The sequence below is a fragment of the Nilaparvata lugens genome, chromosome X (assembly GCF_014356525.2).
Source record: "Nilaparvata lugens isolate BPH chromosome X, ASM1435652v1, whole genome shotgun sequence".
Taxonomy (NCBI): domain Eukaryota; kingdom Metazoa; phylum Arthropoda; class Insecta; order Hemiptera; family Delphacidae; genus Nilaparvata; species Nilaparvata lugens.
Window position 1 is genome coordinate 70020238 of NC_052518.1, and position 72089 is coordinate 70092326.

Consider the following 72089-nt stretch of genomic DNA (forward strand, 5'->3'; position numbering starts at 1 on the left):
AAATGTTTATTTCTCTTTCTATCTCTATTTCTCTTTCTACCTATTTTCTTTCTATCTGATTACTTTCCACTAATATCCATATCTATATTCGGTTCTTTCTCACATTAAATCATACTATTCCTCTTCCATTTTATGCAAATATTATTCATTATCAGTTGTATTATGTATCTTTTCTCAATTGATAACTTTCTTCAAAGATTTTTTGTTTTTTTGCTGGCTTTTTCTTATCTTTTGCAGTTTTTAATGGATCCATTTCGCTCTATCTCCACCTTGAACACGATCTTCCACTACTCCATCTCTCTCTATCTCTAATTTGACTCGATTTTCCACCACTGGATTTCATCTCTCTCTGTCTCCACTTGGAATCGATCTTTCCACTACTGGATTCCTACTCGCACAATCTTCACTTTGACTCGATCTTCCACTACTGGATACCTTCTTGCTCTACCTCCACTTGGACTCGATTCTTCCACTACTGGATACCTACTCGCTCTATCTCAACTTGGACTAGATCTCCCACTACCAGTTCTTCCTCAATCTTCATCTTATTCACCATTAGGATTATTCATCACCGTAACTCCACAGATCACAACATCTACATCTTATTGATGTGTTCAGTGAATTTTTTGAACTAGTGATTTTAAAATAGTGAAGGGAGCCGAACTGTCAAGGCATACAGGATGCACTCGAATCAAGAGACTTTTTCATTTAGGTTAAGTTTTATCAGTTTCATCCCCATTTTCCCCATCATGTGTCGTTCTGAGGTCGGTTCACGATTGGTCTGCTGCTTCCATGATGCCTCTCACTGACATGTGAGCTCGCTCGCCCTCAAGTAGGTATGATTATTCCAATAATAGTAATAATGAAGCAGGTATGTTTCTAGCAAATAAGCTCCACTCTTCCAAAATACTTTTCAAGGCTGCTCACCTTAACGTCCAATCCCACAGCTACCACATTGATGAACTCAGAGCAATCTTCCATTTTCAGGACTTCAATATAATTGGAATTTCCGAATCATTTTTGAAGCCTAGTATTTCATCAAATTTTGTTGCATTACCTGGATATAATCTTCTCTGGAAAGATAGATTAAATAAAGCTTGTGGGGGTGTAGCAATTTATGAGATAGATGGTATCAAAACAGAAGTTTTAATCACATCTAAACAAGAGTATTGTTCCAGACCAGAGTTTATGCTACTTGAATTATCCTTATCTAGTACTGATAAATTACTCGTTGGTATCTGTTATCGATCACCAAAAATAGGTCATTTTACAGATTTCGAAAGTGCCTTGCTTTCTCTTATGCCTTGTTATAGCCATATACTAGTTATGGGGGATATGAACACCAACTTGAACATGACAAATCGTAACTTTGACTACTTTCAACTGACTACTATTTTCCAATGCCTAAACATGACTATTTTACCTCTCGATCCAACTCATAATACTAATGAATCTGACACACTCATTGACCTTCTCATTGTTAGTGATCCTAACAAGGTTGTTCAAGCAGGCCAAATCCCAGTCCCAGCTATTTCTGGACATGATTTGATCTACTGTGTTCTTTCCCATGAGATACCTAAGCCAGAACAGAAAATTATCACTTATAGAGACTTCAAAAACTTTGATGAAGCCACCTTCCTGACTGATGTGGCTCCTACTCCATGGCATCAAATTGAAGCGTTACCCTCAGTTGATGACATGGTTAAGACTTTCAAGAATTGGACATTGACTCTGTATGACAAACATGCACCTTATGTGACAAGGAGGATTAATAGAAAATGATGAGTACCGTGGATGACTTAAGACATACTTAAGATGATGGGACATAGAGACAAAGCACATAGAAAATTTAAAAAGACATTCGACTTGGACAGTTTGATAGAGTATAGGAACCTTAGAAATAGAGTTAAACAGGAATTATGGAACTCAAAGATTAGGTACTTGAATTCGTTTATGACAAACAATAGACAAGACTCGAAATCACTTTGGCAGGGAATAAAAGAATTCGGGCTTGGCAAACAGAAATCGAATCCACAAATTGACTTACCATTAAACAATATAAATGACCATTTCGTTTCACACTCTAACCAACGCAACGAAGCTGCCATTGCTAATCATATCGATGATCTTGAAGAGCAGGTTACAAACTTAGATTTACCAATTACTGATCAATTTCATTTCAATCCAATCTCAGAAGAAGACACTTTCAGAGCAATTCAACGTATTCATAGTTATACTATTGGTGTAGACAAAATTCCTATTAAATTTATCAAGAAGATGTTATTTGCTGTTTTACCAACCATTACATATATTTTCAACAAGTCACTTGAAGAAGGCAATTCCCCTGAAAACTGGAAGTTTGCTCTGGTTTGCCCTCTAAATAAAGTTCCATCACCCAATAAAGTTGAGGATTTTAGACCAATCAGTATTTTACCTGCATTGTCCAAAGTGCTAGAAAGACTCATCCATGCTCAAGTTGTAAAATTTCTAGACAAGAATAGTAAGCTTCATAACTTTCAATCAGGCTTTAGAGAATTCCATTCAACTGAGACAGCTCTGCTTCGTGTCACTGATGATATAAGGTTAGCTATGGACCAAAGAAAATGCACCATCCTCACCCTATTTGATTTTTCCAAAGCATTCGATACTGTTGATCATATTACAGTCCTTCTGAATAAGTTGGCTATTCTTGGTTTCAGTCACAACTTGTTAGTTTGGTTTAAATCCTATCCATTAGGTAGGAAACAATGTGTATCTGTCGGTGACAATAAGTCTACTTGGAAAAACGTTATGCATGGAGTACCACAAGGTTCAATTTTAGGCCCTCTCCTCTTCACTTTGTATGCTAATGACCTTTCTTCCATTATCAAATTCTCCAGTTTCCATACTTATGCAGACGACCTTCAAATATATTTAAGCTGTCCCATAACAAAAACTAATGAAACAGTTGGAATAATGAATCAGGATATCAATTTGATAGTGGAATGGACAAAGAAAAATGGCCTTAAGCTTAATCCCATCAAAACACAACCCATTATAATTTGATATTCTCGTCTTATAAACAATATTGACCTTGAATCAATTCACAAAATTAGTGTAGACGGTAATGACATTCCTCACTGTAGCTCAGTTAAGAATTTAGGCATTATTATGAAAAATACTATTGACTGGTCAGAACAAGTGAACAAAACTTGTAAAAAGGTATTCTCAGCCATGCATGCATTGAAGAAAATGCACGATATTCTCCCTAGAAACATTAAATTATTATTGGTTCAATCTCTCATCTTTCCACATTTAATGTAGATCTGTATAAGGCCGTTTGGAGCCACGGCCGTTTGAAGCCAGAATTTGGTGGCTTTGAAAGTCTGTATATATCTCTAGAATCGTTTACCGTATAAGAGATATATACGGCAGTTTGAACCAATACATTTCTTATAAATTCATGGTAGTTTGGAGCCAGTACTAAAATTTTGTTTTTTGGCTGTTGAGATAGTAGATGACATAGAAAAATTCTAAAAAAAATTAATAAACATCCCTGTTTATATCATCAACCAAATCCAGGAATTTCAAATCAATCTATCTAAAATTAAATAAAGTATGATCATCTTTTTGATTTAGATTCCAGTTTGAGATTAAAATCGAGTCATATCCTACTTCTACATCAAAACTTTGAAATGATTTTCGTTTTTCCAATCCACAGATAACCACATAATTATATGTTATTGATTCTAACGTGATTGTGAGTGTGTACTGAATGTCAACAGCTCAGTTTATTACAGTTGTAGACAAGAGAGTTGAATAAAATAATATTATATCACCATAGTCAAATGCTATAATCTGTTACTACAAGAAAACATCTAATAACAGCCTTAAAGTAGGCCTATGGCAATTTCCTCAAGAATATGATACTCCTTATTATAATAGAATATCATTGATTAGCTAGAATTCGAAGTATACAATCAACAAAAAGTATAAATGAATGGCAGGAATATGCACCAGTGAGAGTTTGAAATGTCGCGCTGCGCGACTGTGGCGCGATTGAACTATTTTGCTAGGCTGTACCGCCAAGATTCACTTCTATTGGTTGTCGGCAAAGTAGTACTCTATACCCGGCTAATTCAAACCATACTAATATTCTCAAGGCAGTTCTTTATTGATTCCTTCTACTCAAAAACTTCAGTATATTGAAGATATATGAAAATTGGGTTGAAAAAGTACTAAAAGTAGTTTTGCCTTAGGCTATATTATTCTGTTCTTGTTTATATTTTCTTATTGAACAAATGATTATTATGTTTATTCAATTATCAAGTTACTGTTATTTGAACTGATGATTTAGTGATAAATACTTCCAGTAATGCTTTGTTTGGATGATTTATTCTATGCATTGTATATTTTCCAAAATAATAAATAGACCTAATACAAAATATTAAGTAGGCTGTAACACGCAAAAACATCATAGTTTTGTTAACTCTAGCAATATTATATGCAATACACTGTACTATACAATAAACTGTGTCAGTATAAGCACGATCAATACAATAAATCACACACCCAGACATTCAACAAATCAAAATAACCAAGATTTCATTTGATTTTTGTTGAAAAATTATTATTTAAATCATTTTTGAACTTTGGATAATATTTTTGAAATGTTTCTTAATATACCTGTATTCAAACAGGTATACTTTGAATAACTGTAGTACAGCTTAAGACTTGGCATATTCCAACAATAAAAATAATATAATTTATCCACATATATTGAAAAAATATTTTTTATAAATTCAATAGCCTACTGCAATATCATATTTCAATATACATTTTTTTACACAACACAAAATACAACAGTCATTGGGGAAGAAGCAAGTGATTCTACATTCAAAAACAGAATGATCATAATGATTAATGGAATAAAACAACTGATCCCTATGGATTTGAGGTGTAAGACCCTTCCGACTCTGGTCACCCATGCACTATAAAAAATAGGAAATGTGATTGGGATTGGTAAAGAAGAGGAAAAAGGGGTGAAGAAGGGGTCTGTTGACCAATTACAGTAGAGTTTCTGTTGGCAAGTTTGAACTTTCTTTTACAATAGAGTGTGTTAATAACTGAATTTGCGCTTCAAGAATGGGTTATAATAATATCTATAATATCTATTGTTATGGAAGAATGACAATAAAAATAGAGTATTTAATTAGTAGGGTATGTGGTATTTTTATCATAATTCGCAATTGAGAGTGTCTGAAGGCTTATCTCATCCGGTTGGTTTTGTCATCCTGCTTGCTATCTTTATATTATTTGATCCAGAAGCCTTTCAGAATATAAATATGGAATGAGAATAATATTTTCAACTTACTCAATTCGATATTAATCAAATAATTCCAGTAATAAAATTATTAATATGATTAGTAACAAAATTAACCAACTCAACACCTAATTTGAATTTATAGTGATACAAAAATTAAAAAAAAAACTTTCAAAATTCAAGTATGGTACAATAAAGCCGAATATGATGAAATTGATTCTTTCACAATTTGAACAGGCTACCCTAGTGGAAGAGATCCATAGAAATGGATAGAAAAACTCTATTGATATCAATAGATGCTCATGGATATCAATAGATGCTCATGGATATCAATAGAAGTTCATGGATATCAATAGACATCACGGTAAATACAGTCAATGAACATCATCACTGTACGTTTATTGATATCAATAGATGATCATGGATATCAATAGAAATAATGGTAAATACAGTCAAAGAAAGTGATTAATATCACTGAACGTTTAGTGATATCAATAAATGTAAAAATGGATATCATTAGAAGTAAATACAAACAAATAGACATAATGGTAAATTAATACAGTCAATGAACTTCTATTGATTATATAAAATCTTCATAGATATCAATAAGGATATAAATATCTGAGCTCTCAGGATGATATTACCCATGTCAACACACAATGAGAAACTCACGTATCTTTCACGTTAATAAAAAGTGAAAAAGTTAAAAGTGAAAATCAAACATTTTTTCAACTCTCAATTTAGGCTATCTGACCAACAGTTCGGTTGTAAATTCGAATTTTAACACCTTTCTATCTATTGCGAAAATCGTCTGCAACACATCGTTATCAAGATAAAAAAATGTTTCATGCCAATAAATTTGATGTACATTTTTTTTAATTTCCAGAAAAGTCTCACTTTAGGCTTTCTGTGAAATAATTCAGGTGCAGAATTGAATTTCGAACAATTTTTGTCTCTTGCAAAAATCGTCTACAATGCACCGTTAACGATTTATAGACCTTTTGCGCTAATTTTTAATGCAGTTAACTTTGAAAATTTTTGGCAGATTTTCAATTTTCCCGGAACAATGTATTTTTGATGACTGATTCGGGTGTAGAAGTGAATTTCCAGCATTTTTTGTCTCTTGCAAAAATCGTCTACAATGCACCGTTAACGATTTATAGACCTTTTGCGCTAATTTTTAATGCACTTTGAAAATTTTTGGCAGATTTTCAATTTTCCCGGAACAATGTATTTTTGATGACTGATTCGGGTGTAGAAGTGAATTTCCAGCATTTTTTGTCTCTTGCAAAAATCGTCTACAATGCACCGTTAACGATTTATAGACCTTTTGCGCTAATTTTTAATGCACTTTGAAAATTTTTGGCAGATTTTCAATTTTCCCGGAACAATGTATTTTTGATGACTGATTCGGGTGTAGAAGTGAATTCCAGCATTTTTTGTCTCTTGCAAAAATCGTCTACAATGCACCGTTAACGATTTATAGACCTTTTGCGCTAATTTTTAATGCACTTTGAAAATTTTTGGCAGATTTTCAATTTTCCCGGAACAATGTATTTTTGATGACTGATTCGGGTGTAGAAGTGAATTTCCAGCATTTTTTGTCTCTTGCAAAAATCGTCTACAATGCACCGTTAACGATTTATAGACCTTTTGCGCTAATTTTTAATGCACTTTGAAAATTTTTGGCAGATTTTCAATTTTCCCGGAACAATGTATTTTTGATGACTGATTCGGGTGTAGAAGTGAATTTCCAGCATTTTTTGTCTCTTGCAAAAATCGTCTACAATGCACCGTTAACGATTTATAGACCTTTTGCGCTAATTTTAAATGCAGTTAAAACTTAGAATATTTTTGGCAGATTTTCAATTTTCCCGGAACAATGTATTTTTGATGACTGATTCGGGTGTAGAAGTGAATTTCCAGTACTTTTTGTCCTATGTGAAAATCCTGTCAGACGTGCCGTTAACGTGCTACTGACGTCTAAAATTTAAAAAAAAAATTGGTTCATCATGAAAAATTCTGTAAAAATTCTTGGAAGTTTCTTTTCATATTATCAACCTTGTCCTAGAATTTCAAATGATTCTATCCAAAATTGAAAAAGTTATATCATTTTTTCAAATTAGAACTCATTTTATGCTTGAAACCATGGCAGTTGTGAACTTTCAACCAAGACATTGAAAATAATGATTTTCGAGTTTTCAATTCAAATGATAACCGTCTACTATTTTATTGATTCAACATTATTTCTAGTGTCAATCACAAGCCACTCATGTGGCTTCACTTAATTATGCTTTTAATATGAAAATTATTCTAATAACATGTGATCTATAAATTCTGCAATACCGGCGTGATACCGGTATTCAAATATCGCGCAAAATTGTAGTCATGCATACGATTGAATACAAAGAGCATGCGCCGTTAAAACCTTAGACCAGTTATAGAATAGACACCATGGGAAGTCTAGCCTCTGCAGCCAACATTTACTGCCATATCTCTAAATCGTGACGTCATCATCGGATAGAAAACTTCCAGATTGTGTCTATTTCAGAAGTATGTAAATATCATTATTTATTAAAATGGTAAAATCCAGCTGCGCTCCCGCTGAAATAGACACAATCTGCTATGGAAAACAATGTAAACAAACTCTACAGAAAAGTTTTCTATCTGATGCTGACGTCACGATTTGGAGATATGGCAGTAGATGTTGGCTTCATCGACTTTTAGTATGAATATACAATAGGCCGTGTCTATTCTATAACTGGTCTAAGGCTAAAACAATGTTTTTTTCACTTTGAATCGTGACTTGATGGACGCTCTAAGTGTTTAGGTATAATTAATTTTTGTTGATACCGGTTGCTGAAGGTTCTTGAAAGCTTTATCGCAGAATCAACGTTCTAAATCGTGCAATTTATGGAATCAAGCAACCCATTCAACAATTTGTCTTCCAGAACACTCATGATAGTTGAAATGTAATTGCATACAGGTAAGTCAAGTTTCATCACTTTCACTATACATTTTCTGGATTTGAAACAAATTACAATAATTATATTAGCAAAAAGAACTATAAAGCCCAAAGGTATAATAATACCAGTATGTGAAACAAATTGAATTGAGGTTAACTAGGCCTAGCTATATGCGCAGTGGTGTTCGAAAAAAATACCTATTATGTAGAGACTACAATCATTCTACTTTACCTGCCCAGTTAAATATTTCTGTTTAAAATTGATTGGACAATTAAAAAACTATTACAAAAACAGTCTTAATAAAAAGTTGGTAGTAAGCTTGCATAGGCCTACAGACACAAGAGTACTCAAAACTTATAATGTACAGTATTTCTAACAAAATACTTGTTACCTACCTAATAGAAGAATGAAGAGTAGGCTACATATTTTTACTATCTTTATAATAATTAACTGTATTTTAAATGAATTTACAGTCCAGTTAATCAGTCGGACGCTTACCTAACCTATAATGACACGTTAAATCATGGCATTCTTAATTAAACTTATCCCAAGTTCATTTCCACCAGCCAATTTTTTCTGAAAACGTATGAAATTGTATGTAACTTATGTAGACACAATTCTTGTTTTCTGTTTTGGCTACAGTACAATAAAATAGGCCTATGTAACACAAATTTGTGCTGGGTTTAAACAAAATACAGAGTCTATAACTTCGATTGAGTTTTAAGCTGCGTTTACACTATGTAACGTTTTCATAAAACAAATGTTACATAACAAATTAAATCAAATGTTACAAATGCATATAATGTTTTACATGCAACTTCGAATTTTATAACAGAATTTCGTGTTATATAGCACGTTTTTCCTTTCCTGCATAAAATCGATAAACACAAACAGATGTATATTTAAGCTTATTACAAATTTATTTTTGTCTATAACCAAAAGTTATACAACAAATCTATATAACTGAAGTTATTTATAACATGTTACATGTAAGAAGTTTATTTAATAAGTTATATATTATAAACGCACCTTTAGTACTAGTAAGTTTTAGACTATCAGTTTCCTTTGTTTTTGTCTATAATTTTGAAGAAGAATATGACCCAATGTGGAGATTGTCAGAGAGTGATTCCAATTCATTGAGTAGTGACAATGATATCACTCAGAATGATTTGAGAGGTGAGAAATAGCCTACTTGGTCCATGTAATAATTACAGATAAATTATTATTTATCTTTGTGTAAATTGTTGGTTGGTTAATAATTTGTGAAGAATTAGATTTTTAACACTTTTGTGATTTTGAGTTCAGCTGTTAAATACAATCTATCTATAGCCTATTCAGAATAATGTAAAGATTAGAGCTTTTAACTTCCAATTGTGAATAAATACTGAGTCTGTATGTTTGTTCATATCAATTTATTAGGCTACGTCTAAAATGTTTGAATACATTATTATATTTGAAATACCGTTAGAAGATTCCATGTTGTAGTCTCATATTCAGTACCTAAACTTTAAAGATTTTTGTCTAAACCCAACAAAATTTCATCAATAACCAACCTTACAATATTATAATAAAGAACCCAATGAAATAAAAATAACATGTCGTTTTTGTTTTAGATTGTTCATCTCCAATTACTGCTGATCAACTGAAAATTGCTAAAGAAGTAGAGAAAGTATTGTCAAAAACATCACCTGGAACTAAGGTAGGATCAATTTCTACTGTATCATTTTCAGTTTTGTTTTAAGGTGGGTTTTTATTTATGCATAACGACCGATTGTCCTTGAAATTAAAATGGTCGACAAATACGCAGTCCGCAGCATATGAAGTGTTTTTGTTTTCACGACCCGAAGTACACAATGTCACACGCAGTGATCATAAACTAAATATGGTAGTATGAAAAAGGCATCAAAGATAATAAATAATATAATATCTATTTTGTAATTATTGATCATGTATATTATATGATCATAGATATTATCACAGCTTTTTCTATTAGTCCTATGGTAAAAGTAGGTGATAATGAACTTATATTTCACATCAAATAGAAATATCTCCAGCATCAAAACTATATGAAGCAAGGATAGGCTTATTCTATTGATTAGGCTAATGAAATAGTAGCCTACTATTACAGTTATTATAATTATTATGAATATAGTAGTCAATTACAAAATGGAAATTGTAACTATAAACTTTCAATAATCATTATCCAATCAATCATCTTGATTTTATTCATAGCTTTTGGCTAATCTTGCTTGAATAATTTTGATTTTCTCAAAAAACTAGAAAAATAACTTTGGCTTATTTTATTATATATTGTTATTCTCTCTATAGATGGTCGATTCATTTGAGATAGATGAAACCGAAATTGAAACAGAATCAGAAAAGTTGGGAAATAAGAAGACTACTCACACAGGTTTGTATGTTTTCCTCTTCTAATATGCTTTGTGTTGGGAATTATTTGAATAAATGGACCACCTCAGCATAAGTTGAATGGTATTCTCAACAAATAATTCATATTTCATTTGAACAGAAGTGTTCCCCATTCTAATGCTAGCTGAACATATTGTTTTCATGATACGTATAATTTTTGGCCTAAATTCTTGAATGTCACAGCTATGCGAGTTACATAAAGTGCATTTTCAAACATTTTTAATTGGAGTTCATAGCTTCCATAGTTTAAAAGGGTTCTTTGTACTAACATTTAAAAATAATGCAAAAACACAGTTGGAGAACAATGAATTTACTCTTAAAAATCTGCTTACTAGACTTCATTTGAATTTGATTTTTTAGTTATTTTATTAGTTGCCTTGGAATTACTCTTGCATAGTGATGTGGTCTGTGTGATTCCGTGAAGGGTGTAGATGCTGATAATTCAAGAAATTGCAAGAGAACTTCGTATTACAATTACCTTATCATGTACTCTTGACAGATTAATTTCCATCTAATTGATGATCTAATAATGAATTCCAGGTAGAAAGAAGAAAAGCAGAATTGATCTTGAAGAAGAAAACAAGAAGCTTAAAGAGCAGATAGCTGAACTGCAAAACATCCAAAATTCTGATCAGCCAAGTTCTACTTGTGATGGTGAGCTTCAGTTTTGTATATTTTCATTATTTCGAATTCTTATTCTTGTTGGAAACCATTCTACAACGTTTTATCAACTCACTTTTGTTAATGCCTGTCCGACTAGCTAGAGACTTGAAACTTTCAGGATAGGTCAGAACCCAATGACAATGCATTTTTCATTGTTTTTCAAAAATTTACCAATTTCTTCTTTTTGTGGATAACAGTTTATCATTAAAAAGAAAAAAAATGTCTGAGAAACTGTCTCGCTTTCACCACCCACTTATCTTTTGAAACAAAAAAGTTTCTAGCATGTCGAAAATTTCCTGTTTTCTGCTGGGAATGTCTCGACATTGACGAACATAAACATTATTAAAAAAATAATTATAGGTCGGATAAAAATGATCCAGACACCAATAGAAAGGAGACATTCTCCCCGTTAATTTGGTATAGAATTATTACGCATAACGATGCCCCATGATTCTGAGAGATGTGATATTCAAAAGAAAAACAAATTTTCGCGATGTTTCCAATTTTACCATAAAAGTTAAATTTCCTTTTGATTCTTCAACCCTGAAAATTTTCTAGCACTACTAGGATATCGGGGATGATATTCTACATCCAATTCTGACGTTGAATTGGAAATTTGAGAAAGTTGCAATTTCACACGATTTGGCAACCCTGTTTTTTCTTCGGATGGAGGGCCAAGTCTCAACTTATTTTACACAAATTAAGTGTGCTAATAAAGTCGTAAAATGAAATAGCAAAAGTGTACTATTTGAGAGTCAATTGCATATTCGTGTTTAGCATAGCCTAGTAGAGTATAAGCTAATAGCTGAATATATGTGTTATCGTCTGCTAAACAGATGTGTCTCATTTCGTTTCGTTTATGTTTTGATTCTTGGCTTGTGAAATTATACTTTCATGTTACTTGTTCATGTTCTACTCGTGTTATTTGAATAGCACGTTAACACACTTTGCATAATTTGACATCAGCGTGAATACCCCTAGTATTATTATTTGTGAAATCATGTCAGATTCTAATATACAGTAATATTATCAATGGGGTTATAAGTGAGACGTGAAGTCTTATAAATACACAATAAATCAATCAAAGCTTTTTTGTTTCAGATGATACAGGAATATCAGAGATCAAAGAAAAAATGAATCGATGAGATAGTATAAAAAATACTTTTGTCCATTCTGCCATGAGCTTCAGCACCATTTCTCAAGACATCTTTTGAACAACCACAAACAGGAAGATGAATTCAGGAGGGGTTAGAAAAGATTATGTTTTATCCTATTTCTCCTATTAAGGAGGGAGCAGAATAGTTTTGCCCATCATAGCCTGCCACTGAGTTTGTAGCCTCAACAAATGTGTCTTAATGAGTTGGTGAAAATGCATCATCAAGATTATTTATGAAACAATCAATTTCTTTCATTTTCGATGCTACTTTCACCACCTGGCGAAGTTTGGTTCTTATCATGTTTTCAGATGTTGTTCTTTATTTCGAACACACAAGTAACTGCCATAATCAAGTATGGTCTCATCCTTCAATATGTGATTATACACCTCATTGTGATCCATCCCTGGCAAAACTACTTTTTTCAACATAGGATGTATTTTTTGTTTATCTGCTCTTCAATCACGATGGCACTTGATCTTATTTGAAGGTCTTTTGGAACAATTTTTCCCCCAGTACAAAGTTTATAATGACGCCACAACGTAGATTTCGTGTAAAAATTATGGCTTCATTGATTTTTCACTGACATCTTGTTTGCGACGACAATAAGTTCACCTTTATTCAAATTGAAATCGGTATTGAATATTAGGGAGCCTCACCCTCTAATTCTAGCTATCAAATCGTTACGTACTTTTGAATTAGGTTCCAGGGAAGCAAGTTTGGTAAAGCAGTAATTTTCAAGGTAAAATAATTTTTATTTTCATAACTTTAAATTTAAAGAATGATTAACATTGTGGCTTCAAACTCAGTTGCTTAAGGCTGTGCAACAGGCTTTTGGAAACTTTTTACTGGTGATTTTTTTAAAGTTTTTCGATTTGGATACTATTAAACTATCAAAATAAAAAGCCTTTCTGTGGAAACATTTGTTTTCATTATTACTTTTTGAGATATGAGTGCCTAAAGTTTAAATTTGTGGAACAGATCATGTCAAGTTTGGTAACAGATAAATCCATTAAATTTTTATACATTCTTCACGGTATTGTTCAATATTAATGGAGAAATTTCTTTTGAAAATTATAATTTTTGATAGTTATTTCATTTTCTAAAAATGACTCAAACAAAAATTGTTAAAATTCTCAATTTCTTCATTAATTGAACAACAGCGTCGAGAATTAATGTTCAAGATTTAATGGATCTATAACCAAATTTGAGATAATCTGTTCCGAAAATTTAAAATTTAGGCGCTCATATCTCAGAGTAATAATAATAAAAAAATGTCCTACAAAAATCAAAAGTATCTAAAAATCTCAGTATCCAAATCAAAAAATATCACCAGTAAAATGTTTCTAAAAAACCTGTTGCACACAGCCTAATACAAACTTATCTCGATTCTATTGCAGAAAATATCAAAATAAAACCTTTGATTATGGATACGTTAATGTTAATCCCTTCCAAAACCAACTTGGTCCATCTTAGAAAAACTTTCTTCTAATTTACTGACTAGAAGTAACATTTTGTGTCACTAGTAGAATTACCCTACCTATAGTAGGTAGTATTCATTTAATAATTATATACTATAATGTTTAGTATAATGAAGAACAAAGTACCCTTTCATTATATTTTTATTAACAAGACATGTTTTGGCTTATAATGCCATTTTAAAGTGTCGAAAAGTATTAGTTAAAGAATAGTTTTTTTGTATTAATTCCAAGAACTTTCAACTTTCGAGATTTGATTCGAGTAATTTTCAAAATTGCTGATTAATGAATTATATTGAAAAATCTTCAGTACATCTTATGTACTAATTATAGTTTATTGAACCATGACGAACTATGACTTCACTTGAGATTTTTCACTTTAATACTGACATGCAATCATTATTTTAAATTCAATAGGAAATTTGCCTATTTATAGACTGGAGCTTATCTGTTGAGGATGGGTTCAATTGAACTAGAAAATTGAATGAAAAAGACTAAGAAATTGTCAAAAAACCACTGATTTATTGATTTATTTCAGTTTATCAGAGATTGACAATGGTGTAATAACCGAAACCGGTCTTTCTAATTATCAATAAATCAGTGGTTTTTTGACAATTTCTTAGTCTTTTTCATTCAATATGAATAATTAGCACAATATCAACTTGTCAACTACACAAAAAGTGAAACTAGAAAATCCTCCAGTCTGTAAGTCGGAAAATTTTCTCTTAAATAAACATTATTACTACATGTCAGTATCGAAATGAAAAATTGTAAGTAATGTAGTGATTTTCTTTGTCAGAAATTCATGTTGAGTTATGATAAGATTTTAGACTTTGTAAGACTAAGTCAATATCATGGCTACTACTATTAGTAGTCAATTGTGCTTCTACAAGAAGAATTATCATAGATTGAAATTTTTGTTTATTTTATTCGTGTTTTTTAGCAAAAAATCATTTTTTGAAATTCATGTTGAGTTATGATAAGATTTTAGACTTTGTAAGACTAAGTCAATATCATGGCTACTACTATTAGTAGTCAATTGTGCTTCTACAAGAAGAATTATCATAGATTGAAATTTTTGTTTATTTTATTCGTGTTTTTTAGCAAAAAATCATTTTTTCGAATTAAGTAATAATTTTAATATTATCTGTTAGATTTTATTTTCTTTACAATATGTTACTGAACTTTTATGATGAGCATGTAATTTATTATAAATTACGAGAGGGAAAAGTTTTTCTATTGTGTGAGGTAGGCTGTATATGAAACAGCAACCTGCATACTAGATAATGATTATGTACATTACAATAGATTATTAATTAACTTCTCACTTCTTTGTATGGCATTCTGTGCAACTGCTTCTTTAAAATAACATTTCATAAGTAATTTATGTAATTTTTCAAGACTTTTATGGGATAACAAAATCTTTTTCGTAGCATTATATTTTATCAAATCAAATCCAGTATTATCATTCTTGTCTCAATAATTTATTGAATTTTTATGCTGGACATGAGTCATGAATGTAGCAATAAATATGTAGCCATGTAGTAGTGTTTGATCTAGCAATTGAAGTGACGTTCAGATCGACCACCCTCCGCGCATGTGCAATAATAAGGCTAGTAGTTTTATTTTAACAGTACAAAGTAATCATAAAAGTGCGTACAGATATACGCGCCGCGAACATGAGCGATTCACTTTTAATCTGCTGATGCCAAGCTTTTTATATCTGTATCTTACCGTTTCTGTAAAAATACAGATATAGTCAGCTGATTAAAAGTGAATTGCTCATGTTCGCACCTTCATTGAAAAGCATGCAATCCAGAGGTGAACTCGAAGTCCATCTAGCGATCCATCTAATTGCTGGGCATTTGATTACAAAAATCTCTTTTAAAACAGCTGTCTGTGTATGAATGTTTGTTGCACAATAAAGCTGGATTCCCAGACAACAGTAATAGTGAACAGTGAAAATATAATTCCCATTAGTTCAAATAGAATTATTCATATGGCCTGAGTGTGAATAGTTCAATTAGAACTCGTGGGAATAATATTTTCACTGTAGTGTGGGAATCCAGCTTAATAAGGATCTCTACAAGCAGTACGACAGCAATCATCCATACACGGGCAGTAAACTGTCTCAGCTGTTTGAAAAATGTTTTAAACTTGAATTTTTGACTATTATAATATATTGTGTAAAACGCAGTTAATAGCTTCATTACGCATGCGCAACAGGTTGTCGGCGGTGGCTGGTTTCTACCAAGATCCGAACGCCACCTTCAAGTAAAATATTATTTCCTTCCATTATGTCATGACCTGACTAAGTCAGGTAGGCCTGTATTGAACTGCTACTTCTAAAATGAATTTAATGATGAAACTTTAAATAAGATTAATTGAATGATCATTTAATAAGATTAATTCAATAATATATATTATATATACATTATATTATTGCAACTGCTACTCCAGAATAACATAATTGTTTGTATTCTTCACACATTTAAATCATGTACAGTACTATAATACCAATTTTATGAATTGTAAATGTGTTATAATGATCAAATATTGATTCATGAAGCCTTAGCCTATATCACTGTTTTGAGCAATAAAGTGAACAATTATAAACTCACTTTGTCTGTTTCTACTAATCCAGTTACAATTTATAGAGGCTATATAGCCTAACTGCAAAAAAACAAAAAAACAATTCAACTCATGAATTGATATCATCCAGTAAAAATCAATAAAGATTTCTTATTTGGTATATGAGAGTGAAAAACTCAACGACTGCAGATATATTGAATAATATCTCAAGTTGGTTTAAACTTTCATTTGATTCAACTCATATTATGCGAAACTTTATTGATTGAGCACAAATACTCATTGGATGATTTCAAATACATGAAAAACCATGTAATATTGTTATTTCATTCTGAAACTTACTGACAGAATTTCTGTAAAACCGGTAGAGGTGCATTATGGTGAATAAATTGTAGTGGATACTTTGATTGATATATACACAGCACTTTGAAGCCATCAAGTCATATAAAGTGGCTTCAAACGGCTAGTGCCGCATTTCAAAGCCATCTGGCTTCAAACTGCTGTTTGGCTCAAAAAGCTGTAGATTTATCTAAAACTACCGCAGTTTGAAGCCAGTTTATGAAGCCAAGGGTGGCTCCAAAGGTCCGTCTGTACAGAGAAATTGGCTTCAAAAGTGCGTATACCTATTGATATATATATATATATATTATATATATATATATTATATAAACTCATGTTTTTTTTATTATCCACTGCATACTGCTGTATATTACTGAAAGTTACCCTGATCTACTTTCAGCCTACTTCATTTTATTAATCAATAATTTGATCTCATCTACCTATGTAATTATTTTACTCTATCAATTTTCTGTTTTTTTTTTCTCTTAAATATTTATATCAATTAAAATTAAAATTTCCATTAATAAATAAATCCTCAGTTTAATTAATTAAATTAACGTTTTGGTAGAGAGTTAGTGGGGAGGATATTTTTAATATTCTTCCCAAAGAATGGACATTGATATGTCCAAAGCTCCGCCAATTTATGTAGATGCATAACAATATAATTATCTATAGTTATTATATTACAAATTACTTTTTCATATCATATACAGTTCAATAATTATTTTCTTAGTCTATATTATGTAAATTCATCTATAATTTTGCTGTATTGTAAGCTTTTGTATATAAGTGTATAAGCCAGTATATATTGTAATCTACATAAATAAAGTACTCAATCAATCAATCAATCAATCAAGTTACGACTCCTACTCCTTATTTCCTCCTCTAATATCTCCACAAACCTCACATAATTTACTTGCTCTATCCTTATGCATTTCTTCTTTATGAAAAACCTTCGCTTGTGAAGTAATACTCCAGCCATCAACAATCTATGATCAGAGTCATACTTGAATGTTTTAACTACCTCCAATTTCAGAACCATATCGTTACTCTCTTCAATAATCAAGTAATCTAATTCGTGCAGGCCTCCCAATGGTGATTCCCAGGTCCATTTATCTTCAATACTTCCTCTGAAACTCCTATTTACCACTTTTAGGTTGTTTCTTGAAGTGAAGTCCAGTAGCATTTCTCCTCTTTCATTTCCAATTGCTATTCTACTCTGATCTTTATTTGTTATTCCAATCTTTGCATTAAAATCTCCAATAATGATTAATTTTTCTCTGCATCGCTTCTGAGCAATTATCTCCTCTACTGCTTTGTAAAACATTTCCACCTCCTCATCTGAGCTGACCGAAGTCAGTGCATGTACTTGTACTATCATCAACTTATTGTTTCCGATTTTGATTCTGAGAAGCACAATCCAGTCTGACACAGCTCTGAATTCTGAAAATCCACCTTTAAGCTGTTTGTTAATGAAGAATCCAACCCCTCTGTTTCCTCTAATAGCAGCTGAATGGCAAAAGATATGTCCACTGTTTTGTTCCACTATTTCTTCAAAGCTCCTCCTTATTTCCGCTAATCCAACTAAATCCCACTTGATTTCTTCCATTGCTTCTTCCAATTCCATAATTTTATCCTCTCCCAAGATTGATCTCGCATTAAATGTGCCGATGTATATAAATTTCCTGTTGCTATTTGTTTTACTTCCTTTCCATTCCTGTGTGAATCCGATCTTTCTTTCTGTCCATTGCTGCTATGACTGTTTATTTGGAGGTCCTCCTTTTTCCTCGTACCTTCCAACCGATTTCTGAGACATGTCCTTTGACTCCCCCTGCTCATCAGCCTGTTTGGTATCCATGTTCCTTTCCGTGCTTTTTGTGAAGTACTTATCCAAGCTGCTGTCTCTGACGACTTTCCTCCCTGTAATTTTTGACTGATTTCCTTGGGTATAAGTGTTTCCTTTTTTCCTCTCCTTCGGGGATATCTCTTCACTTCTAGCTCTTTTTGAAAAATTTACTTCCTGCTTGTTCAAATGCTCAAGTGACAACCAATCATTGTTTACCTTCAGTTTATTTCCAATCATTATCACTTTGTTTCCTTCTTCCTTCAATCTAATAAGAAGTGGAAATAGTAGTTTCCTGGTTTCCCTAATCTCTTTCGTGAAGTCCTCTTTAACCTGAATATATTTGAAACGCTGTTCTCCTCGCAGTTTTCCTTTCCCCCTCAATATCATGTTTTTTACTGTAATGGAATTCAGTACAACAACAACTGGAGATCCTTCCTTGCTCCTATTCGTTCTCTATAGGTCCCTAATATAATTGTTATTTATTTCTGGAACCAGAAATTTCAACACACTCATCACTTCCTCATTCATGTCAAAGAAATTTCTACTCTGAACTCCAAATATTAACAAATTGAATTTTCTCTCTCTTTCCTCCTTTATTCTCTCAGCTTTTGAGTTACTTTCCTTCATATTTTGGATTTCAGACTTAATCTCATTTATTTCCTTCTCAAAATGGCAGTTCAAAGTGTCCACTTTATTCTCTACAATGTCTAGTTTTTCCAGCTTTTCCAGAATTTTGTCTAGTTTTTTCTCACTCTCAGCCATATTGTACGACGCTTTTATTCTCTTCTCAAAAAACTGTTCTATCCACAATTACTTATTATATTGTTATTTATTTGATTTTTCCAACTACTTTGCTAAGACAACAATGAAGATAACAAATCGTAGTTATTTTAACGGCAACAGGTGATAAGAGTATTGAGATGTTCAGTAACTAGTAGGCTACAGAAGATAGCGGTCTACAAGCATTCATTGTATAAGATAACAGTGCTACAAATGGATGTGGATGCTTCTCCTTCTCTTACTCACCAAGCTTTCTGACCTTGACTTTCTGTTGTTCTCCTCCTGCTCCTAAGCCTGGTAAATTTTACATTCAAAGGTTTAATGCAAGTGTATCAAAGTCCATTCGCCACTTCGAAACGTTCACAATATCTAAAGCCATCTTCTTTTAACTAACCTTGAAACTGGTCTAGCTTACTTTCTTATGAATTCACCTGATGGAAGACTACTCTAGACACAAAATTTAAATTAATTCCACAAAATCACAACTCGACTTGTTACTTGTCGTATGAAAATGCTTCCTCCAACACACTTAACACTTTTAGAATTAATTTTTGGTAAGACACAATCTCAACAGTACTTTCAACAGCAGATCAGGGCTGCCAACCAACTTCTACCCTATACAACTTTGATATTTTTGCAGCAATGATTAAAAAATCACACATCATGTGAAAGAACAATCACATGAGTGTGGCAATGTAACTCACTATTCATCTCTAGCACCATCATTATCATCATCATCATCATCATCATCATCCAGCTCATACTAGACTTTAAATTCCTATGTCAAATAAGTTATCTGGAATAAATTGAAATTGCAATTTGATATAAAGATTTAGAAAATTCCTCCTTGAGTGTATCTCAAACCTTATTCCCATACAAAAGAAAATGGTAATTATATATATTCAACTCATTTACAATGGCTGCGGACTGTACGAGCTCATTCAGTGGTTCAGGAAAACAAAGTAACAGTTATTTTTCCAAGTAGCAGGTAACAAACTGCTCAACTCAAACAGATACTATGCTTGCCCAGTAGAAAGAATCACTAAGCGTAGACACAGAGAAGAAAGTTCCTTTTTTTCAGTTTCCACAAAAAATTCCTTCTACTTTGTGCAGTAACTCTGTTTGAAAACTTGACATGATTTATATAAATTTTGAAAGTATTTTTTTCAATGAGGTTCCTGACTTAGTTGCTAGTTGCTAATAGGTGACAATCAAATAATTATGATTATCTGTGCATTTGGATGAACTAATTCACAATAAGCTCCCAACCAATCAAGGATTCAAATACTGGTATATGATTTGATAGCAGTAAACTTTAGCAAATATTATAGAAGAGAAGAAACACCCCCCTTTGTTTACACTACGAGTAGTGTACATTTGTGAGTTCTGCACAAGACCAATGGGTGACAAGGGGCATGGCCTAAAACCCCACCCCTCCCCTCCGTCATACCCTGGCTGCAGTGTTGCCCATTTTGGCCATGCCCCCTGGCTTCCTATTGGTTGGGGGCGTGTCCAAAATGGTGGATTTCCCCCCTCCACACCAACACCACACCCCTGCCCAACAGTCGGCCATTTTTCCCCCCACCAAAGATCCTCCCCCAACCAATAGGAAGGCAGGAGGGTGTGTCCAAAATGATGGATATTCCCCTCCACACCCCCTCCACCCCCCCTGCCAATCAGTCAGCCATTTTGCCTCCCACCACAACCAATAGGAAGGCAGAGCACCCCCTCCTGCCCCCCTTCTTTGTTGGCACCTGTCACCAATAGGAAGGCAGAGCCCACACCAAGTCAGCCATTTTGCCCCCCATCCCAACCAATAGGAAGGCACCCCACCCAGTCAGCCCCCCAACCCAGCAGTGCACCCCACCTGAGTCAGCCATTTTGTCCCCTTTCTTTGTTGACCCAGTCACACCTGTCACACCCCTAACACCTGCTGGGCCAGCCTGCAGGCTTGCCAACAGCTAGCATAAAAATTCCTAACATTCAGATATCTAAACATTCAGATATTTCAAATTTTTAAATCTCTACCAACTAAGAAAGTTAACTACTGGAGGCAAAACTCGAAATTTCAACTACTAGCTTGCTTTTTTTCCAATTTTTAAATCACCACTAGTCATCTACTTCCCAGTCATATTTATTTCTTTTTGTATCATTTGCTGCTGGTGATCTCCTACCACTGAACATTCTTTTTCAGAAACAACTCTTGTACCTGATCAGAATCCAAATTATGCTGTCTTGCTTTACTCATGACAAAGATGAACCTCTTTTTGACATATTGTGCAATCAAATAGTATGAAAAGTTGAACAACTGTTCATGAAAATAATTCTGAAAATCCTCACCCTTCATAATCATCTGCATAATGTCAACTTTTGATTTGTCACCTAGTGCTAAATGTTTACCATCAAGTTGCTTTTGCATGTCCACAAACATACCATTGATTGCAGTTTGTATTCCGAGCAGGGCCGTCGCGTCGTTTGTAGCGCCCCGAGGTGAGAACAACCACGGCGCCCCCCCCCCCCACAACTATAACTATCCCTACGTTTTTAAATGTCTACCACCACGCTGTCTGCTACAGCTTACATACTATATTCATGTTTGAATGTAAGGGTGAGACATGATTCGGTGAATGGAATGAACGTTTTTCACCAATTACCAGACCCATTTTACTGCTATACTAGCAAATAATTTTTGTATGCTATTATATGTTATTTATTTTTACAATAAATGAATTTATCAGGTTAGTGAGGAATTTGAGTACTTTTTGTACAGATTCTTAAGCATAGTTGACTCAGTTTTTCTGTTCAAACAGTTAAATTTGCCAAGTTTACCTTCATAACAGTTCTATGGACTTGAAGAAAAATTTATTGTTTTCAATTCAGTTACCAGTTGTTTTATAATGATCTTATTATTTATAATTGTACTTGTTGTTGTGAGAGAATTTTGTTTTTGTGAAGACATTATTAACTTACAATAAATGATTTTGATTCAATTTTACTTACGAAACAACTGGGGCAGGACAGCAATGATCTTCAGGACAGCGAATTCCGGTGAATTTCCAGCGAATTTATGGGAATCTCCAGTGAATTATTTATTAATTTTTTATTCCATTTTGTCCAGCTTGATGGCATAACAGATCACCCACTCACCACTTGTTATCATATTTACTATCACAATGTACAAAGTAAAACAAACTAATTATTATTTATACACAGTCAGCAGTTTTGATATTTCCTTCTAGGATTGTTAAATTGTCTCGCCTTTTCAGTAGGTACTGTACATTAAAACTCTAAACTTCAAATGCTAAAATATGTTCTTCTGGATTTGTTATAAGCAAATTTTTTTAAAATCTCTTCAAAGTCGAGTTCCTTTGCAATTTCATTCTCAATTGAAAGTATCGCGAGTGAATTAAGCCTTTCTTGTGCCATTGTAGAGCGCAAATGAGTTTTTATAAGTTTGAGTTTGCTAAAACTACGTTTGGCACTAGCCACTGTTACGGGAATTGTTAGTAAAATTCTTAATGCAACCCACAAGTTTGTGAACATGTCTTTGCTGTTGGACTTTTTAATCAAATTCAATACTCCTTTGGGTGTCACATTTTTCTTATCATTCAAAATGGATCCAACGTGTTGAAGTTCATGGTACAGTTCATTGGCATTAATATCAGATACACAATTTTCACTGTCATATAAGTTATTTTCAAGATCAACACATTTCTGTTTCAATGCCTCTTTTTGTGGTAATTGTGCAATGTTGCTCAAAAATCCCCAAATTTTTCCATGACCCTTCAAAGCAATTGATCTCTTTTCAAGTGAATTCGAAACATTATCCACCAAGGTCAGAAATACATCCCTCTTGAAGGTTTCTTCTGGTGACGTATGGACTTCTTCAGAAGACTCATATGAAAAAACGCGTTTGTGTTTTCGTAACCTTTTCTGAGGAAAGATAGGTTCAATCCCAAGTTTAGCAGCTTCTTCTTTTGCGGAGATCACAGCATCTACAAATCCTGTTTCTCTAAATCTTCCCAAGAATTCTAAACATTTTTTGAACCCCTTCGAGCAGTCACTCAAGTCCATTTCTTTCCCTTGTAGTTTTCTACTTATTAAATTCACTTCAAAAAGGATATCGTTCCATAACATTAGAGTTACAATAAATGAAAAATCTTCCATTTGGTTCACCAAAGATTGAGCTTCAGAAGCTGTTTGAGGGTCATTTGTCTCATCTCCAAGTTCAATCAGTGCATCTCGAACTTCCACATACTGGTATTTAACAGCCTGTACTGCATTGATCCTGGCTTCCCACCGTGTCTCGCACACCTGTTTTAGAATAAGTGATTTAGTGTGATCACTTATCACGCACCATCGTTTTGTTGAACTTGTAAAGATTGTGAAGAGGCGTTGGAGTATTCCAAACAAGGAAGTTGATTTCACAGAAGACTTAGCACCGTCAGCAATAACTAAGTTTAAACTATGGCACCCACATGGAACAAATACTGCTAATGGGAAACTCTTCAAAACTCTGGATTGAATGCCTTTGTGAATGCCAGCCATGTTGGCTCCATTGTCATATCCCTGACCGCGGCAGTTGAACATATTTAAACCACACTCGCTAATTTCCTTGAACAGTAAATCAGTAAGGGCTTCCCCTGTGGTTTCTTTTGCCACTTGGTAGGTTATAAAACTTTCTTCTATGTTAATACAGTCGTCATCATTATCACTTCCAGTTACGTAACGAATTGTCAAAGAAACTTGCTCTTTATGGCTCACATCTGGGGTGCAATCAAGGATCACAGAAAAATATCGAGCTGTCTTTATTCTATTCAAAATATGTTGTTTTACAGAGTCTCCAAGTATATTCATTAGTTCATTTTGTGTTGATGCACTTAACATGTGGAAGTGTGTCTCTTTACTTGATATTCGTCTCAGATGTTCCATCAATACACAATCGAATTCCCCTAAGAGTTGCACAAGTCCAAGAAAATTGCCATTGTTTTTTGTAAACACTTTGGATGACAATCCATGAAATGCCATGTTGTGCTCAGCTAAATACAAAGTAATTTCAACTAACCTTCGCAAGACCTCTTCTGAACGCTGTGCCTCCGTTTGAATTTGCTTTAAAATGTTCTGGTTGATGGAGTTGTTGCCTTTAATTCTTTTTTCTGCCTCGAACCACAAAGTCATACTTTCAAAATGGTCTTGTGACAATTCATGGGATTTTAAATGGTCTGCTAAGTTTTTCCAGTCTTTAAACCCCGTAGTTTGGCCAAAAGAGGATTTTGATAAGGAATGAAACAGCCTACAACAAAAACAATAGACTGAATCAAATTTTTCTGAGTAAACCAACCATCGTCTTAATGTTTTTTCTCCACCTTCCGAAAATCGGAATCGGAACTGATTCGAAAAGTGCCTATTGTCACTATTTTTTGGGTAATTTTTGTCCTCTTTAGAATACTTTGTCGGTCCTTTTAAAATGAGCTCATCGCGCTGATATTGAGCAAATGAGTTTGGCCATGTTGCAGGGTCTTCTGAGAGTATCAACTCATCCAAGTTTCCACTCGTCCTAAGGGTTTCACCTGTGAGGGGTTGAACGATGGATGAGGGTAAGGCTTCTGTTGGCTCTTCAGAATTGCTTATATCTTGACAATTTTCTTCATCGGCGACAGCGACTACACTTTCAGTTGGATTAGTTTTAAAAAACGTAGTAAGCCTAGGAACTTTTTTCAATAATGTCTCATTCACTTTATCACTTTCTCTAGTCAATTTTCTCCTTTGTGCTCCTGACAATTTTTCTGACATGATGCACGATGCACAATCGATGAATAGGATATAGAAAATTTCACATTAATTTCACGTATAAGTTTGTAAAAGAAACATTACCTACTCTTTACAGACAAAAAGAAGATGTCGCACTTCTTGAAACAAACCACACAACAATATCACTGGTGGCTTGTGCCAACGAAACAGGTGAAGTGCTGTGCAGTAAAATATACGGGCACTTCACCTGTTTCTTGGGCACGAGCCGCCAGTGAACAATATAGACCTCTTGTCCTCTTGTTACTGCCTACGTCACACTTGCTGGTTATAAGTAGCTTTCTCGGTTGTAGCTACAGTAGTAGAATAGCCTTCAACTCGAAAAATATAAATATAGTAAAAAACTGAATAATAAAGCATACAACATGAAATTACTTAAAACACTTGTTGAATGATAGAACGGTAGAATTAATTATAAATTAATTGATTATTCTTTCTACCGTAATCAAAAACTCAAATCAACTACAGTATCACAAATCACAACTCACTTTTCACTCAATACGCGGAAAGCCGGAAACATTGTAATACATTCAGTATCACGACTCTAAAGAAACTGACTGAAATCTCGAATGAAATAATGAATTGAATGAGCTATTACAGTATTTACTCTATTTGGTTATATACAGTACATAATATTATGCTCATGCCACGCTACCTATATAGCCTACTCTGGAATTCGATGGGAACATAATTCCCTTACTTTGTTTACACAAAGATAGAGATAGAAAGATTAGAAGCTATATTGAATCATTTTCAGAATCTTTGTTTGAACAGTCTCGGTCTGGACACCGGATGTCTCGATCTCGATTTGCAGACAATTTTGGCTTTGTCAATAATTATTGTACGATAACGATCAATTTTACTATTCTTCTTTCTTCCATCATTTGCATAATTCCTTGTTAGTCAATGAACAGAAACAATATTGAATGAAACTTGTATGCCAAAATGAAATATTATTTACGAAAAGATTGGAGATCATTCACCATCACAAGTTGTTCAAACTCAAAATTATGAAAAAAATTTTTACGAAGCTGAAGCGCCCCCCAGGCCGCGGCGCCCCCCAGGCCGCAGCACCCCCTGTGCTGCGGTGCCCCTCAGGCCGCAGCGCCCCACAGGCCATGGCGCCCAAGGGGACGGCCTTGGTCGCCTCGCCCACGCGACGGCCGTGATACCGAGTACCTTTTGATTAAACTCTTGCTTGTTAATATAGTGATTTTCAGTTTGTGTGAGTAGACTCTCTTTTAAATCTGTCAATTTCTTTTCAAGCAAATCTGTATCAACATGTTTCAAACTATTGTTCTTACTTTGTTGTTCACATAATGATTTCAATTCATCTGATTTTTGATCAAACAATGACCTACTAACATACTTTACCTCAATTTCATCACTTATTGATTCTGATAGGGTTTTCAATTATAAATCAAAATTCTGTTTTTGCTGCGCTATTTCCTTCAATATATCAGACATTGTATGTAATTTACTTTCAAACACTTTTTTTGTAATTAAATCAGCCTGTAGTTTTTGGAATATATTAGTTGATATTGCTGTCAAGTAATTTGCTGTCTAGATATTTTCTATCTACTAACGATGAATCAGTCTGCAATTTAGTGTATATATATGATGATATTCCAAGCAATTTACTGTCCAAGTATTCTTTGTTCACCAGCAGTGATGGATCAGACTGTAATTCAGTGAATATATTTGATGATATTTCAACCAACTTACTGTCCAAGTATTGTATATTAACCAGCAATGGATCAGACTGCAGAGTTTATTGAATATATTTGTTGAAATTCAAGTATTGTCTGTTAACCAACAATGGATCAGACTGCAGAGTTTATTGAATATATTTGTTGAAATTCAAGTATTGTCTGTTAACCAACAATGGATCAGACTGTAATTTAGTAAATATATTTGATGATATTTCAAGTAGTTTACTGTCTAAATATTCCCTACTTGCTGCCACTAACGACGATGTTGATTCACAGCCACTGTTTACAGCTGCTGCTGCTGCTGCTGCTGCTGTATGATTACTACTAAACACATGATGTGTTCGACCAAAGTGATCTATTGTACTACCACTCACAGTACTACTTGCCATCTCTGTCAAGTGTTAAACACATACGAACTGCCGCTGCCACCACCACCTAATATAATACCACTTTCTTTGAGTTCTTCAATAATTGAAGCTATTTCAACAGTATGTGATCTATTTCCTGCCTGCTGTGATGGAATTAGAATATTTGATCTGTCTATCAGTTCATTTGGATCATCCCAATAGACATATTGTCGACTAGTAGATTCATTTCTTATAAAACCCATACCACTAACAGCAGCAGCAGCAGCACATCACCAGCAATGTTCTTCCTCAATCTTTTTGTTTTCTTTGTTTTCCCATTTGCTGATGGAAATAAAGATTGAATAATTTGTTATTTGTAACCTTTATTTCTTTTAACATAGCCATGCCAATCTCCTCCTCCTCCTCCTCCTCCTCATCGTCCTCTGATTCTTCTTTAAGTCTGCTTCTAGTGTCAGCCGTAGCATTCATTTGCTGATGTTGTTGTACAAGTGTATCTTTCAATTCTTTTAGTGGATTGATAATTGGTTCTAATGATCTTTGTCTAATTGTATCATTTTCCCTAATCATACTAGTTAACGATCTATGCTTATGAATAATTGATTCACGCAAACCTTTCATCCTGTCAATCACTTTACTAGACTGACAATGACATTGGCGTGCATGTTGTCCTTGCACTAGTCCTTGTCATCTATTTTGTTTGTATTTTTTTCTTTTTGATATAATTTTACGCATATTGCTAGTAGAATAGCTCTTTCACCTACACTGACTCAACAACAGATGATGAGAATTGACATATGTTAGTTGGTGATGCTGCTGCTATACAAGCTTGGATCAATATACTTACCAAGACAATTACAATATTTACCAGCATCAGTTTCACACTCAGTAAAAATTGAAATAAAACTATGATTTCCACTTTGCCATACATCTGAACATAGATTTCTAAATGCAACGAATGTCATATCAGATCCAACAAAATCTCTAAACACCAATTTTAAATTATGCATATTCATTTTAAATATAATGAGCATATTTGCATTGTCTCTGATATGATGTTTTGAAATTCACCATAGCTTTGAATCAAATACACACAATCTATGTTTTTGTGTCTGCCCATTGTGAAAAAGTTATGTTATTATGGCACACATGTTACATTCAAATCGTCGAATATTATCAGTGAATGATTGTCAACATCATTCAGTTGCGGTATACTTTCAATGTTGTCAGATTTATAATATTTCACACACTTGAGTTTTGAAAAAAACAATATCCAATAACTTATACTTTTCCTGATACAATGACTTACTGAATCAGTATAAGTTTTTGAATTTTAATCCATTCTTATCAAATATCAAATTCAGCAGTACATTTGTCTTTCCACAACTTGATGCACAGCAAATTATAATTCTAGCTGAACTTGGTAAAAATTCACCATGCTTTTTTCTATCTAGACAAGTTTTGCCTGCTTGTTTTGAATCTACAATAAGATTATCAAAGTTAACTATTGCTATTGATGCTGCTGTTTCTGCTGTTGCCACCGCCGCTGACAAAATAACTACTATTTATCAACTCTTGCTGCTGTGCTTGCTGGTTACACATGTGCATCTGCATGACAACTATACTGGTTAGGTTACTGCTGCTACGTACTACAACTGGTTTGTGAATGAAGAAAACATAGACACAATTATCAGATGTACACAGCTTTTATTAACACTACTAGTTACATAGATAATAATTGACAAGACAATATCTGTCGCAGAAGCTGATAATTATTACAACAAATTTCATCTACTTGCAAAAGAATACAAATATTGACAGTGTTTTTGCAGCAGCTAATAATTATTACAACGAATTTGATCTACTTGCAAAAGAAAACAAAACAATGACTGTTTTCACAGTGTAGCATTCACACACACACACACACACACACACACACACACACACACACACCACACACACACACAACACACACACACACACACACACACACACACACACACACTAATTGAGATTTGCATTTGTCATACAATTGTCTAAAATATAAATGAATATGTTTTCTTTATCATCATCATCAACATTGGCTAAATTAAACTTTGTTGATTTAATCTGTGAGTAAAGTATGTTCAGTGACATAGAAAATTGAGCACAAATACAAGTATCAACCACATCAAATCCATTTTGATTCACTTCTTTCAAAAATACATTGTTATGGGAGCATATACTTAAATGGAACTTATCATCATCATCAACACATTCACTTGATTGTGTGTTTTTTTTTCAAATAAGTTTACTAAGAAGCATTTTTTGATATCAGCACATGTTACACACATTGCTTTTAGTGTACACAATAGATCTATAATTCTTGTAATAACACGAGATGAATCGTTACCATTCAGTAAAAAACACAACAGTGGCACCGCTGTTGCTGACACTGTCATTATGTTTCTATCATATCTTAAACAATATTATAATAGATGATTACTGGTGTTTGCTATTTTTTTGCATGTAGTTTCTGTACAGACAGAGTGATAATATCTGTCTTATCTACCCAGCTTGGCTTATCAAAACCTAACCATTTAACAAGACATTTATTCTTAGATTTTTGTTCAACCAAATATGTATTTTGTTCAGATGGTGATAATTTCGTTTTCATCAATTGTTCACTATAGAATCACCCTTGTATGATTTCACTGTTAAGATCGCATATCACATAGGTTGGCAGTTGTGTAGGATAAACAGCATGTATCATAAACAGTTCTGGCGACCATCAGTCTTACAGTAGTGCTCGTAGATTAAACATCTTAGTAGTTTGGTTTCACCGTAGTGATAGTTTTCAAAACAATCATCTTTCATCAATAAGTGGGTCACTGGAACATAACCATACAGCAGCTATCTTCATACGTCATCGTTGACAGATAGATGAGGTCACCAACCAAACCACCAGATGGACTGATCCTGCAATTCAAGGAGGAGGAAGAAGAGGATAACTTTCCAGGAAACCAAGGACTCAAAGTACGAGAACAACCAGGTAAAATGGAAACTGTTGAACAATTATTGCTGAGTGAATTCAACACAGACATAATGGACATGAAGAGTATCTCATCGGAATTCAAGGAATGAGCTTCGTCAGAATTTAAAAAAAACAAGGTTTCCAGAGCCGTATATGATAATTTCTTAGAATTAGTTCAGAAATTAGCATTGGTAATCGTGAAAGTAAAAACGAGAGCAGTTACTACTAGCCAAATAAGTGATTCTTTAGGGCATCTGAAAATTCACGACTCATTACAGGACATTGTCACGATGTATATTGTAACTAATGAAAGGAATTGAGTTTAGGGCTCATTTATTTGACGCTCAGTTATCTCTGATGGAATCACAGGGGTCAACAAGCAAGCCAGCCGCTGGCCTACCGCTCAGCAGTGCTGTGCATCCTTACTCCCCTCCCTCACGGCTACTGAGGGAGGCTCGAGAAAGGCTAGTAGGAGGCAGTCTAGTTCGGAAATCCAGTGCGAGCGGTCGACAGAGGTAAGAAGGAAGCAGCGAGCAGCTAGCAATACAGTACAACTCGTGTTTGAGTGTACTCCGAATCCTTCGACGACCGGGAGTTGTGCCTGTGATTAAAAGCGGTTAATCTCAGACACTGGAAGCTCCGCAGTTCAACACCCACTTGGATGAGTGTTAACCTACGTTTATAACGGGTTCAGACGTCAGCCTACCTGTTACGACGAACGGCGACACGTCTGGTTTTGGTCAAAACCTGACTACATAGTGGTACATCATCGGTGGAACCTCGAAGCGGAAGAGGACCTCAAGAAAGGCTAGGGAAAGCCTTTGCGAGAACTCCGAGACCGATCTGGACCCCAGGAGGACACCTGGTGCTCGAGGACTTAGACTTCGCGTTCGCGAGAGGAGTCCAGTGAGCAAGCTCCCGCAACGTGTCGATTCCATCCAGAATCGAAAGAGGACCTCAAGAAAGGCTGGGGAAAGCCTTTGCGAGAACTCCGAGACCGATCCGGACCCCAGGAGGACACCCGGTGCTCGAGGACTTAGACTTCGCGTTCGCGAGAGAAATCTAGTGAGCGGGCTCCTGCAACGTGTCAATTCCATCCGGAATCGAAAGAGGACCTAAAGAAAGGCTAGGGAAAGCCTTTGCGAGAACTCCGAGACCGATCCGGACCCTAGGAGGACACCCGGTGCCCAAAGACTAGGACTTAGTCCCGTCACAGAGATCTTCTTCACTACAGACACCGCAGCGTTCCTACTCCTTTCACTCCATGCCCAACCCTGTTTGGCAGTGCGAAAGCACGGCCCCTCTTACCTAAAATGGGGAAACATTTCTCTAAAGTACTCAAGTCCCTGTTTCAACCCCCGACTCGAACGAGGGTGGTTTACGGATGCCCCACCAAGACTCCCGTCCCCTGCTGCGGCCCACCCCAGTCACCGACTGAGTTTAGCCGGCCCAGAGCGACACTGGGAATTCTAGTAGAAGAAGGTGTGGGCAAAAATCTATTTAGAAGATTGGCACACGAACGTGGGGCTAAAGGTAGGAGGAGAAGAACAGTGATGAGTGCTAGAGAGGAGAATACTTGCAGAGGCAAGGAAGGTGACAAGGAGGATACAGGAGACAACAGCTGAAATTCTTGGCCGCTGCAGGTCTGCCTACAACTGGAACCATGGCAGAGCTCAGGAGAGCTCTTGTCGAAAACCACCGGAGGACAATGGTGGAGGCTGCCGGTCCAAACAGGATCGGTGGCGGAGCTGGCACAGGTCAGGAAGAGGAAGGAGCTGCAGCTTTGTGGCCACCAGTCGCGGAGGCCACTGCATCTTCCAGACTGGGAGAAATACCCAAGGAGACGTCTCCAGAGTTTGATGGCGACTCCAGCAACTCCTGGGTGTACAGAGTGCACGATCAGGGCTTCATTGATCTACTACTCGACTCAGTGCTGACAGATGGCACAAGTACGAGCCTGAGGAGAGCTCTACTGGAGCAATGACAGCGGATTGTCGAAATGCTCCCCGTTTTGGATTATGGGGAGGAGGTGCTTCGTCGAGGAGCGCGAAGGCCAGCACCAGTTAGCAAGGAGGCGGCAGTGGAAACGCTATACCATGCAGAGCCTTCACTGGTGGTGCCAGCGATGCCGGAGAGGCATAATAACATGCTTAGGCATGTATTGAGGTCACCTACCAGACCAGCGGTGCCTGCTACATCCGGTATGGACCCAGGTGCCATGTGTGACAAGGTTTGAGGGTGGCGGCTCTGATATGATGGGAGTGGAGATGCTCCAAGTTTTATGGAGCAGCTCGAGGAGCTGCAACAAGCATATGGCTTGTCTGGCAGACAGTTATTTCCAGCGTTACCTGAAATGTTAGTGGGGAAATGTTCCTTATGGATGAGAAATAGGAGAGAACAGTGGAGACACTGGGACGATATCCTGAGAGACTTTCGGTCTCGTTACTATCCACCTACTTATGTGGAGGATCTTGAGAATGAAATTCTCAACAGGCGGCAGAAAGAAGGCGAGCTCATAGACTATATTGAGGAGCTGCTTACGCTGATGAGAAGAAGAGGTGGTTTTTCAGAGAGGAGCCAGGTACAGAGATTGTACAAAAATCTTTTACCACGCTACAAGCTCTACATCAGGGAGGCTGAAGTGTACACCACCGACGACTTGCTACACTTAGCGAGACAATATGAACGAATTAAATCCGAGGAGAAGAGTGCTCAACAGAGACAACGAGCTGTGAAGCAGGAGGAGGTGAGGAAGCAGACCAAGCCTCGACAGGAGACAACTACTACACGGCGCCGGAGTGAACAACCTCCAGAAGGCCCCTTGTGTTGGCAGTGTAAGAAGGTGGGACACTGGAGATCAGAGTGTCTGGAGGTTTCACTCTGCTCAAAGTGCGGGAAGCCACAACCAAATTGTTCCTGTGAGAGAGAGCAGAAGAAGACTTCTGATAGAGCAGTTGTGGAAAAGGTGGACGGAATTCGAGCGGATGGACAGCAGGAGGACAAGCGAGTCGATAGAGGGTCGCTGCTTTTCCGGAGGATGGGATACCGGAGAGGTATCACATGCCACCAATAAGGAGGTAAGAGGCAAGAAGGGGTGAATATCATAGAGTTCAATCAAACCACAGCTGTAGAGCTATTTCTGATTGATAAATTATCCCATTTAAAATGAGGAAATTAAATTTTGTTGTCAAAGACAAAATTGCATAGAAATTGAAGAAAATTAATTCAGAATTATTAGCACGAATTTATTAGCCAAATTTTGAAAATTGATAGCATTAGCACGATTCCGAAAATAATGAGAATATTAAAAGACTGACATATTATTGTTATTGAAAGAAATTGGTTAATAGTTTATTAAAAGGAAACAGCATATTCCGTTTAATTTGTCTCATAAAATGGAGTTCTACTACTAAATGGCAACTCAACCATTACAGTTTAAATATTATAATCAGTCATAAAGCACTGGCTGAATTAGATGGAAAAAATTATTATTGACAAATTAATGCATTTCTTTTGATCTGAAGGCAATCTCAATAATTTCTGTTTGAAATTCATTCACAATATTATGATGTGACCAAGCAAGGGTAATCAGGAAAGTTTTCTACAGTCTATGACTAGTTAATAACAGCCAAAGTCGATTCCAACTAGGCTAAATTTTCTTGATCGGTATATTACCAATATTGTTGTAACCAAGTACAGGTTAACAAACAAACTTGCAGTAGCTTTTTTTCTACTTGCCATGAATAGTTGATGGCGAAATGAGTGGATAGAGAATATTAGAAAATATTATAGATCAGTATGATATGAATAATATTTTAAACATGAGGTAATGGTTATAATAATAATTGAAATTATTTAATGAAGCTGGTGGTAATTGCTTTAATCCGTGTAAAGTGTTACGATGCAGTTAATTAACAGACGTTATTATACTGTAGGATAAAAGTGAATTACGTTGCAATTAATCATTCATGTGGAATGAATAAACTGCGTTTGATTGTGAGTCGAGATGTACTACAATTGGGGGTTATTAGCTTCAGATTCTGATTCAAATTTTCTAATATTTCACTTGAAAATAAAGTCGGAGGACTTACAATAAATTGGAATAAAATGATAATTATTTCAATTGGAATTGATTCTATGTTGGATCGGGAAGTTACTTGTGCTGTGCTGTGCAGATAAGATAAACATTATCTCAACTGGCTGTTATCGCCAAGCTTCTAGTCTGTAGAAGAGAATTACTTTATCCTTTTCAATAACAATTTATAAAATTGAATTCAAGAGAATTCTAGTTTTTCCAGATATCCTACTGTTATTGAGTCAGTCTGACTTTGATCGTGCTATTGTTAGTTTTGGAATTAGATCACGTCTCGAGAGTGAATCTAATTATTACTCAGCCTACCATCATGAGTTATTATTGATGGTGCATTTATTCATTCAATTATTACTATTTGTGCTGATTGTTGTGATTATTTTTCGGAAAATCGATATCTACTGAGTGTGAATTAATTAACAGCTGTGGTGTCATTATACACGCCTTGTGTGAATAATTACTTTGAAAAAGTGAATAAAGATTTATTTCGGGGTGAAATAAGTCTTGAAGTGAGGAAGTGAGATTGAGCAATAAATGTTCACTGATTGTGGATTAATTAGCAGATGTTATCTGTTATAATAAATACACTGTCATTTATATTCAATGGATGGTTACTTTGCATTAGTAAATCATGTGATTGATTTCATTATTGAAATGAACAGTGAGGAGTGGAATATTGAGTTAAAATTTATAGTTTCGATTTTATTATTGTGATATAAAATCGAAATAGGTGGTGTAACATCATAACTAGTGGCTTCATGTCAACCATATAATTCAGTATTCTACATAATATTGTCATCTCTCATCTTTTATTGTGAGTAATAAGTTGCTGATATACTGAACTAACTGAGGGTATCCATCAATTTGACACTTAATGATTTTCCTGGACTCCAATTCACCTCCATCAACTTCTGCCTTCTGTGAAGTTTTACATTGTTGTGTATCACGTTTCTTCTTGAGGATGGGGACTACAACTTGAGTCTACTTCCTCGACGAGCTCCTGGGATTATTGGAGCTGTATCTCAGCTGACTATTGCTGAGACCATGACAAGTTCCTGGTCGTGTTAGAGATTCATCCCAGCTGTCTAATGCTGGAAGTTGGGGCAGTTGCGAAAGCACAGCCGTGCAGGGCGCAAGCCCGGCAAATGCAGTGTGCAAGCACGGCGAAGTTAGGCGGTTGCGAGAGCATGGCCACGCAGGGCGCAAGCCCGGCAAATGCAGTGCGCAAGCACGGCGAAGTTAGGCAGTTGCAAGAGCATGGCCGCGCAGGGCCCAAGCCCGGCAAATGCAGTGCGCAAGCACAGCAAAGTTAGGCAGTTGCGAAAGCACAGCCCCGCAAGCATGGCAAGCAGTGCGCAATCACAGCATGCAGTGGGCAAGCATGGCAAGCAGTGCGCAAGAACGGCACACAGTGCGCGAGCATGGCATGCAGGGCGGAAGCCCGGAAAAGGTAGTGCGCGAGCTTGACCACAGCAGTGTGGGAACACTGCAGCCAGATTACTAGCTCGTCCGAATGTTGTGCGCAAGCATGACACATCGGTCAGTATGTGTCTGGATTGTCATTATGCGGACGCACACCTTCGCAGTGTGGAAACACCATGGCAGTGTGAAAACACGGCAGGCAGTGCGCTAGCACGGCAAGCAGTGCGCAAGCACGGCACGCAGTGCACAAGCACGGCACGCAGTGCGCAAGCACGGCAAGCAGTGCGCAAGCACAGCATGCAGTGTGCAAGCACAGCATGCAGGGCGAAAGCCTAGCAAAAGTAGTGCGCGAGCTTGACCACAGCAGTGTGGGAACACTACAGGCAGATTACTAGCTCGTCCAAACGTCGTGCGTAAGCATGACACATCAGTCAGTATGTATCTGGATTGTCATTCTGCGGACGCACACCTTCGCAATGTGGAAACACCAGGGCAGTGTGAAAACACGGCAACACGGCATGCAGTGCACAAGCATGACACGCAGTGTGCAAGCACGGCACGCAGTGCGCAAGCACGGCCTGCAGGGCGGAAGCCCGGCTTTGTGTTCTATGTTACCCTTTATCCTGCAGTGCGCAAGCACGGCTTGTCCAGACGGGGCGAAAATCCTCTTGCCTTGCTGTGTACAAACACAGCCCTCCAGCAGAGCGCAAGCTCTGTTTCCTAGTGTAAAAGCAGGGGCCAGTTTCCCAGCAAGTCAGCGGGCATATACACACTGTGACGACTCGAGCTCTCAGAGTCACTCGGAGGTGCTGTTCACCTTTTATGTTTTGTGTGTTCTGTGTTCTGTGTTACCCTTTATCCTGCAGTTCGTGAGCACGGCTTGTCCGGATGGGGCGAAAATCCTCGTGCCTTGCTGTGTGCAAACACAGCCCTCTAGCAGAGCGCAAGCTCTGTTTCCTAGTGTAAAAGCAGGGGCCAGTTCCCCAGCAAGTCAGTGGGCGTGTACACACTGCAACGACTCGAGCTCTCAGAGCCACTCGGAGGTGCTGTTCACCTTTAATGTTTTGTGTGTTCTGTGTTCTGTGTTACCCTTTATCCTGCAGTGCGCGAGCACGGTTTGTTCGGATGAGGCGAAGGTCCTCATGCCTTGCTGTGTGCAAACACAGCCCTCCAGCAGAGCGCGAGCTCTGTTTCCTAGTGTTGTTGGAGTAGCCTTAAATAAAGTTGAGATAGTGTTAAATAAACCAATTCATGTTGGAATGGTAATTCTAGAGGAAAGTAAAGCAGTCATGTTTGATGCAGTCATGTTTGATGCAGTCATGTTTTTCACGAGGACCATTATAACTATATTAAAAAAATATTTCTCAACGAATCTAAAGTTTTAATGTCAGATACAGATAGTTTCATGTATTCAATAGAGTGTGATGACATTTATGAAAAGATTAGGATACATGGAGATATACTTGACACATCAAACTATAAAAGGAATCATATGTGTTATAGTGATAAAAATAATAAAATTATAGGGAAATTTAAAGATGAGCTGGGTGGGCTAATAATATCTGAATTTGTTGGTTTGAAACCGAAAATGTATTCATTCATATTATCTGATAATACAGAAGAAAAGAAGGTAGGGAAGGGTATAACAAAAAGTGCTCAGGAAAAGCAATTAAGTTTCAAATTATATAAATATTGCTTATTCCAGGGAAAGACAAAAGTTGTAAAGTTTTATTCAATTGAAAGTAATCTTCACACAGTAACTACTGTGAAAAGAGAGAAGTTAGCTTTATCACAACATGATAATAAAGATTCTTGGAAAATGATGGGATAAGTACCTTGGCTTTTGGACATAAAGATATAGAGAGTAGGAAGAGGAAACATGTTGATGATGATCATTGAGAAAGTATATATGAAAAAAAATGATTTTCTAGATTCTATATTAATACAATTTTTTTTAGCTCTAAGATTCTTTGCTATTTTAGAATGTAAGATTTTTTTACTTAAACTTTTGATTTTTATCAGTGAATATTGTTGTATAATTTGTATATATTATTAAATTTGAACTTGTTTATAATATCAAGTGATAAAAAAAAAATTGTATGATTTTTTTCTTGAATAATCTAATAATTAGAATCAATGAATTTATTATGTTTATTATGGTTGTATAGTTTGTATTTGTGTACATATCTGGAATACTGAAATATATTCTATAATGATTTTAAGAGTAGATAATTTTATTATTGTGATTTATCCTAATCTCTATCTAGAATTTTAACTTCACATTACTTTCCTAACCATGCCACTCAATGGTGTGTATTCATAGATATTATCATAGAGAATTAAGCAATAGGCAGTTGTTTTTGGTTTGAAATTTTCTGTTGAATCAAATATTAATTTCACATCTATTGCTCCAGATTTTAATAATTCATTTTGTCTGCTGCAGTCTATAACAATTAATGGTGTGTATTTATCAAATGTATCATAGTCTATTGATGTATAGCTATCATGTTGTCTATGAGGATAGTATGAATGTTGAAAATCCAAAAACATATGATACAACAAGTGTTTATTACCCATTATACTATCATAGGGGAAGTATTGTGCATTCAAATACAAGCGAATATTGTTGAGAATACAAGAATCAAAGTTTGACATATTTTCAACTATACTATTTTTTTTATCTCTTTGAAATCCAAGAATAATTAATCTAGGCTTTTCCATTTGTGATGCTGTTTTCACTGTCCATTGTTGTGTGGCGGCTTCAGGTAATGATGGAAATTCATGAAGCTGCCATGATCTGAATGGTATGACAATACCCTTATAATTGTGAGATAGATTTAATAAATCAATGCGAATTGAGTCTGAAACATGTATATAGGGTACACGCCATTGTATCTTTGTTATATCAATTTTTACTTTACCTGCTGCTGTTGATTGAATACTATTTTTATCTGACGATGATCTTAGAAGAACTAACTCTTGCCGAACATTCAATATAACTTTTTTATAATCTTCCATTATACCCAACCACATCTCTAATGGTATACAAAAACTGAATTTTTCTAAATTTTTCCATCCTTGTAATTTCCATCCAGCATTTTCCATTACTTTTTCATTGAGTGCAGATTGAGATAGAAGATTTTTCATTGTGGTTGTAATTCCTACATTACACGTACGATCAACTTCAACCCCACCCAGTTGATATCTAATTTCATCAAATAAATGTGCTACACCATTGTTTATTGGTGAATAGTCTGTTTTTGTATCATCTGCTTTCTCAACATCAATATTACCTTCAATTAGGAGGAAACTTTTACTTGGTAGCATGTAAATATCTTGTTAATTGACACTGATACGAATTTCATCATTATAATTATATGTTTGAGATGCATATGGGGTGTGACTATGATATTCAAGTTTAGTTACACTTTCATCAAATTTCACTTTATCACTAACATTGAATATACTACTACTACTGTTAATATGATTTATTATACTTTTTTGATTCATGATTATAATTTTTACCTCTATTTTTATTATATACAATAAATCCTAATCTTTGTAATAATTTCATATCTCTTTGTAAAAGTTCTCTACTTCCTACACCTCTATCATTATTTTCATCATTATTGTATTGTGACAAAATATTTAAAAATATCAGCATCCTTTTTTATAATATTGTGTTTTTTTAATATGTAAATGTACTGTTATTACCTCTTCTCGAAAATTTATCAATTCACTATCTTGATCTACCAGTTTGATACTTATAACACTTAATCTATTTGTATTTATTGGAAGATAAACTACTGTTGTGGGTGATACTATTATTTTAAAACCAGGCGGAGCAGTTGTATAAAACTCATATAATGTATGTCCCTCATTCCTATTATTATAGGATCCTTGAACAATATTACATTCAGCACAAATACTATTTATACGCATAATATGAACTGGTTTTGTAGATATATGCCATTCATTTGAAAACCAAGAATTGGACCAATACTATCAGACATACTGAGATCAATTTCTTTGTCTGCATACAACTCACATTGTAATGTATTATTATTTGCTTCAATTTTCAATTGATTGGTTGTAAGATTGAGTTTATCTCTTATATAAGTTAGAATATCTTCTAATTCATATGATCCCTCAGGTATTTGTACCTGTTGTTTATTATAAATAAATTTATCATTAATATTGGTTTCAATATTTGGAATTGTATTGTATGTGTATAAATTTACTAGTCCTACTTCATAGTTGCTAGAATCATCCAAATCAACTGGTGGAAAAATTTCACAAACCAATGGGTTCTGATTTGCTGTTAGTGTAAACATGATTATTTATGATATATTTTTTATAAAGCCATAATAGACATAAATGACCACATACTACTGAGTTATTATTCATTACTCGATATTTCTTATAGTTGTAACATATTCTCATACCTTTCATATAATCTATTAATTCTAGTGGTGGTGATGAATTTCCAAAACTATCAAAATACTCACAAACATTTTTATGTTTGATATAACAAGTCCAATGACTCCCAATCCCACTTTCTCCATCTGAATTTATTACACCAATTTCTAAATCTTTGTATCATGTTTCTGGTAGATTATCTCTCATATAGACACCATGAAGGGGTATATTGAGTTTCTTTGCATAGTTTATGATTTCAATATTTGAGAATGGTGTTTTTTTTTAAGATTTTCCTTAATGTTTTTCCTATTTCTTCACTTCTTTTTTGAGTATTCTTTCTATTATTTTTTCTCTTTAATTTCTTAATTCCACAACCTTTGTATGGCTTCAAGAATAGTCCACCACCGAATTTAGTTTTAGCATTCAATAGATTTGTAACAAGATATGCTGTAGAGCATTCACCTAAACCTGCATCAGGAGATTTGACTCTCTCCCAAGCAAGTGCAGCTAGCTTTCTATCAGCATCCATTCTATTCTGATTAGGGTCATTGTATGCAATATCATGTGCTCGACATGCTTCATCCAATTTATTTATTCCTTTATCTCCTCTCTTCAATCTTTTCTCAAGTTTGGTGCTGGGCCCACAAAAATTGTAGCCGGGGATATGAAGCTCAACAGGTGGGAAGTCAATTGCTTTGTTCAATACACTACCAATTATACCAGATCCTAATTTTTTCTTAAGCTTTTTCAAGAATATTTTTTTTCCAACACCAATATTTTTCTTCTTTATCATTTTTATTATATTTATTTTTTCTCATCAACTATCCTCCTAAATGGGATAATATTCTACAATATTCAAATCAAAAGATTCAACCGAATCAATTACCCATCAACTTCCATGCTGTATAAATCTATCTATTTTCTTCCACATATTAGCTTTAATCTCAAGCCATTGATTATTAAATTCATTTATATTATCTTGAATTTGTAGAATTGTTTGTGTTCTTCCATGAAAGGTTGGTGAACTATTCATTTCATAATCTCCAACTAATTTCTTCAGCTTCAATTTGAGAGCAATATACCATTTTATATTATTATTGAATTTTTCAGCTTCTTTCAAACAGATATCAAGTACAATTGGTTTCAATTTTTGAAATATTGTATCTGGATCTGTAGTATCTATTTTTTTCTATCTATATAGGAGACATTTACCATTAAAAGCTTGTGTCTTTTCAAAACTCTCCATACCAGTTATTATTTTTATTATAGTAAAAAATTAATGGGTCTGGTTAACCAAACCTACAATTTTTTTCCAGGTGTACTCACCCACACATACAGTATATTTTTCTTACATGTTGTTTTCATACCAAAATTTGAATTTATTTTTAGAAGAGGGTGGGAATTGTTAGAGTAAGTTTGGATCAGTTAAATTATTCCATTGTCTCCTATCATTGAGATCAACATTCTGTGGTAGATAATATAAATCAATTTTTTTTGCTAAACTAACTATATTTTGTAATATATTAATCATTCTTCAGTCTCTTGATTTCTAGTTTGTTTTCTACTCGAATGGCATCCAAATTTATCAATACTCATGTTTTTAATATAGTATTAAACTTCACGTTTATATATGAATTTTTCATCAAACCAAGCTCTAAAGAGCCAGGGTTGTACTCTTTCAGCAGAATACTTTTTATACTTTGATAATAATTGTGGATCTGACATTGCTTTATATTGATCATTCTTATTAAGATCGATTTCTGGTATATTATGAGCAGCTAATGGTATGTATTGTATAATCCTTATAAAATTCTGAATTAAATTTTTAATTTCAATATTAATATCATTATTATTACTATCATGCAAATATCAACCAAATTCATCAATAGACATTGCACAAGAACGGTTATATATTTTTTCTATAATACTAAATTTCCACCTATAATTATTCCAATTTCACATAACTCTTCAATAATAGATGCAATTTCAGAATTGTGTCCAGTGTGTCCTGCTAGTTTAGAATTTACTAACAACTCCAATCTTTCACATAATTCATTTGGATCATCCCAATAGACATAATTCTTTTTCATTTTCTTCTTTGGTAATTCAATTTGCATATCTTCTTCTACTCCTTCCACATGCATACCTTCTCTACCAGAGAGAGGTTTCTTCTTAGATATCTTTGGAGGAAATAAATTTCTGATTATACTTGTGTATTTATACCCATGATTCCTTTTACATGTCCCAAACTATCAAGATGAACTCTAGTTATTTCAAGTATTCGTATATAGGTTTTTAAATCTTTCCTAACATAAATAAATGTATCTGGTACTGCTCTGAATAGTAATTCCAATAGACCATATGTGAGAGTAAATGAATGTTGGTTATCAATTATAATATCATCATTTTCAAATTTTACTACTTTATCACCAATTTGCCACTCATCAATATCGGGGTTGAAGTGAACACCATATATATTACCTCTTTTTGTTGATCTCATGAAATTGTCTATATAAGTAGATACACTGCGCCTATGTGCAGATGATTTTAGTCTTTGAAGACTTGTATCAAATATTTTTTTTAAACCATGTTCTTAATTTGATTCTTCTTCTACTGATACTTCTCCATCATTATCATCATCTACTCTATTTTCTTCTTCATCTTCTAATTCTTCATCATCCAATTCTTCATCATCTGATTCTTCTTCTTTTTCTTGTTTTAATTCTTCTTTTTCCTTTCTACTAGTTGCTTCTAGAAAAGGTTGTTTCAATTGTTTCAATGATTCTGTAATAGGTTTAAACTGTTTTTGAAAGTTTACCTCCTCACTTGCTACATCACCTGATAATTGATGGTGCTTTTGGAGTATTGAATCACACAGTTGTTTAATATTTTTCTTGAGTGCACTCAACTCTTTCAAATCTTTCCTATACATTTTTATATTACTGTATAAATCTATCAAAACCAATTCTATATCTACCATTACTTCTAGTACACTCTTTGTTTATAACTAGGAATATGTTATTATTTTTTTTCCAAGCTTGAGCACACATTTCTTTAAATTCTCTCTTATTCATATCAGGATAAATATGATCAAAATATATGTGTGTTAAATTATGATTATCTTGTTTAAATAGAACAATCAAGTTTGTGTTATCACGAATTAACTGCTTGGGTATACTGGAATAAGTTTGAGAAATATAGAAACAATCAATATCATTATGTCTAACCATACTAAGTTAGTTGCGGATATTCTGTTAATTTTCCATACAAATATCATCAAAAATCATAACTGAATTTGGGTGTGCATCATTTGGGTGTGGTACTTCATCATTATCTTGATACATGTTGAAGACAATTTCAGGTATTTGTATCATAATCTGCTTTAGAAGTTGGTATTTATCTTGTTGATGTGATTTGGTGAATACATATAAGTTTGAAAACTTGACACCATTCTATGCAAATAGTAAATTGAATACTGTATTTGTTTTCCCAGAATTACTTGGACCACAAACAATACATCTTATGGAATTTGGTAATTCTGTGTCTGTGATAATTGATATTCTTCTTAGTGAGGAATTTATCAAAATTTATGACAGGTAGTTTTGATTGATGTTGTTTCAATTTCAGCATTTTTTTTATTATATTACGTTATATCATAGCCTTCAACCCATGAATCATGAGATTCATCGAGTCCAAGCCATTCAACATACAATTTACTACCCTTTTTCTTTAATACTTTTTCAATAAGGAATATATCTGGATATTTTGTTCTATTCATTTCATATTCATAGAATGTACCCTTAATAATTTCATTGTTCATATCTTTTAATCTATAAGTAAAGGGTATGGTAGGGAGAACATTTTGTATGGTGAAAATCTCATTTGTCCAGTTTGGGAGATAACCTTTCTCAAATATTGATTTGTATCAACTAATGCATACCTTATCACCAATTCTATATTTTGGTTTACTTTGATTGCCAATTCTACGTTGTGCACTTTTATCTAAATTCATTAGTACATATTTTTCATTTTCTTTGTTTACATCAATTGGTTTCATATTAATGCTACGATGTGTGGTGTTGTTATATTTTAGGATAAGTTTTGGTAATAGTTCCAACCATTTATGATTACCCTGTATAGTGAATTCACGGAACATATTCTCTTTAAGAGTTCTGTTGAAACGTTCACAAATTGCAGCTTTCTTATCACTATATGTACTGTAATGGTTGATCTCATATGTTTTGAAGAGATTCTGAACAGTTGTGTTTTAGAACTCTTTACCTGCATCAGTTTGAAAATTGATAATCTTATGTTTTTTGAGTATTGGTTTCAATGCTGCTGCCACCTCATTTCCAGTTTTAGTTTTCATTGGTATTGCAAATGCAAATTTACTGAAACAGTTAATCACAGTTAGTATGTATCTAAAGTTCTTATTTAATGTGCTATAGTTGGACATGTCAACAATATCAGCTTGATATAAATCTGTTAGACCTTTTATTTCAGTGCGACATGTGAGGAAATTACGTCTGACTCTACCATGTAGCTCATGTGCAAGTTTCTCTCTTGTGGACATTCCTTTTTAAATATACAAAGTTGAGGTATCCAGGTGGAGTGGGAGATAATCTATTCTTCTATATTTATTACATTTTTTTCATACCATTCTTTAAAAGAGATTCCAGAAGAAAGTCATATACTTTCACTCTTTCTCATTATTGAGATTAATGTTTGGAATATAGGGTGCAGCTAATGGTATGATTTGTAGAACATAGAAAAAATTCTGAATCAAATTTTTTAAATGAACATTAATATCATTATTATTCCTATCATGCAAATATTGACCAAATTTATCAATACTCATGATCTATTTTTATTATGGATGAGAACTGATCCTTATTTTTTGTTCAATCCTAACAAATGGATTTACTGGAAGAAGTTATCCTTGGTTTCTTAGTTATTCAAGAAATCACGATCTACTTTTCCCATGAGATCCTTATTTTCTGTTCAATCTTTACAAATGGGGTGTCAATATATTTGTAATTGGATTTACTTGAAAAAGTTATTCTTGTAATTTTTTTGTAAAATTAACGGTTTCTTAGTTATTCAAGAAATAAAAAAAAGCTGGATTTAGTTTTTTCCAAAAAAGTGGGAATGGGGATCTTCATTTGAGATTTATTGTGAGATTAGGGGTATGGCTAGGTTAAGTTAGTTCAGATTACATTGGATTGGGCAAGGTTAGAACCAAGAATCAGCTTTGAGGCAGATTTGGGGGCAGCTTTGGGGCAGCTTTTCTTCAGTACTCTCACTTTCCCACTACTTACACATCACAATTAAACACAAATACATCAACAGTTAAAGTTCCTTAAAATTAACATAGATTTCTAACATTTCAACATTAAATTCATCTTAGATGTAACTGCATGTGATCCTTCTACTAGTCCTTGTGGGCTTACACATTCTCACCAAGGATTTCTTAAACCTCTGATCAAACAATGCTCTACACAGCTATGCTTCAGGACAGACACACTTCCTCCCTGCCAGGCAGACATGCTCCTGCAGTTCCAGACAGCTGTGCTTCCTCTCAGCCACATACTCAGGAGTCTCATTTGAGCCAGTGACTTCTTCACTTGCTCCTGATTTCCCATGCACACCCTGCACAACCTGCGCACCCTAGACAGCTACCATTGCACACACCCCACATGTGACTCCCTTGAGGCACCAAACAATGTTGCTTCAGATAGTCGATTATTGATCTCTGATATGCTAGATCAAGAGATCGAAATATTCTTCTCATCTTGACATTATCATTAACTTGGTAACTTCTGTACTCATTAGACCTCATTGCAAATGACATACAACATACAAGATAGATCTATTACAATATGGGTCACATGACAGCTACACTTGAATACTTTTGTTCAATTCAATTAAAATCGACACATTATAAATACAATATACAATTAATCAAGTTTTGGTTCTACTTCATTTTTCTTCATGTATATATACACACTTCTTGTTACAATCAGCTGTCACAGGGCCAAACGCAGTCTGCAGCAAAGAATTTCCTACTCAATCCAGAAATTCTCTACCTGACCTTGTCTGGTTAGGTTGCTGACCTTGCTCGTCTCCTTGTCATGATTGGGGATCGGGGTACTTCCATCACTCTCTCATCTGGGCTGTAGGGAGGGTCCTGATTCTCATCAAATACAGGGCTGGGTGGTTCTTCCTCTTCTTCTCGAAATTCCACCTCTTCTTCTCAAAGATTCTCCCTGTCTTGCTCATCCTCCCCAGGAATTTCAGCTGGTGAGTATACTTGCTCCCACCATTCATCCTCAGAATCTGGGGCACTATATTCCACCTCTTCTTCTTCCTCAGGAGTTTTATGAGAGCTGGGTGTACCCTTAGCTCTCTCTTCAATCTCCAATGTCCTCTGTGAGTCCTCATTAACATTATCCAGGGGATCTGCTTCAGCCTCCCCTCTCTTATAGCAAAGCTTCAGCCTGTTCACATGAACTACCATCTGTCGTCCATCAGGCAACATGATTAAATAGTTCACAGTTGACAGCTTCCCAGCAATGGCGAATGGACCTTTCCATGACAAATGAAATTTAGTTCAATTGAGTGGACTGATAATGTGGATACCGCAAGACTTCTTTACAACTTTTCCCCCCTCCCCCGCACTCATCCCACATACCCCCCACCACCCATGCTCCTGCCGCACCTCTCCTGCCCCCTCCAACGCTCCATAGAAGGAGAAGAACCTCTCCCTCTCTCTCTAGAAGAAGGAGAGGTGGAAGAAGAGGGAGAGGTAGAAGAAGAAGAAGAGGAAGAAGAAGGAGAGGTGGAAGAAGAATGAGAAGAAGAAGATGATAACGATGATACTCTCTCTCTCTCACTCTCTCTCTCTCTCTCTCTCTTTCGTCATCTCTCTCATGTCCAGTGAGTGAACGTGTGTTTAGTTCGGCTCCGTCTTCTAATAGATATTTCGTAGGGTTATACAGTTCAATTCACTAGAAATTATACATCAAGTTATTCAGTTTCTCAAGCTAAATTCAATAGTGAAATTATATTTTTGATTAACTCACACTCTTTTTATTTATCTTGAAAAAACATTCCTAATTCTCCAGTTCACCTTCTCGCCTATATAAAAGTGTAAATCCACCTAATGGTACACGATGGGTCGACCGAACAGAGGCACACCGAAGAATGAAGTCAATGCTCCGAAGCCAGCTATTTCTGGAGCATTGTCCGAAGAGACCCTCCTCATTATTGAACAGCAAATCGAAGAGTCTGTCCACAGTGCTGTTTCAATGGCTTTGAAGTCTATTTTCGAGGAACTTCAGGCATTGAAGGAGGAGAACAAACAGCTGCATGATAGAATTCGTGAGCTGGAGGTGTCTTGTCACCTGAAGGTTGACGACCTCGAGCAATATGGGTGCCGACATTCCATACATATTTTTGGGATCCCAGAGAGTGACAAAGAAGACACGGACCTGCTGGCACTTGATGTCTTCAACAAGAAGCTGAACGTGCCCGTGACTCTGGCGGATGTCAACCGCTCTCATAGAGTTGGAAGGCGTCAACCACCTCAACAAAGGCAAGCTCAACCCAAGGACTGACCCATCATAGTTCGACTCTGCAGCTACCGGACCAGGAAGATGATCTTCGATGCTAAGAGGAAGCTGAAGGGTTCCGGCATCACCATTCACGAGGATCTGACTGTGGAACGTCTCAAGATCCTCAATGCTGCGGCTGACCGTCATGGGCACAGGAATGTCTGGTCATCTGACGGGAGGATTAAGATCTCTATAGATGAGGGAGGATCCAAGAGAGTCCACACAGTCGAGAGGATGACTGACCTTCAAAAAATAAAGGTAAATTAAATCATTTCAGGATTCGATGACTAAGGTGCCCTTCACTACAATAAAAGGAAATTTGTATTAATGGATTTCACAGTAGATATACCTTAGCATTTTTCATGAGCTGTCTTTCTGTTCTATAAATGAATCTTTCCACTACTATTCATGATTGTATACAAGGCAATTATTTCAAACGGAAGAGATCCACATTTGTTAATACTGATTAATAATTTATCTTGATATTAATTCCCAAAACTACGTTGAATGCATCAACTACTTTACTCCAGAGGGTACTAAGAAAATCATTATCTCTATTCTTACTAAAAATTACATCTCTTACCCAAATTATTTCCATAATTAATAATTTTCGAAATGCTAAATTCAAAATGAATTGGATTATTAACATACGTTATAGATATAGATGTAATCTATAGGTATAGATAGTAATCTCTTCTATATTAGGTGTACATAATGATATCTTCTACTATTGCCACAGCTCAAACAATAGAAGCTAACGTGTGAAGAGTTATTGATAGAACAGAGGGGTGAGTAGTCTGATCATATGCTTATAAAGAGGCTGTGTTTCATTTAACATTATCTTAGACATTCATCACTAAAGTATTACAGTACTCCATTTACTACTTTTATCGTTATTGCAACTCCCAATAGTTGATTACACTTCTAATACTAAATAATACTATTTAAATTTCACCGTTCAATCCTATTTGAAACTCATCTAAAATAATCTAGCTCTTTCTCAAGCATCTCCACTACTTCTTATTATTCTTTCTCATTCCTCTTCTTAATCTTATAGTTATTATGATTACCAGAATATTGTTGTAATTTTGCAATGTGATTTTTGTGACTTGTAACATTTACAATGATGATTATTATTCTTTTCTATTCTTCTTCGTCTTCTTTCTCTTCTTCTTCTCCTTCTCTTTCTTCTTCTTTTCTTCTGCTTCTTCTTCCCTTGATTAATTCAAGATCACAATACAATGTTCTGTTTCTTATTCTATAGTTCAGTTTCATAAGTTCTTCTCAATTGTGCACATTCCTTCTTTCTCTTCTCTTCTTTCCTATTATTATCATTATTTCCCCTGTGATTTTTCCACTAGCTATCCAGCATGTTCAAATGTTTATTTCTCTTTCTATCTCCATTTCTCTTTCTATCTCTATTTCTCTTTCTACCCATTCTCTTTCTATCTGATTACTTTCCAATAATATGCATATTTATATTCGGTTCTTTCTCACATTAAATCACACTATTCCTCTTCCATTTCATGCAAATATTATTCATTATCAGTTGTATTATGTATCTTTTCTCAATTGATAACTTTCTTTAAAGATTTTTCGTTTTTCTGCTGGCTTTTTCTTCTCTTTTGCAGTTTTTAATGGATCCCATTTCGCCCTATCTCCACCTTGAACACGATCTTCCAATACCGGATTCCATCTCTCTCTATCTCTAATTGGACTCGATTTTCCACCACTGGATTTCATCTCTATCTGTCTCCACTTGGACTCGATCTTCCACTACTGGATTCCTACTCGCACAATCTTCACTTTGACTCGATCTTCCACTACTGGATACCTTCTCGCTCTACCTCCACTCGGACTCGATCCTACATACCCCCCACCACCCATGCTCCTGCCACACCTCTCCTGCCCCCTCCCCCGCTCCATAGAAGGAGAAGAACCTCTCCCTCTCTCTCTGGAAGAAGGAGAGGTGGAAGAAGAGGGAGAGGTAGAAGAAGAAGAAGAGGAAGAAGAAGGAGAGGTGGAAGAAGAATGAGAAGAAGAAGATGATAACGATGATACTCTCTCTCTCTAACTCTCTCTCTCTCTCTCTCTTTCGTCATCTCTCTCATGTCCAGTGAGTGAACGTGTGTTTAGTTCGGCTCCGTCTTCTAATAGATATTTCGTAGGGTTATACAGTTCAATTCACTGGAAATTATACATCAAGTTATTCAGTTTCTCAAGCTAAACTCAATAGTGAAATTATATTTTTGATTAACTCACAATCTTTTTATTTATCTTGAAAAAACATTCCTAATTCTCCAGTTCACCTTCTCGCCTATATAAAAGTGTAAATCCACCTAAGGGTACACGATGGGTCGACCGAACAGAGGCACACCGAAGAATGAAGTCAATGCTCAGAAGCCAGCTATTTCTGGAGCATTGTCCGAAGAGACCCTCCTCATTATTCAACAGCAAATCGAAGAGTCTGTCCACAGTGCTGTTTCAATGGCTGTGAAGTCTATTTTCGAGGAACTTCAGGCATTGAAGGAGGAGAACAAACAGCTGCATGATAGAATTCGTGAGCTGGAGGTGTCTTGTCACCTGAAGGTTGACGACCTCGAGCAATATGGGTGCCGACATTCCATACATATTTTTGGGATCCCGGAGAGTGACGAAGAAGACACTGACCTGCTGGCGCTTGATGTCTTCAACAAGAAGCTGAACGTGCCCGTGACTCTGGCGGATGTCAACCGCTCGCATAGCGTTGGAAGGCGTCAACCACCTCAACAAGGGCAAGCTAAACCAAGGACCGACCCATCATAGTTCGACTCTGCAGCTACTGGACCAGGAAGATGATCTTCGATGCTAAGAGGAAGCTGAAGGGTTCCGGCATCACCATTCACGAGGATCTGACTGTGGAACGTCTCAAGATCCTCAATGCTGCGGCTGACCGTCATGGGCACAGGAATGTCTGGTCATCTGATGGGGGGATTAAGATCTCTATCGATGAGGGAGGATCCAAGAGGGTCCACACAGTCGAGAGGATGACTGACCTTCAAAAAATAAAGGTAAATTAAATCATTTCAGGATTCGATGACTAAGGTGCCCTTCACTACAATAATAGGAAATTTGTATTAATGGATTTCGCAGTAGATATACCTTAGCATTTTTCATGAGCTGTCTTTCTGTTCTATGAATGAATCTTTCCACTACTATTCATGATTGTATACAAGGCAATTATTTTAAACGGAAGAGATCCACATTTGTTAATACTAAATAATACTATTTAAATTTCACCGTTCAATCCTATTTGAAACTCATCTAAAATAATCTAGCTCTTTCTCAAGCGTCTCCACTACTTCTTATTATTCTTTCTCATTCCTCTTCTTAATCTTATAGTTATTATGATTACTAGAATATTGTTGTAATTTTGCAATGTGATTTTTGTGACTTGTAACTTTTGCAATGATGATTATTATTCTTTTCTATTCTTCTTCGTCTTCTTTCTCTTCTTCTTCTCCTTCTCTTTCTTCTTCTTTTCTTCTGCTTCTTCTTCCCTTGATTAATTCAAGATCACAATACAATGTTCTGTTTCTTATTCTATAGTTCAGTTTCATAAGTTCTTCTCAATTGTGCACATTCCTTCTTTCTCTTCTCTTCTTTCCTATTATTATCATTATTTCCCCTGTGATTTTTCCACTAGCTATCCAGCATGTTCAAATGTTTATTTCTCTTTCTATCTCCATTTCTCTTTCTATCTCTATTTCTCTTTCTACCCATTCTCTTTCTATCTGATTACTTTCCAATAATATGCATATTTATATTCGGTTCTTTCTCACATTAAATCACACTATTCCTCTTCCATTTCATGCAAATATTATTCATTATCAGTTGTATTATGTATCTTTTCTCAATTGATAACTTTCTTTAAAGATTTTTCGTTTTTCTGCTGGCTTTTTCTTCTCTTTTGCAGTTTTTAATGGATCCCATTTCGCCCTATCTCCACCTTGAACACGATCTTCCAATACCGGATTCCATCTCTCTCTATCTCTAATTGGACTCGATTTTCCACCACTGGATTTCATCTCTATCTGTCTCCACTTGGACTCGATCTTTCCACTACTGGATTCCTACTCGCACAATCTTCACTTTGACTCGATCTTCCACTACTGGATACCTTCTCGCTCTACCTCCACTCGGACTCGATCCTACATACCCCCCACCACCCATGCTCCTGCCACACCTCTCCTGCCCCCTCCCCCGCTCCATAGAAGGAGAAGAACCTCTCCCTCTCTCTCTGGAAGAAGGAGAGGTGGAAGAAGAGGGAGAGGTAGAAGAAGAAGAAGAGGAAGAAGAAGGAGAGGTGGAAGAAGAATGAGAAGAAGAAGATGATAACGATGATACTCTCTCTCTCTAACTCTCTCTCTCTCTCTCTCTTTCGTCATCTCTCTCATGTCCAGTGAGTGAACGTGTGTTTAGTTCGGCTCCGTCTTCTAATAGATATTTCGTAGGGTTATACAGTTCAATTCACTGGAAATTATACATCAAGTTATTCAGTTTCTCAAGCTAAACTCAATAGTGAAATTATATTTTTGATTAACTCACAATCTTTTTATTTATCTTGAAAAAACATTCCTAATTCTCCAGTTCACCTTCTCGCCTATATAAAAGTGTAAATCCACCTAAGGGTACACGATGGGTCGACCGAACAGAGGCACACCGAAGAATGAAGTCAATGCTCAGAAGCCAGCTATTTCTGGAGCATTGTCCGAAGAGACCCTCCTCATTATTCAACAGCAAATCGAAGAGTCTGTCCACAGTGCTGTTTCAATGGCTGTGAAGTCTATTTTCGAGGAACTTCAGGCATTGAAGGAGGAGAACAAACAGCTGCATGATAGAATTCGTGAGCTGGAGGTGTCTTGTCACCTGAAGGTTGACGACCTCGAGCAATATGGGTGCCGACATTCCATACATATTTTTGGGATCCCGGAGAGTGACGAAGAAGACACTGACCTGCTGGCGCTTGATGTCTTCAACAAGAAGCTGAACGTGCCCGTGACTCTGGCGGATGTCAACCGCTCGCATAGCGTTGGAAGGCGTCAACCACCTCAACAAGGGCAAGCTAAACCCAAGGACCGACCCATCATAGTTCGACTCTGCAGCTACTGGACCAGGAAGATGATCTTCGATGCTAAGAGGAAGCTGAAGGGTTCCGGCATCACCATTCACGAGGATCTGACTGTGGAACGTCTCAAGATCCTCAATGCTGCGGCTGACCGTCATGGGCACAGGAATGTCTGGTCATCTGATGGGGGGATTAAGATCTCTATCGATGAGGGAGGATCCAAGAGGGTCCACACAGTCGAGAGGATGACTGACCTTCAAAAAATAAAGGTAAATTAAATCATTTCAGGATTCGATGACTAAGGTGCCCTTCACTACAATAATAGGAAATTTGTATTAATGGATTTCGCAGTAGATATACCTTAGCATTTTTCATGAGCTGTCTTTCTGTTCTATGAATGAATCTTTCCACTACTATTCATGATTGTATACAAGGCAATTATTTTAAACGGAAGAGATCCACATTTGTTAATACTGATTAATAATTTATCTTGATATTAATTCCCAAAACTACATTGAATGCATCAACTACTTTACTCCAGAGAGTACTAAGAAAATCATTATCTCTATTCTTACTAAATATTACATCTCTTACCCAAATTATTTCCTTAATTATTAATTTTCGAAATGCTAAATTCAAAATGAATTGGATTATTAACATACGTTATAGATATAGATGTAATCTATAGGTATAGATAGTAATCTCTTCTATATTAGGTGTACATAATGATATCTTCTACTATTGCCACAGCTCGAACAATAGAAGCTAACGTGTGAAGAGTTATTGATAGAACAGATGGGTGAGTAGTCTGTTCATATGCTTATAAAGAGGCTGTGTTTCATTTAACATCATCTTAGACATTCATCACTGAAGTATTACAGTACTCAATTTACTACTTTTATCGTTATTGCAACTCCCAATAGTTGATTACACTTCTAATACTAAATAATACTATTTAAATTTCACCGTTCAATCCTATTTGAAACTCATCTAAAATAATCTAGCTCTTTCTCAAGCGTCTCCACTACTTCTTATTATTCTTTCTCATTCCTCTTCTTAATCTTATAGTTATTATGATTACTAGAATATTGTTGTAATTTTGCAATGTGATTTTTGTGACTTGTAACTTTTGCAATGATGATTATTATTCTTTTCTATTCTTCTTCGTCTTCTTCCTCTTCTTCTTCTCCTTCTCTTTCTTTTTCTTTTCTTCTGCTTCTTCTTCCCTTGATTAATTCAAGATCACAATACGATGTTCTGTTTCTTATTCTATAGTTCAGTTTCATAAGTTCTTCTCAATTGTGCACATTCCTTCTTTCTCTTCTCTTCTTTCCTATTATTATCATTATTTCCCCTGTGATTTTTCCACTAGCTATCCAGCATGTTCAAATGTTTATTTCTCTTTCTATCTCTTTTTCTCTTTCTATCTCTATTTCTCTTTCTATCTCTATTTCTCTTTCTACCCATTCTCTTTCTATCTGATTACTTTCCAATAATATCCATATTTATATTCGGTTCTTTCTCACATTAAATCACACTATTCCTCTTCCATTTCATGCAAATATTATTCATTACTGGATACCTTCTCGCTCTACCTCCACTCGGACTCGATTCTTCCACCACTGGATACCTACTTGCTCTATCTCAACTTGGACTATATCTCCCACTACAAGTTCTTCCTCAATCTTCATCTAATTCACCATTAGGATTATTCATCACTGTAACTCCACAGATCACAACATCTACATCTTATTGATGTGTTTAGTGATTTTTTTGAACTAGTGTTTTTAAAATAGTGAAGGGAGCCGAACTGTCAAGGCATACAGGATGCACTCGAATCGAGATACTTTTTCATTTAGGTTAAGTTTTATCAGTTTAATCCCCATTTTCCCCATCATGTGTTGTTCTGAGGTCGGTTCACGATTGGTCTGCTGCTTCCATGATGCCTCTCACTGACATGTAAGCTTGCTCGCCCTCAAGTAGGTATGATTTTTTCAATAATAGTAATAATGATGCAGGTATGTTTCTAGCAAATAAGCTCCACTCTTCCAAAAAACTTTTCAAGGCTGCTCACCTTAATGTCTAATCCCTCAGCTGCCACATTGATGAACTCAGAGCAATCTTCCATTTTCAGGACTTCAATATAATTGGAATTTCCAAATCATTTTTGAAGCCTAGTATTTCATCACATTTTGTTGCATTGCCTGGATATAATCGTTTCCGGAATGATAGATTAAATGAAGCTTGTGGGGGTGTAGCAATTTATGTGAAAGATGGTATCAAAACAAAAGTTTTAATCACATCTAAACAAGAGTATTGTTCCAGACCAGAGTTTATGCTACTTGAATTATCCTTATCCAGTACTGATAAATTACTCATTGGTATCTGTTATCACCCACCAAAAATTGGTCATTTTACAGATTTCGAAAATGCCTTGCTTTCTCTTATGCTTTGTTATAGCCATATACTAGTCATGGGGGATATGAACACCGACTTGAACATGACAAATCGTAACTTTGACTACTTTCAACTGACTACTATTTTCCAATGCCTAAACATGACTATTTTACCTCTCGATCCAACTCATCATACTAATGAATCTGACACACTCATTGACCTTCTCAATGTTAGTGATCCTAACGAGGTTGTTCAAGCAGGCCAAATCCCAGTCCCAGCTATTTCTGGACATGATTTGATCTACTGTGTTCTTTCCCATGAGATACCTAAGCCAGAACAGAAAATTATCACTTATAGAGACTTCAAAAACTTTGATGAAGCCACCTTCCTGACTGATGTGACTTAGACTCTAGACCTGATTTATCTGTTTGTCTTTTACAATTGTAGCGATCCCTACTTTTAGACATGCTCTAGCAAAATGGTTTTTACCTCCGCAAGCTTTACAAAATTTGTTATTTGCAGTGCACATGACACCATCAGAATGTCGCCGGTTTCCACAATGGAGACAATGTGTATTTTTGTTCAATTTTAGAGTCAATTTCTTTTCATATTTTTCGTTTCACTTTTGAGGGTTAGATTCCATTGCCTGATGTTTATCAGAAATTTTTACTCTATTCAAATTTGTAGAACTGTTTTTAATTTCTTGCTGTTGAAGGTTAACGGTTTCTAGCAATTTTGCTGATTCTATTATTTTTGTAAAAGTTGTTTGTGTTGATGCATGCATTCTCAATAACTCAAGTTGCCAACTATCGTTGTTGATGCATAATATGAACTGTTCTCTTAAACGTTCATCCAGGTTATCACCAAAATTACAATTTCCTGCGAGAAACCTTAAATCTAGTTCAAATTGAGTTATGGTCTCACCTTCATTCCGGAATCGCCGAGAAAAACAATCTCTCTGGGATAGAGTTGCTTGTGGTTTCATGTAGTATTCGTTTAAGACTTCTATCGCATCATTAAATCCAATGTTGTTCATGGGGGTCGGATGCATAGAATCGAAAACTATCTTGAATGGTTGCGGTCCCAGATTCTCAAGTGGTAAGTCTCGTTTTTTTCTTCGTTTTTGATGTTTCCATTTCGTAGGAAAATCTTGAACCTTTCGTGCCAATATATCCAATCTTCGGTTGTTCCATCGAATGGTTGACATTTGCTGTGATTTTTATTTACCGACTGCGCCATGTAGAATATTAGAAATAAATAAGTCTCAAAGATTAATACTCATAATCATAGTTTACATTAAAGTAAATGGACCATACTCATACCTAGTGAATGTTGAGGAAACGATGAGAAGATGACACGCAGATCAACTGTGATATGCAGATTGAACTTAAGAAGAAAGGGGGAAGATGTAGTATACCAGAAACCAGATGTTATGAAAAACATATGACATGAATCAGTTATAATATTTAATAGTTTGTTGATTGGAATTCACTCGATCCTACATGTTTTAATAGAGATTACACACATTGAGTATTAATCTTTGAGACTTATTTATTTCTAATATCCAACGTTGCCTGTCTTTTAGACGATGTAATAATAACAGCTCCCACAAGAGAAGAACACATTAACAGAGTCAGGGAAGTGTTAAAACGTTTTGAAAACAATGGACTTCGAGTACAAACCACAAAATGTAAATGGTTTGAGGAATCAGTAAACTATTTGGAACACAGAATAGATCAAACAGGTATACACCCCACAACTGAACACATCAAAGCCGTAGAAGATATGCCATCACCGAAAAATGTCAAAGAACTAAGATCCTTCTTGGGATCAATCAACTACTACAGTAAATTTGTTCCACATTTACAATCACTGTGCGTTCCGTTACACAAATTACTTCAAAAAGGAGCAAATTGGCACTGGGATAAAAAACATGAACAAATCGCTACAAAATTGAGACATTTATTAACAACATCAGATACTTTAGCTCATTATTATGAATCACTTCCTCTAATTCTTGCCACAGACGCAAGTGAAGTCGGACTAGGTGCAGCTCTTTTTCACAGATATACTGATGGTACTGAAAGGCCAATTTTGTTCGCATCAAGACGACTTGACAAAGCTGAAAAACAGTACAGTGTGATTGAAAAAGAAGCATTAGGTTTAATTTTTGGAGTAACACGTTTTGAACAGTTCCTCTATGGCAGACATTTTGAGATTTGTACTGATCATAAAGCTTTAGTGAAAGATTTCGGTGAAAATGACTCTATTCCAAAAGTTGTTTCCAACCGTACTGCTAGATGGGCTTTAATTTTGAGCTCATATGACTACTCAATAAATTATCACAGAGGTGCAGATAATGCAACGGCGGATATGCTATCAAGGTTTCCTTCGGAAAATGTATTGAAGTCAAAAAACGAGAAGTTAGGGGAAAACAATAGAGCACATCTTTTCCACCTTCGATTTCAAGATATACCATTATCAACAAAGAGCTTACAAGAAACAACAAAACATGACACAACACTTGCAAAGTTACAAACTATCTCTGAATTGGTTGGACAACAGATACAAATGTAAACAAAGAACTACTACCATATTACAATAAACGAGAAGAACTATCATTTGAAAATGGCATACTCCTCTGGTCAGGTCGTTTAGTCATACCCACAAGATTAAGAACAAAAGTACTACAAATTCTTCATGGAGGTCATCCAGGAATTGTAGCAATGAATGGAAAAACATGATTCCAAGTATGGTGGCCTGGACTGGACAAAGATTTAGAGGAACATGTAAAACACTGCACCGCATGTCAAGAAAACAGAAACAGAGATGTTGAGATGCCACTTTTCTCACGGACTCTTCCAACAGAAGTGTGGTCTAGAATCCACATAGATTTCACAGGACAATTTTTAGGGACAATGTTGTTAGTCATTGTAGATGCTAGATCGAAATGGCTTGAAGTAATACCCATGTCAACAACCACAACAAAATCCATGATCAACATATTACAAGATCTATTTTCTTAATTTGGCTACCCAAGAATAATTGTAAGTGACAACGGTCCTCAACTACTTCGTATAAATTCCAAAATTTCTGCAAAGAACTGAACATAAAACATGCACGTATAACCCCATATCACCCAAAAAGCAATGGATTGGCGGAGCATTGTGTACGAACGTTCAAAGAACGTATGGGAATTTCAAAAGGAAGTACTGGCACCTTACAAGAAAAACTAAATAAATTTTTATTAGCTCATAGAACATCCCCAAAGAGAGCAATGGGGAAAACACCTGCTTTCATGATGTTCGGTCACGAGTTATGCTGCAAAATAGATCTATTTATAGATTTATTCACACTCATGGACTAGCAGCCCCATTGAGCAGATCTCGTCTAGCAGCAAGCAGCAGCAGTATGCCACCCAAGACAAGCGGTAAAGCAGCGAAGAAGGCCGGCAAGACGCAGAAGAACATTGCCAAGGGAGACAAGAAGAAGAAACGCAAGAGGAAGGAGAGCTATGCCGTGTACATCTACAAGGTGCTGAAGCAAGTTCACCCAGACACCGGTATCTCGTCCAAGGCGATGTCGATCATGAACAGCTTTGTCAATGACATTTTCGAGCGCATCGCGGCCAAGGCAAGCCGACTGGCTCACTACAACAAACGCTCAACCATCACCAGCCGGGAGATCCAGACCGCTGTGCATCTTCTGCTGCCTGGTGAACTGGCCAAGCACGCAGTCAGTGAAGGAAACAAGGCTGTCACCAAGTACACCAGCTCCAAATGGAGAGTTTGTGTGTGTGCGCTCGCCGCCTTTTAGTACCATCAGTATATCTGTGAAAAAGAGCTGCACCTAATCCGACTTCACTTGCGTCTGTGGCAAGAATTAGAGGAAGTGATTCATCATAATGAGCTAAAGTATCTGATGTTGTTAATAAATGTCTCAATTTTGTCGCGATTTGTTCATGTTTTTCATCCCAGTGCCAATTTGCTCCTTTTTGAAGTAATTTGTGTAACGGAACGCACAGTGATTGTAAATGTGGAAAAAAATTTACTGTAGTAGTTGATTGATCCCAGGAAGGATCTTAGTTCTTTGACATTTTTCGGTGATGGCATATCTTCTACAGCTTTGATGTGTTCAGTTGTGGGGTGCATACCTGTTTGATCTATTCTGTGTCCCAAATAGTTTACTGATTCCTCAAACTATTTACATTTTGTGGTTTGTACTCGAAGTCCATTGTTTTCAAAACGTTTTAACACTTCCCTGACTCTGTTAATGTGTTCTTCTCTTGTGGGAGCTGTTATTATTACATCGTCTGAAAGACATGCAACGTAGGATATTAGAAATAAATAAGTCTCAAAGATTAATACTCAACGTGTGTAATCTCTATTGAAACATGTAGGATCGAGTGAATTCCAATCAACAAACTATTAAATATTATAACTGATTCATGTCATATGTTTTTCATAACATCTGGTTTCTGGTATACTACATCTTCCCCCTTTCTTCTTAAGTTCAATCTGCATATCGCAGTTGATCTGCGTGTCATCTTCTCATCGTTTCCTCAACATTCACTAGGTATGAGTATGGTCCATTTACTTTAATGTAAACTATGATTATGAGTATTAATCTTTGAGACTTATTTATTTCTAATATTCTACATGGCGCAGTCAGTAAATAAAAATCACAGCAAATGTCAACCATTCAACCGAACAACCGAAGATTGGATATATTGGCACGAAAGGTTCAAGATTTTCCTACGAAATGGAAACATCAAAAACGAAGAAAAAAACAAGACTTACTACTTGAGAATCTGGGACCGCAACCATTCAAAATAGTTTTCGATTCTATGCATCCGACCCCCATAAACAACATTGGATTTAATGATGCGATAGAAGTCTTAAACAAATACTACATGAAACCACAAGCACCTCTATCCCAGAGAGTTTGTTTTTCTCGACGATTCCGGAATGAAGGTGAAACCATAACTCAATTTGAACTAGATTTAAGGTTTCTCGCAGGAAATTGTAATTTTGGTGATAACCTGGATGAACGTTTAAGAGATCAGTTCATATTAGGCATCAACAACGATAGTTGGCAACTTGAGTTATTGAGAATGCATGCATCAACACAAACAACTTTTACAAAAATAGTAGAATCAGCAAAATTGCTAGAAACCGTTAACCTTCAACAGCAAGAAATTAAAAAACAGTTCTACAAATTTGAATAGAGTAGAAATTTCTGATAAACATCAGGCAATGGAATCTAACCCTCAAAAGTACAACGAAAAATATGAAAAGAAATCAACTCTAAAATTGAACAAAAATACACATTGTCTCCATTGTGGAAACCGGCAACATTCTGATGGTGTCATGTGCACTGCAAATAACAAATTTTGTAAAGCTTGCGGAGGTAAGAACCATTTTGCTAGAGCATGTCTAAAAGTAGGGTACGCTTCAATTGTAAAAGACAAACAGATAAATCAGGTCCGCGAAAATTTATCAATAGAAGATGACAACCTGTCACTTTCCGATATTGAACATATAAGAACTCTGGAGAAAGGTTGTAAAGTAATGGTGAACGTTAAACTCAACAACAACACAGTGAAAATGCTGTATGATCCAGGTGCCGCTTACAGCGTTATTAACGAGAAATAATGGAAAAAAATTGGAAGAAGTCTTTAGTTATTTTGCAATAACTAACTGAAATTATCTATTTGCAGTGTTTTACATGTTCCTTTAAATCTTTGTCCAGTCCAGGCCACCATACTTGGAATCGTGTTTTTCCTTTCATTGCTACAATTCCTGGATGACCTTCTTGAAGAATTTGTAGTACTTTTGTTCTTAATCTTGTGGGTATGACTAAATGGCCCGACCAGAGGAGTATGCCATTTTCAAATGATAGTTCTTCTTGTTTATTGTAATATGGTAGTAGTTCTTTGTTTACATTTGTATCTGTTGTCCAACCACTTCGGAGATAGTTTGTAACTTTTGCAAGTGTTGTGTCATGTTTTGTTGTTTCTTGTAAGCTCTTTGTTGATAATGGTATATCTTGAAATCGAAGGTGGATAAGATGTGCTCTATCATTTTCCCCTAACTTTTCGTTTTTTGACTTCAATACATTTTCCAAAGGGAACCTTGATAGCATATCCGCCGTTGCATTATCTGCACCTCTGTGATAATTTATTGAGTAGTCATATGAGCTCAAAATTAAAGCCCATCTAGCAGTACGGTTGGAAACAACTTTTGGAATAGAGTCATTTTCACCGAAATCTTTCACTAAAGCTTTATGATCAGTACAAATCTCAAAATGTCTGCCATAGAGGAACTGTTCAAAACGTGTTACTCCGAGAATTAAACCTAATGCTTCTTTTTCAATCACACTGTACCGTTTTTCAGCTTTGTCAAGTCATCTTGATGCGAACAAAATTGGCCTTCCAGTACCATCAGTATATCTGTGAAAAAGAGCTGCACCTTATCCGACTTCACTTGCGTCTGTGGCAAGAATTAGAGGAAGTGATTCATAATAATGAGCTAAAGTATCTGATGTTGTTAATAAATGTCTCAATTTTGTAGCGATTTGTTCATGTTTTTTATCCCAGTGCCAATTTGCTCCTTTTTGAAGTAATTTGTGTAACGGAACGCACAGTGATTGTAAATGTGGAACAAATTTACTGTAGTAGTTGATTTATCCCAGGAAGGATCTTAGTTCTTTGACATTTTTCGGTGATGACATATCTTCTATGGCTTTGATGTGTTCAGTTGTGGGGTGTATACCTGTTTGATCTATTCTGTGTCCCAAATAGTTTACTGATCCCTCAAACTATTTACATTTTGTGGTTTGTACTCGAAGTCCATTGTTTTCAAAACGTTTTAACACTTCCCTGACTCTGTTTATGTGTTCTTCTCTCGTGGGAGCTTTTATTATTACATCGTCTAAAAGACATGCAACGCCTTCCAAGCCAGCCAAGATTTGATCCATCTTACACTGAAAAGCTGCTGTTGCTCTTTTTATCCCAAAAGGAAGGCGTGAATATCTGAAAAATCCTTTATGAGTAGAAATAGTTAGATACTTTTGTACAGAAGTATCAACTTCCATTTGTAGATATGCATCCTTCAAATCAATAATTGTGAATTCTTTCCCTCCTGTAAGTTTCGAAGTGATTTCTTCGAACCTAGGTAGGGGATAGTTGTCTGGACTTATAAACTTGTTTATGGTGGTTTTAAAATCAGCACATATCCGGATTGCTCCGGTAGGTTTCACCACAATAACTATTGGTGAGGACCATGTGATAGGTTCTTCACTTGTGTTTACAGGTGATAGTACATTACTGTCTACTAAACATTGTAGTTCCATTTCTACTGCTTTTCTTAAGGAAAATGGAACTGTACGTGGTTTTGCAACTATTTGTATGGCATTTTTTGACATGTGGAAAAGGTCCTTGCAGTTCTTTATTGTTCCCAGATTTGGATTGAAAACATCAGAAAAATCTGTGATTATTTTATTTACCAAAACTGAGTTCTTTTTTTGTGGAGAGCTTATCGTTTTTTTACTGAGCATATTTCAGCACCGGGAGGTAAGGGTAGATTGAATTTGAGGACCCAATTAAGTCCAAACAAAGGTATGTCATCTTTCTTTATAACAATTACTGGTAATTTCCTGGAGTCACCAAAAGCATTGACATTTATATGTGTTTCTTCAAGTGTTTCAATGTCAATCCCTGTGTATGCCGTGAGGTTTCTTGTTGGTTTTAAAATGGGACTTCCAATTTTCTCCATAATTTTTCGTTAATAACGCTGTAAGCGGCACCTGGATCATACAGAATTTTCACTGTGTTGTTGTTGAGTTTAACGTTCACCATTACTTTACAGCCTTTTTCCATAGTTCTTATATGTTCAATATCGGAAAGTGACAGGTTGTCATCTTCTATTGATAAATTTTCGCGGACCTGATTTATCTGTTTGTCTTTTACAATTGTAGCGTTCCCTACTTTTAGACATGCTCTAGCAAAATGGTTCTTACCTCCGCAAGCTTTACAAAATTTGTTATTTGCAGTGCACATGACACCACCAGAATGTCGCCTGTTTCCACAACGGAGACAATGTGTATTTTTGTTCAATTTTAGAGTCAATTTCTTTTCATATTTTTTGTTGTACTTTTGAGGGTTAGATTCCATTGCCTGATGTTTATCAGAAATTTTTACTCTATTCAAATTTGTAGAACTGTTTTTAATTTCTTGCTGTTGAAGGTTAACGGTTTCTAGCAATTTTGCTGATTCTACTATTTTTGTAAAAGTTGTTTGTGTTGATGCATGCATTCTCAATAACTCAACTTGCCAACTATCGTTGTTGATGCCTAATATGAACTGATCTCTTAAACGTTCATCCAGGTTATCACCAAAATTACAATTTCCTGCGAGAAACCTTAAATCTAGTTCAAATTGAGTTATGGTCTCACCTTCATTCTGGAATCGTCGAGAAAAACAAACTCTGTGGGATAGAGGTGCTTGTGGTTTCGTGTAGTATTTGTTTAAGACTTCTATCGCATCATTAAATCCAATGTTGTTTATGGGGGTCGGATGCATAGAATCGAAAACTATCTTGAATGGTTGCGGTCCCAGATTCTCAAGTAGTAAGTCTTCATATTAGATTTATAAGTAGATTTCTTTCCATATTTTTCGTTGTACTTTTGAGGGTTAGATTCCATTGCCTGATGTTTATCAGAAATTTTTACTCTATTCAAATTTGTAGAACTGTTTTTAATTTCTTGCTGTTGAAGGTTAACGGTTTCTAGCAATTTTAAAAAATTAAACGTATTGTGTATACGGCGGATATGCTATCAAGGTTTCCTTTGGAAAATGTATTGAAGTCAAAAAACGAAAAGTTAGGGGAAAACAATAGAGCACATCTTTTCCACCTTCGATTTCAAGATATACCATTATCAACAAAGAGCTTACAAGAAACAACAAAACATGACACAACACTTGCAAAAGTTACAAACTATCTCCAAAGTGGTTGGACAACAGATACAAATGTAAACAAAGAACTACTACCTTATTACAATAAACAAGAAGAACTATCATTTGAAAATGGCATACTCCTCTGATCGGGTCATTTAGTCATACCCACAAGATTAAGAACAAAAGTACTACAAATTCTTCATGAAGGTCATCCAGGAATTGTAGCAATGAAAGGAAAAACACGATTCCAAGTATGGTGGCCTGGACTGGACAAAGATTTAGAGGAACATGTGAAACAGAAAACAGAAACAGAGATGTTGAGATGCCACTTTTCTCATGGACTCTTGCAACAGAAGTGTGGTCTAGAATCCACATAGATTTCGCAGGACCATTTTCAGGGAAAATGTGGTTAGTCGTTGTAGATGCTAGATCGAAATGGCTCGAAGTAATACCCATGTCAACAATCACAACAAAATCCATGATCAATATATTACAAGATCTATTTTCTAAGTTTGGCTACCCAAGAATAATTGTAAGTGACAACGGTCCTCAACTGACTTCGTATGAATTCCAAAATTTCTGCAAAGAACTGAACATAAATCATGCACGTATCACCCCATATCACCCAAAAAGCAATGTATTGGCGGAGCATTGTGTACAAACGTTCAAAGAACATATGGGAATTTCAAAAGGAAGTACTGGCACCTTACAAGAAAAACTAAATAAATTTTTATTCGCTCATAGAACATCCCCAAAGAGAGCAACGGGAAAAACACCTGCTTTTATGATGTTCAGTCGCGAGTTACGCTGCAAAATAGATCTATTACTACCAGATGTTAACGACAGAGTAGACGAAGAGTTAGTTAGACAAGGGAACAGCAAGCCGAGAGTCAACGCAAAGGTGTTCGGAGAGGGCGATGGCGTATGGGTACTAGACAGATCAGGCAAAGGCTACAAAAAAGGAAAAATCGTTAAAGTAAATGGACCATACTCATACCTAGTGAATGTTGAGGAAACGATGAGAAGATGCCAAGCAGATCAACTGCGATATGCAGATTGAACTTAAGAAGGAAGGGGGAAGATGTAGTATACCAGAAACCAGATGTTATGCAGAACAGATGACATAAATCAGTTATAATATTTAATAGTTTGTTGATTGGAATTCACTCTATCCTACATGTTTTAATAGAGATTACACACGTTGAGTATTAATCTTTGAGACTTATTTATTTCTAATATTCTACAAATCATATCGATGATCTTGAAGAGCAGGTTACAAACTAAGATTTACCAATTACTGATCAATTTAATTTCAATCCAATCTCAGAAGAAGACACTTTCAGAGCAATTCAACGTATTCATACTAATGCTATTGGTGTAGACAAAATTCCTATTAAATTTATCAAGAAGATGTTATTTGCTGTTTTACCAACCATTTCAACAAGTCACTTGAAGGCATTTTCCCTGAAAACTGGTAGTTTGCTCTGGTTCGCCCTCTAAATAAAGTTCCATCACCCAATAAGGTTGAGGATTTTAGACCAATCAGTATTTTACCTGCATTGTCCAAAGTGCTAGAAAGACTCATTCATGCTCTAGTTGTAAAATTTCTAGAAAACAATAGTAAGCTTCATAACTTTCAATCAGGCTTTAGAAAATTCCATTCAACTGAGACAGCTCTGCTTCGTGTCACTGATGATATAAGGTTAGCTATGGACCAAAGAAAATGCACCATCCTCACCCTATTTGATTTTTCTAAAGCATTCGATACTGTTGATCAATAAGTCCTTCTGAATAAGTTGGCTATTCTTGGTTTCAGTAACAACTCGTTAGTTTTGTTTAAATCCTATCTATTAGGTAGGAAACAATGTGTATCTGTCGGTGACAATAAGTCTACTTGGAAAAACGTTATGCATGGAGTACCACAAGGTTCAATTTTAGGCCCTCTCCTCTTCACTTTGTATGCTAATGACCTCTCTTCCATTATCAAATTCTCCAGTTTCCATACTTATTCAGATGACCTTCAAATATATTTAAGCTGTCCCATAACAAAAATTAATGAAACAGTTGGAATAATGAATCAGGATATCAATTCGATAGTGGAATGGACAAAGAAAAATGGCCTTAAGCTTAATCCCATCAAAACACAACCCATTATAATTGGATATTCTCGTCTTATAAAGAATATTGACCTTGAATCAATTCACAAGTGTAGATGGTAATGACATTCCTTACTGTAGCTTAGTTAAAAATTTTGGCATTATTATAAAAAATACTCATGACTGGTCAGAACAAGTGAACAAAACTTGTAAAAAGGTATTCTCAGCCATGCATGCATTGAAGAAAATGCATGATATTCTCCCTAGAAACATTAAATTATTATTGGTTCAATCTCTCATCTTCCCACATATTATGTATTGTAATTCTGTTCTTAACGATATGCAAGTCACTCTGAATGATAAACTACAGCGTTGCCAAAATTATTGCCTATGTTTTGTCTACTCTCTCCAACGCCATGATCATATCACCCCAGCCCACATTGCTAGTTCAACATTAAAGCTTCCCGATCAAAGGCTTTTTCGAATAGTCAAGTTTGTTAGAGATATCTTGAAATACGGTAATCCGAACTATTTTAAAGATGATTTCAAATTTATCTCTGAAGGTAGGAGGATAGATGCTTCACATACTAGAACAGGAGAAAGTACTTTAAGGATACCCAATCATCAACCTACTATTTTCACAAAATCCTTCTTTGTCAGTACCTGTCGTGCATGGAATGCACTTCCTGTTTCTATCAGGTCTATCGAGAGCCAAGCGAGCTTCATCCTGACTTTAAAAAAACATCTTCTGGAACAAATGACTAAAACTGTCTGGCCCTAGAGCGATCACATGACAACCATCCCCCACCCATTCAACAAATACAAACCTTTAAACCTGTTATAGAATGAATTGTATATATATATATATTATATAAATTCATGTTTTTTAATCATCCACTGCATACTGCTGTATATTACTGAAAGTTGATTACCCTTACTACTTTCAGCCTACTTCATTTTATTAATCAATAATTTGATCTTATCTACCTATATAATTATTTTACTCTATCAATTTTCTGTTTTTTTTTCCTTAAATATTTATATTAGTTAAAACTTTTACAAAATTTCAATTAATAAATAAATCCTTAGCTTAATTAATTAAATTAACGTTTTGGTAGAGAGTTAGTGGGGAGAATATTTTTAATATTCTTTCCGAAGAATGGACATTGATATGTCCAAAGCTCCGCCAATTTATGTAGATGCATAACAATATCCATAGTGTTATTATATTACAAATTACTTTTTCATATCATATACTTTCAATAATTATTTTCTTAGTCTATATTATGTAAATTCATCTATAATTTTGCTGTATTGTAAGCTATTGTATATAAGTGTATAAGCCAGTATATATTGTAATCTACATAAATAAAGTACTCAATCAATCAATCAATCAATCTCTCTCTCTCTCTCTCTCACTTTCTCTCTCTTTATGTTCAGCTCTATTTCATTTATAGATAGTCATGCCCAATTACATTCAGTCAAGCTCAATTAATTACATTTAGCCACAGTCTATTTGATGATTTATAGCAGAGAGAGAGATATGTGTGAGAGAGAGAGGCAATCTACTGACAGATTTAAGTGAAACAAACTTCTGCCAGATTTAAGTGAAACGAACTTCTTACTGTCATAAATTCTAGATGTACTTGACAACTAGGATGAAATTTTACCATTCTTTCAAGAATACACGTCTAGCAGTAACATTCAAATCCCATCTTTTCCTTTTAAAACTCTTTATGTTGTGTGTGTATTCAGCACAGTTGAATATTCTTTTGGAAGAATAATAGTGAATTCAAAGTTGTCTTCTGAATCTATATTGATATAGATTAAATCATTCTCACCAAATCTTACATTCTTAACATAGAACCATTCAAACTGAAAAACATTATGTAATGCTTTAATGGGATATATCTCCAATGAAAGTTCATTGAAAATTGACATATCAAAGTGTGTCATTTCTTGTTGTAGTTTTCACTCATCTCACAGCACAATGTAGCAACGTTTATAGATAAGGATATACTAATCACAATCATATACAAGCTTCCTGTGAGACACATGGACACACAACCTTGGACGTTATCATTACCACAGAGGAAAGAAACAGTACCAGAGATCTGACGGGTCGAGATAGTTCTAGACGAGTATCAGAGATAGCGCCAGCATCGAAACCTTAGTTCTAGACGGTGCAATCAGTAGCGCTAGTGAGGGAAACTTAGTTACTGATGAAAGTGCCTGGAGCGCTATAGTGATGTCCACGTTATAACAGCAATGTTTCATTATCAATAGTATTGTTATCCTTGTCCATCATTCAACAAAGCAGATAGCTTTTTCCCACTTTGTTCTGTTGCCAGATCGTCTTAAAACAATGTATAATTAATAGTAAACAATATATTTCATCTTAATAATTAAGATTATAATAAGGTTTTCATTAAGATTGGATTATTGTTGAGATAAAATATTATTTAGATAATATATTAGATTATTGTAATAAGTGTGAATGATAGATAAGAAGTAACTCAATTTGTATATTAAATCAACATCAATATTATGTTACTAGGTAACCAGGGATACTACAATAAAATGATAATAAATCTCAATAATTTAGTTAATTGATGCAATATTAACTCTTTTTTGTAGTTTAAAATAAACAATTGTATTTTATCAAGCCAGAAATTATATTTCTCAATAATTTTATAATGAATATCCATAATTATTATGAAAATAATATAATTTACTATCATTAAAATATAACTTATATATATTTATATAGGGTATATATATTATTATTATTATTATTATATTTTATTAAGCAAGAAATTATATTTTTCAGTTATTTCATAATGAATTTCCATAATTATTATTAAAATTCATCATATAATTTTTGAAAATTATAATTTCTTGCTTAATGAAATATAATTTATTTTTTTAAATGAGAATAAAGAGTTAATATTGTATCAATAAAGTGGTATCAGCTACTGCCATTGAATCATTGACAAGACAGAGGCAACCTTGTTCTCCTATCACTGCCATTATAATGTGAACCTCACTATGGTGTCAAGAACTTAGTTACTGATGGAAGCAGCTAGAGTGCTAGCTTCAACTTATCCAAACCAAAGACTATAAATACAGGTCATGACACAATCCTGTGATGCATTGCAAAATCGCCATTTTATGGGGTTCAAGTTCACCAATTTTCAAATTCAACTGCTGTTATCATTAAGACCGCCATAAATACCCCATAAGATGGCCGCTCCATAAGGAACATGAGTGTATTTATAGACCTTGATCCAAACATGGCCATCTATAGTGTAACTTGTGTATGGTCATGATCTAAAGCATTAAAAACTAAAGAATATTAAAGGTGAAGCACAAAATTAATAATAAAAGTTTTATTCGGAATAATACAGTTTTATTCAATTACATACTCAATTTTCAGGTCAAATATTTTTTATTCAAACTGAGTTTTATACTTTTGAAATTTCAAAATTTCATCATGTGTCTGATTATCATGTATAGTGATATTAAAGATATTCATAAACATTAATTTGATAGGCTTTTCAAGTGATTGAATAATTATACAATAGTAATAAATTGTTGTTTTATTGCTACTAATATATTAATAATATTATTATTATTGGATTTTCCCCGACTTCCTTTCCGATCGGCGATTGTTCAATCAAGCCGTGAATGTGTGTATATTAATAATTTATGAATGGAGTAGTTATATCAACTGAGGCCATTTTCAAGACTGTGTAAAACAAGATTCGGCAAAGTATTCTTAATATGTTACTTTTAGGATAATTTTATTTTGAACAAATTTCAAAAAAGTAAGTCTGTTAATGCATCCTATAAAAGGAGCTTAGTTTTGTACCTTGTACCTCAATCAGTCATCTTCTATCTTTTTTTTGCAATTGAGAGTTTATGACCTTAAAAAAATAAACAAGATTTATTTTAAGAATAAAGAACGTTTGTATCTGAAAAAGCGTTGATAATCGTTGATAAAAATGACCACATGGTTGCTAATTTTCCTTTACTGCCTCCTTCTATATAGTACTTTGAGTAGCTGTGATTCAAGTTGCTTCGGTATATTTGTTACAAGATTAATTATTAGAAATAATGAATTCCATCTCAAATATATTTTATTCGCCTAGAGACAGTTCTTTGTCATGAAGAAAAAACCTAATATGAATGTATGAATGAATATTATACCACCATTTTGTTGTTATATCTATTGAAATTATTTTGTTGGATGAAGCTTATTATTTGTTTTTTATCACATAGTAGATAACATTTTTTAACAAGATTCTTATCAATAAATTCGATAAAAAATATTTTGAGTAAGAGAGAAAATGGTCAAATTTGCAAACTAAAACATTCCCTCAGTTCTTCACAATTTTCACTATATCATTAGGAATGAGGGTTGAATCAAAGGTTATTAGGAAGGTGCCTTGTACAAAAAGCAAGAATGGCTTTTGAAAGGTTCAACACCCTGAAGTCTATTGTATGCCACATGTTGAGTGATGGGATAGTCCGTGCCAGCTTTTCACGGTTCATTGGGAGGCCTATTCTGTATTAAATGAATTCTTAACACTAGAACTTTGATGTTGCCTATCTTTTACAGATTGATGCCACCCAATTCATGAGGGAGTTGAAAAAATGGTTAGCAACCTAGCTAGAAATACAAAAGCCTCTTCTGAAATCCAAGGTCCTAAAGGAAATGTGCACGCTCATCTATTGTTTTTAATAGTTTTATTTATAGTAGGGGGACAAGTTCAGCCTACACAAGTCTACCTTTTTTGAGAGAGAACTTCCAGATAAAAATGAGAAGGGAGGAAAGGCGACTACAGGTTTATTATGATAAAAGAGTCGAATTTTCAAAAACGTCTGCCTCCCTTTTGTTATCTGTCCCAAGGTTTGGTCACGTTGGGCACTTGTATCTACTCCTACATTTATGCAACTTTCCACTTCCACAATTAAACAGGTGAACATAAGTCGGCGTGTTTCATGTGAACAATACAAAATTCCTTTGAAAAATCATTGTTGAATATTGATGATACCGATATAATAATTATATCTTTCATAATTATATTAAAATTATTATAGTTCCACATAATTTATTTGAGCCATATTGGTTTAATTTAAATTGAGGTGATTAATTATCATTTTGTAAATTGTAACAGCTTGAAGAGTGGTAACAGCTGTGCCTAGTGGAAAGTTGTGTATATATTTTTGGCTTAAAAATTTTCTGAAATAGCTTGATTTATTCAAAGTGCGATGATATTTAGTGCAATATTCGACTATAATTTGGTATTTAATCATTCCAAATTCAAAAATTTTAGCTCATATAGCCTATATTTTTGGACAGAACTTTGAACTTTAACGTTCAAGTAAGAACATAACCTATTATTTTGGATATTTTATTATTTATCAAAATTTGGGAACAGAGTAGTTTTGGGCTATGCCTGTTGTTCTATCCTGATCATATTAATATGATTTGTAATTGTATCAAAAAATAAATGAATAGATAGGAATTTTCCATCTTTTTGG

The 72089-nt window shown here is 35.1% G+C and overlaps 1 protein-coding gene and 1 long non-coding RNA gene across 2 annotated transcripts; both read left to right on the forward strand.

The window, feature by feature from the left end:
* The first annotated feature begins 8037 nt into the window (after positions 1-8037).
* Positions 8038-16610, forward strand: LOC111052362. Its single transcript, XR_005573001.1, has 5 exons — positions 8038-8288; positions 9882-9967; positions 10597-10678; positions 11236-11349; positions 12460-16610. It is a non-coding gene; the product is annotated as an uncharacterized LOC111052362 (long non-coding RNA).
* A 42255-nt stretch (positions 16611-58865) lies between these two features.
* On the forward strand, positions 58866-59306 carry LOC111063998 (histone H2B-like). Its single transcript, XM_022351664.2, has one exon. The coding sequence runs from the start codon at positions 58902-58904 to the stop codon at positions 59304-59306; it is 405 nt and encodes a 134-aa protein (XP_022207356.2). The 5' UTR covers positions 58866-58901.
* The last annotated feature ends 12783 nt before the right edge of the window (positions 59307-72089 follow it).

Excerpts from the sequence above, each read along its gene's own strand:
- LOC111063998 (XM_022351664.2), top strand. The coding sequence starts at position 58,902 with ATGCCACCCAAGACAAGCGGTAAAGCAGCGAAGAAGGCCGGCAAGACG.